This window comes from Macaca mulatta, chromosome 5 (genome assembly GCF_049350105.2).
Source record: "Macaca mulatta isolate MMU2019108-1 chromosome 5, T2T-MMU8v2.0, whole genome shotgun sequence".
In the NCBI taxonomy this organism is placed as follows: Eukaryota; Metazoa; Chordata; class Mammalia; order Primates; family Cercopithecidae; genus Macaca; species Macaca mulatta.
In genome coordinates, this window is record NC_133410.1 from 60,362,256 (window position 1) to 60,413,550 (window position 51,295).

The following is a 51,295-nucleotide window of genomic DNA, read 5'->3' on the forward strand; positions in this document are numbered from 1 at the left end:
TCATCGGCCTGAGTCCCTTAGCGACTATGACAGCAGACCTCTTACCAATCTACATTAGACAGATGGCATGAGTGAAAAAAAACCTTTTGCTAGGCTAAGCGAATTAGAGATAATTTGCTACCATGCTATAACTTTGTCTATTCTGGGATTATTATTTTTGCTTTTAACCAGCCCATAAAGGAAAAAATCATCTGCAAGTAATGGAAGGAGAAAATGGGTCAGACACTAGGACTGAACCTTATTCATTAGCAGCTGGGCAACACTTAGAAAAGTAGGCATATGCTTTGCATGAAACCTCCTCTTCACTCTCACTAAGGCACCCCAAATTTTGCCTCTGAAAGTTCAGTCAAAATGTTTGTATCAATAGAGTGCATAATGTTAAACTTTGGATCCAATAACCCTGGGTATAGCTCTTTTGAGCAGAAAGCCTTTTAGTAAATCTAAATTCCCACACACTATACAATGACCAAATAGATTTGCCATTCTCTATTGTTCTCTTTCCTATACATTTGTTCATTGTCATATAGTTGACAGTTACTAAAATAAACAGAAAATGTTCAGGACAAGGTATTTTTAATGAGAACTATCCACCAAGAAAGATAAGGTAGGTTATTCTCCGGGTGGAGGCAGACGACCAGTTACCCCTACACCTTACAGGAACACCAAATTTAACAACCATCTACACAAAAATATGTATACTTTATAAGAACCAAAAATCAGGTGAGCAATCACAGTACCTCTAGTTAACTTCATTTTACTGAAATAGGTACTGAAAAGGGCAGATAAAAACCGTTTTGAATTGCCATTGCCACTCCTTTCCTACCTCCCAGCAGTGGCTGCATAACACACAGAATCTGTATGCTGGGAAGGGAGAGTGTAATGATTGTGAGACTTTGCATTGAACTTGATGCTGCTCTATCACAGTGGAAAGCAGAACCTTGCTGTACTTAGCTAATGCTTGCCCATGGAGGGAACATTTGGACCAGCTAGATACAGGGAAATTGCCCATCTTAGCAGTTGGAACTTGAGTTTCAGCAAGCCTTGCCACTTGGGACTGAAGTGCTCTGGGGCCCCACATAAACTTGAAAGGCAGTCTAGGCCACGAAGACTACAATTCCTAGGTGAGTCCTAGTACTGAGCTGGGCTCAAAGTCATTGTACTGGGAGGCCCAAGAACCACTGAGACACCAGCCAGGGCAGCTAAGAGGGTGTTTAGAGTGTTTGCCCTCCCCCAACCCCAGGCTGCACAGCTCACAGCTCCAAAAGAGACCCCTTCCTTCCACTTGAGAAAAAGGAAGGGTAAAGTGAACTTTAACTTACATCTTGGATACCAGTTCAGTTACAATAAAATAGGGCACTGGTCAGAGTCATGAAGCCCCATTCCTTGCCTTAGCTCCTGGACAACATTTCTAGACATACCCTGGGACAGAAGTTAACATGCTGCCTTGAAGAGAAGAACCCAGTCATGGCAGGACTCATCACCTCCTGACTAAAGAGCCCTTGGACCTTGAATCATCAGCAATAGTACCCAGGTAGTATGCCATTAGCCTTGGGTGAGACGGAAACTTGCTTGTTTCAGGTGAGGCACAGCACACTCCCAGCTGTGGTGGCTGTGGAGAGTTGCCCCGTCTGCTTGAGAAAAACAGAGGGAAAAGTAAAGAGGACTTCATCTTGTACCTTAGGTATCAGGTTGGCCACAATAGGGTAGAAAACCAGGCAAGCTCTTGAGGTTCCTGATTATAAGCCATTGCACTTGGACAGCATTTCTGGACCTGCCCTGGGCCAGGGGGGAGCCTGGAAGAGTGAATCCCAGGCTTGACAACATTCACCACAAGCTGACTGAAGAACCCTTAGACTTTAAGTGAACATTGGTAGAAGCCTGACAGTACTCTCCATGAGCCTGTGGTGGTGGTGGCCATAGGGTGAGGCTCCCTTGCCTAGGAAAAGGGAAGGGAATAGTGAGAAGGACTTGTTACATGGTTTGAAAGCCAGCTCAGCAGTAGTACCACAGAACACTAAGTAGATTTTAAAGGGTTTTTTTACTCTACTCCTTGGCTTCTAGATGGCATTTTTGGACCCACCTGGAGCCTGGGGAGCTCACCACTCTAAAGGGAAAGAGACAAGTTTGTCTGGCTTTATCACCTGTGGATTGTACAGCCCCAGGGCCTTTTGCGAACAAAAGTGGTAGCAAGGTGGTAGTTACAGTGGTAGGACTTGGGGAGGTCAAGGCAGGCAGATCACTTGATGTCAAGAGTTCAAGACCAGCCTGGCCAACATGGTGAAACACATCTCTACCAAAAAACACAAAAATTAGCGAGGCATGGTGGTGGACAGCTGTAGCTATTCAGCTATTCAGGAGGTTGAGGTGGGAGAATTGCTTGAATCCATGGGGCAGAGGTTGCAGTGAGCCAAGATCATGCCACTGCACTCCAGCCTGGGCAACAGAATGAGACCCTGTCTCAAAAGATAAAAATAAAAGATTAAAAACAATCAACCAAGGCTCAGCACAGTGGCTCACACCTGTAGTCCCAGCACTTTGGGAGGCTGAGACGGGCAGATCACTTGAGCCCAGGAGTTCAAGACCAGCCATGGCAACATAGCAAAACCCCACCTCTACCAAAAAAAAAAAAAATCGGCTAAGCATGGTGGTATGCACCTATGTAGTCCCAGCTACTCAGGAGGTTGAAGTGGGAAGGTGGCTTGAGCTCGGCAGGTGGAGGTTGCGATGAGCTGAGATCACACCACTGCATGGGTGACAGAGGCAGGTCCTGTCAAAAAAAAAAAAAAAAAAAAAAATAGAATGAAGCAGAAATTCTAGAATTGGAAAATGCAAATGACATATTGAAGAATGCATCAGAGTCTTTTAATAGCAGAATTGATCAAGCAGAAGAAAGACTTAGTGGGCTTGAAGAGAGGCTATTTGAAAATACAGTCAGAGGAGACAAAAGAAAAAAAGAATTAGGAGGAAAGAAGCATGTCTACAAGCTCTTAAAAAATAGCCTCAGAAAGGCAAATTTAAGAATTATTGGCCTTAAAGAGAAGGTAAAAAAAGAGATAAAGGTAGAACATTTATTCAATGGGTTTATAACAGAGAACTTGCCAAACCTAGAGAAAGACATCAATATCCATGCACAAGAAGGTTACAGAACACCAAGCAGATTTAACCCAAAGAAGACTATGTCAAGGCATTTAATAATCAAACCCCCAAAGGCCAAGGATAAGGAAAGAATCCTTAAAGCAACAAAAGAAAAAAAAATGCCATACAATGGAGCTCTAATACATCTAGCAGCAGACTTTTCAGTGGAAACCTTATAGGCCAGGAGAGAGTGGTACCACATATTTAAAATGCTGACGGAAAACAAAACAATCAAAAAAACCTGTTACCTTAGAATAGTGTATTGTGTAAAAATATCCTTCAAACATAAAGGAGAAATGAAGACTTTTCCATACAAGCAAAAGCTGAAAAACTTAACACGAGACCTGTCTGACATAAAATGCTAAAGGGAATATTTCAATCAGAAAAAAAAAAAAGGACATTAATGAGGAATAATAAATCATCTGAAGCTGCAAACCTCACTGGTAATAGTAAGTATACAGGAAAAAACACAGAATGTTATAACACTGTGATGCGTAAATTATTCTTAAGTAGAAAGATTGAATGATGAACCAATCAAAAATAACTATAACAGATTAAGATGGTAGAAAGAAGTAAGAACTAGCTTGCAGCTCCCACTAGGACAGAGTATCATGTGGAGACTCACACTGTAAATTTTTGTGCCAAGAACTATTGCAGAAACATACCAGGAAAGCTGAGAGAATCCACAAACCCTTTAAAGGAACTGGATCACCCCTGCAGGCTCCCTGAGACACTGAAAAACTGTAAGTCTGCTTGCTTTCTCAACAGAGAGGTTCATATTCTTGGGCAAGTTTTCAGCCCTTGTCACTGGCTGCCTGGAAATAAACTTGGTGCTATTGGGGAAGCATGGTGGGAGGGAGACCAACTTTTAGGATTGCAGGCTGCATGAGAGTGAGATGGGGCCTGTGGTTGCTGGCTTTCCCTCACTTCCCTGGGGACCTATATGACTCAGCAGAGGCAACCATAATCTCCCTGAGAATATAACTCCACTGGACTGGAAACCATACCCCCATCCCCGATAGCAGCCTAAGCAAGCCCAGCCCAATGACAGGCTGAACTCAGACACACCTATACCTGTCCCCACTTGATGGTCTTTTTCTGCCCTCCTTGGTATCCAAAACAAATGTCATAATACCTTGGGAGCTCTATGGCCCTGCCCACCACCTGGGAAACCTGAATACTTAACCAGGTGTCCTTAGGGCAAATTTGCATCCTCCCTGTGGGACTGCAGTTGAGGCACTCTTGAAAGCACCACATCCTGGCTGAAGGCCAACCAATACAAAACCAGCACAGTAAACAAAAATACAACCAAGGACCCTCACAGAGCCCATTTCACTCTCCTGCTATCTTCGCCAGAGCAGGTGCTGGTATCCATGGCTGCAAGACCTGAAGACAGATCACATTGCAGGACTCTTTGCAGACACTCCCCAGTACCACCAGCCCAGAGCCTGGTAGCTCTGCTGTGTGGCTAGACTGAGAGAAGCAAAAATAATCGCTATTGTTTAGCTCTGAAAAAGCTCCATTGCTACAGGAAGGAAGAGAATGCCACATCAAGGGAGCTTCCTGTGGTACAAAAGAATCTGAACAGCAGCTCTTGAATCCCAGATCTTCCCTCTGACATAGTCTACCCAAATGAGAAGAAACCAGAAAAATAATTCTGGTAATTTGAGAAAACAAGGTTCTTCAACACCACCAAAAGATCACACCAGCTCACCAGCAATGGATCCAAACCAAGGCAAAATATCTGAATTGCCATTAAAAAGAATTCAGAAGGTTGATAATTAAGCTAATCAAAGAGGCACCAGAGAAAGGTGAAGTCCAATTTAAAGAAATCAAAAATATAATACAGGATATGAAAGGAAAATTCTTCAGTAAAATACATAGCATGAATAAAAAACAATCACAACTTCTGGAAATTGAGGAGACATAGCAATGCAAAATTCACTGGAAAGTCTCAGCAACAGAGTTGAACAAGTGGAAGAAAGAACTTCAGAGTGTGAAGACAAGGCTTTGGAATTAACCCAATCCATCAAAGACAAAGAAAAAAGAATTTTAAAAAAATTAATAAAGCCTACAAGAAGTTTGTGACCATTTTAAACATCCAAATCTAAGAATAATTGTTGTTCTTGAAGAAGAAGAGAAATCTAAAAGTTTGGAAAACATATTTGATGGAATAATTGAGGAAAACTGCCCCAGCCTTGCTAGAGATCTAGACACCCAAATACAAGAAGCTCAAAAAACACCTAAAGTCATCACAAAAGGATCATTGCCTAGGCACATGATCAACAGGTCATCTAAAGTCAAGGCAAAGTAAAGAATCTTAAGAGTTGTGAGGCAAAAGCATCAGGTAACCTATAAAGGAAAATCTATCAGATTGACAGCAGATTTCTCAGCAGAAAAGGGACTGAGGTCCTATTTTTAGCCTCCTTAAACAAAATAATTATCAGCCAAAAATTTTGTATCCAACCAAACTAGGCTTCATAAATGAAGGAAAAATACAGTCTTTCCCAAACAAATAAATGCTGAGAGAATTCACCACTACCAAGCCAGCCCTACAAGAACTGCTAAAAGGAGATCTAAATCTTGATATAAATCCTCAAAATACACCAAAATAGAACATCCTTAAAGCATAAGTCTCACAGGATCTTTATAACAATAACATAATGAAAAGAAAACAAGGTACTCACACAACAAATAGTACAATGAATAGAATAATACCTCATATTTCAATACTAACATTGAATGTAAATGTCCTAAATGCTCCACCTAAAAGATACAGAATGGCAGAATGGATAAGAATTCACAAACCAGGTGTTTGCTGTCTTCAGGAAACTTACCTAACACATAAGTACTCACAAAAACTTAAAGTAAACGGGTAGAAAAAGATATTCCATGCAAATAGACACCAAAAGTGAGCAGGAGTAGCTTTCTTATATCAGACAAACTTTAAAGCAACAGCTGTTGAGAAAGACAAAGAGGGATGTTATATAATGAAAAAAGGACTAGTCCAACAGAAAAATATCACAATTCTAAATACATATGCAGCTAACTTTGGAGCTTTCAATGTAAAACAGTTACTTCTTGACATAAGAAATGAGATAGCAGATTCCGTTCCAAGATGGTCAAATAGGAACAGCTCCAGTCAGAAGCTCCCAGCATGACTGATACAGAAGATGGGTGATTTCTGCATTTTCAACTGAGGTACATGGTTCATCTCATTGGGACCGGTTGGACAGTGGGTGCAGCCCACAGAGGGTGAGCCAAAGCAGGGTAGGGCGTCGCCTCATCCGGGAAGTGCAAGGGGTCAAGGGATTTCTCTTTCCTAGCCAAGGGAAGCCGTGACAGACTGTACCTGGAAAAATGGGACACTGCTGCCCAAATACTGTGCTTTTCCCATGGTCTTAGCAACCGAGAGACAAGGAGATTCTCTTCTGTGCCTGGCTCAGTGGGTCCCATGCCCATGGAGCCTTGCTCACTGCTAACGCAGCAGTCTGAGATCGACCTGCAAGGTTGCAGCCTGGCGGGGGGAGAGGCATCTGCCATTGCTGAGGTTTGAGTAGGTAAACAAAGCAGCCAGGAAATTCAAACTGGGTGGACCCCACTGCTGCTTATCAAGGTCTACTGCCTCTATAGACTCCATCACTGTGGGTAGGGCATAGCTTAACAAAAGCCAGCAGAAACTTCTGCAGACTTAAACGTACCTGTCTGACAGCTCTAAAGAGAGCAGTGGTTCTCCCAGCATGGTGTTTGGGCTCTGAGAATGGACAGACTGCCTCCTCAAGTGGGTCCCTGACCCCCAAGTAGCCTAACTGGGAGACATCTACCAGTAGGGGCCAACAGACACCTCATACAGGTGGGTGCCCCTCTAGGATGAAGTTTCCAGAGGAAGGATCAGGAGGCAATATTTGCTGTTCTGCAATATTTGCTGTTCTGCAGCCTCTATTGCTGGTAGCCAGGCAAACAGGGTCTGGAGTGGACCTCCAGCAAACTCCAATGGACCTGCAGTTGAGGGACCTGACTGTTAGAAGGAAAACTGACAAACAGAAAGGAATAGCATCAACATCAACAAAAAGGACATCCACACCAAAACTCCATCTGTAGGTCACCAACATCAAAGAACAAAGATAGATAAAACCACAAAGATGGGGAGAAAGCAGAGCAGAAAAGCTGAAAATTCTAAAAACCAGAGCACGTCTTCTCCTCCAAAGGGTCACAGCTCCTCACCAGCAACACAACAAAGGTGGAAGGAGAATGACTTTGATGAGTTCACAGAAGTAGGCTTCAGAGCCGGGCGCAGTGGCTCAAGCCTGTAATCCCAGCACTTTGGGAGGCCAAGACGGGCGGATCACGAGGTCAGGAGATCGAGACCATCCTGGCTAACACGGTGAAACCCCGTCTCTACTAAAAATACAAAAAAATTAGCCGGGCGAGGTGGCGGCGCCTGTAGTCCCAGCTACTCGAGAGGCTGAGGCGAGAGAATGGCGTGAACCCGGGAGGCGGAGCTTGCAGTGAGCCGAGATCGCGCCACTGCACTCCAGCCTGGGCGACAGAGAAAGACTCCGTCTCAAAAAAAAAAAAAAAAAAAAAAGAAGTAGGCTTCAGAAGGTCGGTAATAACAAACTTCTCCGAGCTAAAGGAACATGTTCTAACCCATTGCAAGGAAGCTAAAAACCTTGAAAAAAGGTTAGACGAATGGCTAAGTAGAATAAACAGTGTAGAGAAGACCTTAAATGACCTGATGGAGCTGAAAACCAGGGGACAAGAACTTTGTGATGCATGTACGAGCTTCAATAGCCAATTTTGTCAAGTGGAAGAAAGGATATCGGTCATTGAAGATCAAAGTAATGAAATAAAGCAAGAAGACAAGTTTAGAGTAAAAAGAGTAAGAAGAAATGAACAAAGCCTCCGAGAAATGTGGGACTACGTGAAAAGACCAAACGTGCATTTGACTGGTGTACCTGAAAGTGATGAGGAGAATGGGACCAAGTTGGAAAACATTCTTCAGGAGGTTATCCAGGAGAACTTCCCCAATCTAGCAAGGCAAGCCAACATTCAAATTCAGGAAATACAGAGAACACTACAAAGATACTCCTCGAGAAGAGCAATCCCAAGACATGCAATTGTCAGATTCACCAAGGTTGAAATGAAGGAAAAAATGTTAAGGGCAGCCAGAGAGAAAAGTCAGGTTACCCACAAAGGAAAGCCCATCAGACTAACAGTGGATATCTCAGCAGAAACTCTACAAGCCAGAAGAGAGTGGGTGCCAATATTCAACATTCTTAAAGAAAAGAACTTTCAACCCAGAATTTCAGATCCAGCCAAACTGGATTTCATAAGAGAAGGAGAAATAAAATCCTTTATAAACAAGCAAACCCTGAGAGATTCTGTCACCACCAGGCCTGCCTTAAAAGAGCTCCTGAAGAAAGCACTAAACAGGGAAAGGAACAACTGGTAGCAGCCACCACAAAAACATACCAAATTGTAAAGACCAATAATACTATGAAGAAACTGCACCAATTAATTGGCAAAATAACCAGTTAACATCATAATGACAGGATCAAATTCACATGAAAGAATATTAACCTTAAATGTAAATGGGCTAAGTGCCCCAATTAAAGGACACAGACTGGAAAATTGGATAAAGAGTCAAAGCCCATCAGTGTGCTGTATTCAGGAGACCCATCTCATGTGCAGAGACACAAATACGCTCAAAATAAAAGGATGAAGGAAGATCTACCAAGCAATGGAAAGCAAAAAAAAAAAAGCAGGGGTTGCAATCTTAGTCTCTGATAAAACAGATTTTAAACCAAAAAAGATCAAAAGAGACAAAGAAGGGCCTTACATAATGGTAAAGAAATCAATCGAACAAGAAGAGCTAACTATCCTAAATATATATGCTTTTGAAACCAATGAGAATGAAGACATCACCTGCAAGAATCTCTGGGATACATTTAAAGCAGTATGTAGATGGAAATTTGTAGCACTAAATGCCCACAAGAGAAAGCAGGAAAGAAGTAAAATTGACACCCTAACATCACAATTAAAAGAACTGGAGAAGAAAGAGCAAACAAATTCAAAAGCTAGCAGAAGGCAAGAAATAACAAAGATCAGAGCAGAACTGAAGGAGATAGAGACACAAAAAACCCTTCAAAAAAATCAATGAATCCAGGAGCTGGTTTTTTTAAAAGATCAATAAAACTGATAGACCACTAGCAAGACTAATAAAGAAGAAAAGAGAGAAGAATCAAATAGATGCAATAAAAAATGATAAAGGGGATATCACCACCAATCCCACAGAAATATAAACCACCATCAGAGAATGCTATAAACACCTCTACACAAATAAACTAGAAAATCTGGAAGTAATGGATACATTCCTGGACACATACACCCTCCCAAGACTAAACCAGGAAGAAGTTGAATCTCTGAATAGACCAATAACAGGCTCTGAAATTGAGGCAATAGTTAATAGCCTACCAATCAAAAAAAGTCCAGGACCAAATGGGTTCACAGCGAAATTCTACCAGAGATACAAAGAGGAGCTGGTACCATACCTTCTGAAATGGTACCAGAAAAAGAGGGAATTCTCCCTAACTCATTTTATGAGGCCAGCATCATCCTGATACCAAAGCCTGGCAGAGGCACAACAAAAAAAGATAATTTTAGACCAATATCCCTGATGAACATTGATGCAAAAATCCTCAATAAAATACTGGCAAACCAAATCCAGCAGCACATCAAAAAGTTTATCCACCACAATCAAGTTGGCTTCATTCCTGGGATGCAAGGCTGGTTCAACATACACAAATCAATAAACGTGATCCATCACATAAACAGAACCAATGACAAAAACCACATGATTCTCTCAATAGATGCAGAAAAGGCCTTTGACAAAATTCAACAGCCCTTCATGCTAAAAACTCTCAATAAACTAGGTATTGATGGAACATATCTCAAAATAATAAGAACTATTTATGACAAACCCACAGCCAATATCATACTGAATGGACAAAAAAACGGAAGTGTTCGTTTTGAAAACTGGCACAAGACAAGGATGCCCTCTCTCACCACTGCTATTCACAGTGTTGGAAGTTCTGAAACTATACTACAAGGCTACAGTAACCAAAACAGCATGGTACTGGTACCAAAACAGATATGTAGACCAATAGAACAGAACAGAAGCCTCAGAAATAACACCGCACATCTACAACCATCTGATCTTTGACAAACCTGACAAAAACAAGAAATGGGGAAAGGATTCCCTATTGAATAAATGGTGCTGGGAAAACTGGCTAGCCATATGTAGAAAGCTGAAACTGAATCTCTTCCTTACACCTCATACAAAAATTAATTCAAGATGGATTAAAAACTTAAATGTTAGACCTAAAACCATAAAAACCCTAGAAGAAAACCTAGGCAATACCATTGAGGACATAGGCATGGGCAAGGACTTCATGACTAAAACAACAAAAGCAATGGCAACAAAAGCCAAAATAGACAAATGGGATCTAATTAAACTAAAGAGCTTCTGCACAGCAAAAGAAACTACCATCAGAGTGAACAGGAAACCTACAGAATAGGAGAAAATTTTTGCAATCTACCCATCTGGCAAAAGGCTAATATCCAGAATCTACAAAGAACTTAAATTTACAAGAAAAAAAACAACCCCATCAAAAATTGAGCAAAGAGTATGAACAGACACTTCTCAATAGAAGACATTTATGCAGCCAACAGACACATGAAAAATTGCTCATCATTGCTGGTCATCAGAGAAATGAAAATCAAAACCACAATGAGATACCAACTTACGCCAGTTAGAATGATCATCATTAAAATGCCAGGAAACAACAGATGCTGGAGAGGATGTGGAGAAATAGGAGCACTTTTACACTGTTGGTGGGGCTGTAAACTAGTTCAACCATTGTGGAAGTCAGTGTGGCGATTCCTCAAGGATCTAGAACTAGAAATACCATTTGATCCAGCCATCCCATTACTGGGTATACAACCAAAGGATTATAAATCATGCTACTATAAAGACACATGCACATGTATGTTTATTGCAACACTATTCACAGCAGCAAAGACTTGGAACCAATCCTAACGTCCATCAATGATAGACTGGATTAAGAACATGTGGCACATACACACCATGAAATACTATGCAGCCATAAAAAAGGATGATTCATGTCCTTTGCAGGAACATGGATAAAGCTGGAAACCATCATTCTGAGCAAACTCTCACAAGGACAGAAAACCAAACACCGCATGTTCTCTCTCATAGGTAGAAATTGAACAATGAGAACACTTGGACACAGGGTGGGGAGCATTGCACACCAGGGCTTGTCGAGGGGTGGGGGACTGGGGGAAGGATAGTGTTAGGAAAAATACCTAATGTAAATGATGAGTTGATGGGTGCAGCCAACAAACATGGCACACGTATACCTATGTAACAAACCTGCAAGTTGTGCACATGTATCCTAGAACTTAAAGTATAGTAAGAAAAAAAAAATTAAATAAAAAATTTTAAAAAAAGAAATGAGATAACACAATAATAGTGGGGGATTTCAATACTCCACTGACAACACTAAAGAAGTCATCAAGACAGACGGTCAACAAAGAAACAATGGACTTAAACTATACCTTACAACAAATGAACTTAACAGATATTTACAGAACATTCCACACAACAGCTGTAGAATATACATTCTATTCATCAGCACATGGATCATTTACCAAAATAGACCATATCATAGGCCACAAAGCAAGTCTCAGTAAATTTAAGAAAATCAAAATTAAATCAAGTACAAGCAACAGTGAAATAAAACTGGAAATCAACTCCAAAAAGAACCCTCAAAACCATGCAAATACATGGAAATTAAATAACCTGCTCCTGAATAATCATTGGGTAAGCAATAAAATAAAGATAAAAATTTAAAAATTCTTTGAACTGAACATTAATAGTGACATAATCTATCAAAATCTCTGGAATACAGCAAAAGTGGTGCTAAGAGGAAAGCTATAGCATTAAATGCCTGTATCAAAAAGTCTGAAAGAGCACAAATAGACAATCTAAGGTCACACATCACAAAACTGGAGAAACAGGAACAATCCAAACCCAAACCCAGCAGAAGAAAAGAAATAACAAAGATCAGAACAGAACTAATTAAAATTGAAACAAAAAAATACAAAAGGTAAATTTTAAAAATGATTCTTTGAAAAGGTAAATAAAATTTGTAGACCATTAGCGAGATTAACCAAGAAAAGAAGAGAGAAGATCCAAATAAACTCAATTAGAAATGAAATGGGAGATATTACAACTGATACCACAGAAATACAAAAGATTTAAATTATTTAAGGCTACTATGAACACCTGTATATACATAAACTAGAAAACCTAGATGAGATGGATAAATTTCTGGTAATATGCAACCCTCCTAGATTAAACCAGGAAGATATAGAATCTCCAAACAGACTGATAACAAGCAGTGAGACTTAAATGGTAATTTTAAAAATTGCCAACAACAACAACAAAAAAAGTCCAGGACTAGATAGATTCATGAGTTTTATCAGACACTCAAAGAAGAGTTGGTACCAATTTTATTGACACCATTCCAAAAGATAAAGAAAGAGGGAATCCTCCCTAAACCTTTCTATGAAGCCAGTATCCCCCAGATACCAAAACCAGGAAAAGACATGACAAAAAAAGAAAACTGAAGACTAATATCCCTGATGAATACAGACGCAAAAATCCTCAACAAAATACTAGCAAACCAAATCCAACAGCATATCAAAAAATAATCCACCGTGATCAAGTGGGTTTAATACCAGGGATGCAGGGGTGGTTTAATATACATAAGTCAATAAATGTGATACACCATATGAACAGAATTAAAATCAAAAAAATCACATGATCATCTTAATAGATGCAGAAAAAGCATTTGACAAAATTCAGAATCGCTTTATGATTAAAACCCTCAGAACAATTAGCATTGTTAGGGCTAATTGAAGGGACACAGTTAAGGTAATAAAAGACATTTATGACAAACCCCCCGCCAACATTCTACTGAATTGGGAAAAGTTTAAAGCATTCCCCTTGAGAACTAGAATGAGGCACGGATGCCCACTTTCATCTCTTCTATTCAACATAATACTGGAAGTCCTAGCTGGATGAGATAAAGGGATAAAGGGCATCCAGCTTGGTAAAGAAGAAGTCAAACTGTCACTGTTTGCTGATGATATGATCACATACTTAGAAAACCCTAAAACCCTAAAGACTCATTCAAAAACTTCCTAGAACTGGTAAATGAACTCAGCAAAGTTTTAGGGTACAAAATTAATGTGCACAAATCAGTAAGCTCTGCTATACAACAACAGCAGCCAAGCTAAGAATCAAATCAAGAATTCAACCCCTTTCACAATAGCTGCAAAATAAAAATAAAATACTTAGGAATACACCTAACCAAGGACATGAAAGACTTCTACAAGGAAAACTACAAAACACTGCTAAAAGAAATCATAGATGATACTAACAAATGAAAACACATTTCATGCTCATGGATGGGTAGAATCAATATTGTGAAAATGACCATACTGTCCAGAGCGATCCACAAATTCAATGCAATTCCCATCAAAATACCACCATCATTCTTCACGAAAAGTTAAGAAGTGGAGAGACAAGTTAAGGTGTAGTTTTTATTAGGTTTCTTTTTGCTTGTTTGTTCATCTGTTTACTGAATCAGTGTTATCATCAGCTTAAAATAACGGATTATAAGATAGTATTTGCAAGCCTCATGGTAACCTCAAATCAAAAAACATTTAGCAGATACACAAAAAATTAAAAGCAAGAAATTAAATCATGCCACCAGAGAAAATCACCTTCACTAGAAGGAAGATAGGAAAGAACTATATGGCAATAAATATTTTATACATAAAATAAAATACCTAGGAATTAACTGAAAAAGTGAGAGATCTTTACAATGAAACAGAAATAACAATCTTAAAATTTACATGGGACCACAAAAGACCCATAATAGCCAAAGTTATCCTGACCAAAAAGAACAAAGCTGGAGGAATCACATTACCTGTCTTCAAATTATACTACAGAGATACAGTGACAAAAATGGCATGATACCTGCATAACTGGTTGATGGTCTATGATATATAGACCAGTGAAACAGAATAGAGAATCCAGAAATAAATCCATGCATTTACACTGAACTCATTTTTGACAAAAGTACCAAGGACATACACAGGGGAAAGGACAGTCTCTTCAATAAATGGGAAAATTAAACATCCATATGCAGAAGAATGACACTAGACCTCCTAGCTATCGCAAAATACAAAAATCAAATTAAAATGGATTAAATACTTAAACCTAAGACTACGAACTATGAAACTACTACAAGAAAAAAGTGAGTAATCTCTTCAGAACATCGGAGTGGGTAAAGATTTCTTGAGTAATACCCCACAAGCACAGGCAATCAAAGCAAAAATGGACAAATGGGATAACTTCAAATTAAAAAGCTTCCTCCCAGCAAAGAAACAATCAACAAAGTGAAGAGACTACCCACGGAATGGTAGAAAATATTTGCAAACTATCCATTTGACAAGGGATTACTAACCAGAATATGTTATAAACTCAAACAACTCTATTGGGAAATATCTAATAATCTGATTTAAAATTGGCAAAAGATCTGAATAGACATTTCTCAAAAGAAGACATACAAATGACAAACAGGTATAGGAAAAGATGATCAATGTCACTGATCATCAGAGAAATGAAAATCAAAATTACAATGAGATATAATCTCACTTCATTTTAAATGACTTTTATCCAAGAGACAGGCAATAACAAATGCTGGTGATGAAATGGAGAAAGGGGAATCCTTGTACAGTTTTGGTGAGAATTTAAATTAGTATAACCACTGTGGAGAACAGTTTGGAGCTTCCTCAGAAAAGAAAAAATAGAGCTACTATAGGATCCAGCTATCCCATTCCTAACTACATACCCAAAAGAAAGGAAATCATAATATTGAAGAGGTATTTGCACTCTCATGTTTAGTGCAGCGATATTAATAGCCAAGATTTGGAAGAAACCTAAGTGTCCATCAACATATGAATGGATAAAGAAAATGTGGTACATACACACAATAGAGTACTAGTTAGCCATAAGAAAAGAATGAGATTCAGTCATTTGCAACAACACAGACGGAACTGGAGATCAGTATGTTAAGTGAAATAAGCCAAGCACAGAAAGACAAACATTGCATGTTCTCATTTATCTTTGGGAGCTAAAAATTAAAACAATTGAATTCATGGAGATAGAGAGTAGAGGGACGGCTGCCATGCCAGAGGCTGGGAGGAATAGTGAGGATGGGAGGGGGGAGGAAGTGGAGATGATTAACAGATACCAAGAAATAGTTGGAAAGAATAAGACCCAGTATTTGCTAGCACTACTGGGTGACTGATTTTTTAAAAAATTATACATTTAAACTGGCTAAAAATTTACAATCTCATTGTTTGAAACTCAAAGGATAAATGCTTGAGGTTATGGATACCCCATTTGTCCTGATGCGATTATTGTGTATTGCATGCCTGTATCAAAATATATCATGTAACTCATAAACATATGCACCTACTATGTACCCATAAGAATTTAAAGAATTTTAAAAGAAATATGCAATAGTTTGCTTTCCTTGTTTCCTAATTATTTTTTGTTTGGTTTCTATGAGAACTTATCTTAAGAATTGAACTCTGAGACAATGTGTATTCGGTGTCAAATATCCAAATGAAAATGTAATAATTCAGTTGGTTTTCAAATACCTTTCAGTAGCAGTAAATATATGAGATGCTGTAAACCTCAGATGACATGTTTTCAGATTTAGAGGGTAAGGGCAAACAATCGTCATCTTTTGAAGCAGAAGCAAGTCAGAATTACTATAAAATAAGTGGGAGTACTCATAGGCAGAAGTACTTCATTTAAAATGTGTTTCTAACGAGACATGGTTTTTCTTTTTTTTCTTTTTTTTTTTTTTTTTTGAGATGGAATTTCTCTCTTATTGCCCAGTCTGGAATACAATGGCACAATCTCCGCTCACCGAAACCTCCGCCTCCCGGGTTTAAGTGATTCTTCTGCCTCAGCCTTCTGAATAGCTGGGATTATAGCCACACGACACCACGCCTGGCTAATTTTTTTTTTTTTTTTTTTTAAAGTAGGACCGGGTTTCTCCATGTTGGTCAGGCTGGTCTCAAACTCCCGACCTCAGGTGATCTGCCCACCTCGGCCTCCCAAAGTGCTGGGATTACAGGCGTGAGACATGATTTTTCTATGTCTACTCAGAGTCTAATAAAAGATGGGTAGGATTTAGCCCCAAGAAGATAAAGTCTAAAAATCTATAAACAAAGAATAAAATCGCTCATTTATATTTTAAATTATTTAGCATGAGGATAATAGATCCAAAAAATGTGGATTATAAGAATAGACTTTTCAAGGAGAATCAAGAATTTTCAAGGAGAATCACTATTTTCATGAGGTTTACTAATCACAAAATAGATACATTTTATGAGGCAATAATAACTACAAAGATTTTCTACTTACTGGGAAAAGGATCCCATCATATATTTACTGTTTTTTTCTTTTTCATATTTTGTCAGAAATTTTTTAAAATTAATACTTCAATTTCCTAGGATTCATTATGTGAGAATGTCAGACAACAGCATTCTGTGACAGAGGCACAAAATGTAAATTCTGTGTAATCAAATGTAACCAATGTAAATTAAACAATTAGTATTCTACTTTATAATTCATTTTCTTGAGTGTTTGATTCTCAGATCCTGATGTCCTAGGAATGAACTGATAAAATGTAGGTTTAGATTCAGGTGTGCTGGTTCATACCTGTAATTCTAGCAACTTAGGATGCTGAGGCAGAAGGATTGCTTGAGGCCAGGAGTTTAGGACCAACCTGGGCAACATAGCAAGACCCCATCTATTAAAAAAATGAAATAAAACTTAGTAGGGTGTGGCAGTGGAAACCTGTAGTCCTAGCTACTTGGGAGGCTGAGGCAGGAGGATTGCTTGAGCCCAGGAATTGGAGGCTATCGTGAGCCATGATTGCATCACTAGCAATACCATATACCAAAAAAAAAAAAAAAAAAAGTTTGTAAATCTACAACAAATACATCTAGGATGTGACTCATCTACATATCTTTGTCTTATAACCTCTTGCCTAATTATTCAACCAGCCCCTTCATAAAAACTTCTTTTGGTTGCAATATAGTTTAAAAAGAGAAAACGGGAGGACATAATTCGCCCACCAATTGGTGAGTGCATTCTGAAGGTAACCATGTGACTTAAAGGTCCTGTGCTTCTCATTGAAATCTCTCAACTTTCTAACTATGGTTTGTACTTCTCCATGAGTGGCTTTCTGAAGAAGATGAGCAACCATAATGTTGGGGCTGAAACGTATTATTTGTGTTAAAGATAGACTCAAACCCTTTCCCTCAGTTGTTTTTTGTTATATCATTGCTCCGTTTCCTCCAAAAACAATTAATGTTACTTCAAATTTCAGACAAAACAATATGTGATAAAACTCACATGTCTCTTACATTCTCTCTGGGTAATTCTGGCTATTAATATACTGTATGGCTGAATAAATTATTATTTATTTATTTATTTATTTATTTTGAGACGGAGTCTCGCTCTGTCGCCCAGGCTGGAGTGCAGTGGCTGGATCTCAGCTCACTGCAAGCTCCGCCTCCCGGGTTCACGCCATTCTCCTGCCTCAGTCTCCCGAGTAGCTGGGACTACAGGCGTCTGCCATCACGCCCGGCTAATTTTTTGTATTTTTTAAGGTAGAGATAGGGTTTCACCGTGTTAGCCAGGATGGTCTGGATCTCCTGACCTCGTGATCCACACGCCTCGGCCTCCCAAAGTGCTGGGATTACAGGCATGAGCCACTGCACCTGGGCTTATAAATGATATTTTATTTGCTGTTGTGCTATCTGAATGCTTGTGTCCCCTAAAATTCATACATTGAAAATCTAACCCCAAGGTGATAGTGTTAGTAGGTGGTGCCTTTGGCAAGGTGATTAAGTGATGAGGTTGGAGTCTTCATGACTGCAACTAGTGCCTTTATAAAAGAAGCCCAAGGGAGCTGGTTTACCTTTTTCCCAATTTTAGGACAACACAGTGGTCACCTTCTATGGACCAGAATGTACAGCCATCCCAGATTCGGAATATAAGGATGCTTACCAGATACCAAATCTGCCAGTGCCTTAATCTTGGAGGTCCCAGCATCAGAACTGTGGAAAATAAATTTCTGTTGTTTAAAAGCTATCCAGTTTATGGTATTTTGTTATAGAAGCCAGCTGGAGTGAGATATTTGCATAAAAGAAAATTTTCCAAATTGAAATCGCTCTTTACAATTCTACAACCTATATTTGTTCTCTCATAAATTTTTAGATGTATTTTTATTTACTATAAGTTAAAAAATTCTCAGAATATATCTTCACTTGTATTTAAACTGTATTCTGTGAATGACTTATATTCAAATTTGTTGTGTAGGTGAAATCTATCATTGTTCTACAAATAAGCTGCATGTACTTGTGTTAACACTTCTGAATTAAACTTAATATTTTAGTTATTTAACTCTTTATATTAGAAGTTACTAGCACACCAAAAATTAAGGTTTAGCATTGGGTATAAAAGTGTAAACATCAACACCTTGCCAGGCTTAATTCAGCAAAGACGGTGTTTCACACATCTTGCATGCACTCATCACCCCCGTCTTCTTCATCATCTCCACTCACCAAAATCACATACATATGTTCTCTATTGATAACATTGTCTTTTTTCCTATACTAATAGCTTCTAAAGAGCTTAGCAGCTGTTAAATAAATAAACCATTATCATTTACTATATTGAAATAAGAAAAGGCTTCGGAGACAGCTATTCTGAGTTCAACTTCTAGCTCTGGTACTTACTATGGTCTTGGGAAAATAATTTAAGCTTTCTGAGTTTCTGTTTCTCTGGCTATAAAATTTAAATAAGTTCTAGTATATTGGGTGGTGGTTAAGATTACATGAAAGCATATATGGGCTGGGCATGATGGCTCATGCCTGTAATCCTGACACTTTAGGGTGCCAGTGCGAGAGGCCAGGATGCCAAGACTTGAGGCCAGGAGTTTCAGACCAGCCTAGGCAATATAGTTAGACCTCTCTCTACAAAAAATGAAAAACTACTCAAGTACAGGGTTAGGCCCCTGTAGTCCTACTGACTCAGAAGGTTAATGCAGGAGGATCACTTGAGCCCAGGAGGTCAAAGTGGTATGAATGATCATACCACTGCATTCTAGCCTGGATAATAGAGCAGGACCCTGTTTCTAAAAATAAAATTTAAAAATAAGAAAATAAAACAAGAAAGCATATGTATGAAGTACTGAGCACAGGGCCTGGCACATAACAGGTACTGAATAATGTAGCTCATAATATTACTTCTGCTATTATTCAAAGCACTGCTTTGTCTAAAACTGCTTATTCAATTCTATATAAGTTTCAAATAGAACATTCTCTTACCTATAGGTGAAGTGAGGCTAAAGTGGAATATTCCTGTGTGTATTGCTTCAATATATCAGCTCTCTCTGTATATTCACTCCACAAATTAATGTCTGGCAATTTTCAATGATTCTATTCACAGTAACGACCTCTGAAAAAGATAAGCCTTCCCATGTACACTTTAGAAGTTATTGTGCCTTTCTTATCTTATCCTTATACCTGGAATATGTAAATTGTAAATAGGATTTTCCACCCGCATCTAATAAACTTCTCTAAAGAGATTGACATTTAATGTAGCTGAAGAAAACCAGAAAAGATGTGGATTTAACAGTCTTCATTATTTCAGGAGAACCTTTATAAAAAGTGTTCTATCATTTGAGAGAAATGAAGAACTTTATATTCTTTTCAAGTAATTACTATTAAAAAGAAACCTTTTTCTGGTGAATATTTTTTCCAAGCATCTATGACCTCGGTAAAATCGAGGAAATCTATGACAATGAAGAAATATTGTTGATGGACTGAAGTCATTAATGAATACTGCATTTTTAAACAAGTCACGTCAGTCTGCTTGTTTCTTTAAGATTTCAACATGTAGACTTTGTAATTAAGTAATCCATAAACACTCTTGGCAAATGTTGGTCTGCAATACCTCATTTCTTAGAAATGATTGTTGACATGTCCAAAGTTCTAAAGTGGAAAGGAAGAAGATAAACACATACTACCACAGATTGACTAACTGGTCAGGGCTCAGGTTCTAATGCTGGGTACATTTTCAAGTCCCTGGGGAGAAGGGGATTTAAGAGCCGTACAAGCATTGGGAGTGAACCTAAAAGAATGGGACCTAATTTATCGAACACTTACTATGGTCACTTTATATAACTCTCAGATAGTTGGCAATATTAGTATTTCTTGAATGAGAAATTAAGACTCAGAGTCACATAATTTGTTCATAGACTCACAGGTAAAAATTCATGTCTGTCTGATTTTACAACCCACATATCCAAGAGCTAGTGTTAATGCTGAGATACCAGTATCCCTCAGCTATTGTCTGCTTTGCCTATCAACCAATTCTTGGGTCTAAGGCAGGAAACAGGTAATTACTTACTAAATGACAATTGTAAGATGCCTATACATGTAAAGTCTAAAATTTTGAAAATGGGACATCACGGGTTATTATTTTCACTATTCTCTTCTCAATTTCCTCATTTTTAAATAAGCTGTAAGGCTGACAGTATATTACTTGATTCTGCTACTCACATATTTTCAATACCAGTTTTCTAAGCAAAAATATATCACAAGTAAGAGAGATGTATTTGACTGAAAAACAACCCCAAAACATCTGCTATTATGTAGTTTTGGGACACTTCGGCTTATTGTAAAGAATATGAATGACCCAGGGTGATAGAAAGCTCACCAAGATCAGCAAGGGGAAGACTATCTTTGGCAGGTCTCCATCATTCATTTTGAAGTCCTCTAAACAGTCTTAACATTCACTGTCTCTATTGTCATGTATCCTTAGAGTTGTTCCCTTGAAATCCTATTCTAAACTTCCTAGAACTATCAGATATGTACCTATTAAACCAAATCCAATTTTTTGTCAAATCCTTTTGATGAATACTCCAAGACTGTCACCCACTGCAGACACTGCTATCTGATCACTACACTCTTTCTCTCTGAGCTTAGGCTCAGTCTTAGAAACACTGACAGCACAATGCTGCAGGACAGCCACTATCAGTCGATTGGAATTAATGCTAAGAATATTTTAACAACTGTTATGTGTGCTAAACTAATTCCTCCTTAAAAAAATAACTGACCAAAATTAACTTTCCATGGGAAACTTTCTTCAGAGACATTTGCAATTAATAAGAGATTATTGACAATATTTAAAATGTTAAGTCCTTTATCAGTAACTAGTGGTAGAATTCCAGACCACAGGAAAGACAAGTAGCAAGGATTATTTAAGTAAAGGTAGTGAGATAGGTTTTGTGATACCACTCAATAGACACCAGCACAGAATTGGCTCTAGAAGTAAGTAAACTCTTCAGGCTGGCCTTTAAGATAAAATATTGAAGGTATGCAAGTACAAGATGCAGTGATGATTTTTAATAAACACTATTTTCATAGAAGACTTAATTCTTGTCCAGGTCATAGAAACAGAGTTCAAAGAGGCCTTAGAAAGACCATGACTGGATCCAACCAAAAACCCAGGTGGTAGCTGCTCAGGCACATGCAGTCTTGGCATTGAGTATTGCACCAGGAGGCTTATCACAGGTGTAAGCATCTCTAGTGTTAGAAAATTTTTTTCTGCATCAAACCAGTTATGTTCTCTTCATTGGTATGAGTTCTGTCCAAGTAATACAGAGTAAGACTATTTCATACCCACTCCAAATCTCCTCCTCTTCAGGCAACTGTGTCTTTTGCAGAAGCCATTCTTCTCCCTCCTTTCCTGCTTTGATTAATATGTTTTCTGGCATGTCAGTAGAGAAAGAGTTGTATGGCAGTTTCCGCTGCCATAATAGAAACTTTATGATGGCGGCAAGTGCCTGGGTCCCTGATTTTGTATCTGCTTCTCTTCGCATAGTATTGAATACATAGCAGAATCCAGTATAAAATTAGATTCACTAATTATGCTTTGTTTCAATTCCGTTTTCTAAATCTACTATCTATTGTTTAAGTAAGGCAATACTTCCTTGTTATCCTCATTGGTAAATGAGAGTGCTTGGAGAAAATGGTTAGAGGACAAAATAGCTCTATGAGTTAAAAACCTGTTATCTGCTGGCCAATGTGTTAAGTACTTTATATAATAATTTAATTCATTTCTCTAAAGCCTTTGTGACTTGATATTAGCCCATCCTACACAAAGAAATGGATGTCATAGAGTATAAGGAACTTATCTGGGGCTGTACAGTAAATTAATGGCAGTAGGGATATGAAGCACCCACCCCCATCCCTTTCTCATTCTGCACCTTCAGCTTAGAGTGAGTGCCTGGACCCTGCACGTATGACATTGAAATGTGATTGAGTGTTTATTGTCCCTTGCTCAGCAAGAAACAGAAGCCAAGTCTATCTAGCTCATATTTGTATCCACAATGTCTGACACACAATAGAATTCTAATAAATATTTGTTGAATAAATCAATGAGAATCCCAAAGACTATGCTCTAAACACTCTACCAAAAGAACTCTATGAATATCCTCATGTATTATGTATTAAATGTCCATCATCTTCAAATTTAGACCTTGGTATACAAAAATCTTCAAAGTTTAGAGAAACATCAGGAGAGCCAGGCCATAAGTTCATGACCAGTCTTCATTTCCTGAGTTACTTCTCCTTTGATACCAATATCAAGCGTTTATATCACTAACATAACAAGAATTTTGGCTTGGAATGGAGGGAGAAAACCACCACTGTAATTGTTGCCTTGTACATTCTTCCGCCTCTCTGAATAACAGATTTTGTAAGGCATGCAACACGGCCGCACCTAAGAGGTAGTGTATGCAATGGTTAACAATATTGTTCCACAAAGCTGGAGGCATCACACTACCCAACTTCAAACCAAATACCGTGGGAGCTAAACATTGAGTACACAGGGACATAAAGACAGGAACAATAGATACTGGGGACTACTACAGAGGGGTGGGAGGGAGAGGGGTATGGGTTGAAAAACTACCTATTGGGTGCTATGCTTGCTGCTTGGGTGATGGGATCTATACTCCAAACCTCAGCATCATGCAATATACACGTGTAACAAACATGTACATGCACCCTCTATATCTAAAATAAAAGTTGAAATTATTAAACATATATAATTCTAGAACTATATATTATGTTATGTGTTATATAATATATATTAGATATGTATAATATATTATAGTAATGTAATACATTATATAGTATTATATAATATATTGCATTATTATTACATAATATATAATGTATATGTTATATACATACATACATATATATCATATATATATATAATTCTAGAATTAGAGAACCTAAATTCAAACGCTGGTTCTGCCAATTACCAGTCATATCACATTGAACACATTAGTTTATCTCCCCAAGCCTTAGTTTTCCTGTTTGTAAAATGTAAATGAAAATAATACCTACTCATAGAGTTATTAGATTAAATGAAATAATGCATGAAAACTGGCTAGAACAATGTTTGGTACATTGAAAACATTCAATGTCATCTACTAGTAGTAGCAGTAGTTGTAGCAGTAAAGTTTCATGCCCCAAATTCTCAGTTTTCTTTCCGGTCGTGGCAAGGACATCTGAGAGCATAGACTTCCAACTTTCATGGAGTAGGGAATGGTGCAGCCATATGAGCAAAAGATGCTGATGGAATGAATGAATCATGATTGCTTAATTTTGTGATTAGGTTGATTTATGACATCAGTCTGAAAAATAACTTTACAAAATTTTGTGTTTATTGCTTGCTGCAATATACGATTTCAGGCGACAGTTGCAGAAAAATCCTTTTACTTTGTTCTCAGGAAATGAGATTCATCACCACACAGATAGGAAGCCTGTAAGTTGGTTATCCCTGGAAAGAAAAAATAGTATTTTATGCATCAAAAAAATATGAAATGTTAAAACATGGGTGATAGAAAGTCAAATATTTGAAAAAACTACTAATTGTAACTGTGTTTTGCCCCTTGTAGATCCCCACCTACCTTCTGTTGAGGTCCAGGCCTCTCTTCACTGACACTGTATATAATTCCTATATCTATGCAACATTTTGTTGCTAAAGTTTGTGTTTCAAGTCTTACATAAGCCACAAAAGAGAGGGCATCTTTATGTATCTTTTGGAAATCACAAACATCACTTTTGTTTATGTAAATGCTGTAGCAATACCCTTAGTCTGTATGTCAATCATATCTCAGTAAAGCAACATTCTTAAAAGATTATCGGAAAGGGTCACTGAAGCCTGTCTGCCCACCTCAGTCCCCAGGGAGTTACCCCTCTTCTTTCTGTCAATATTCAGAGGTTCCATCATCTCTCCTTTGTGGTCCAGACAGCTGAATACCTTAGTAGGAAAGCAGAGGACTTAAGCGCCTCTTGGCTATCTAGAAAACTAGTTGAACAGCAAGAGAAGGGCTAGCACAAATGCAGCATTGCCACACTGTAAGGAGTGGCTGATACCCAGAAAAACACAGAAACAATATCGGGGGCTGTTAGCTACATGTCTATTTCTGGTTCATGTAGGGTGAACCAGAAATAGGCAATGAAGCCTGAGGGAGAAAAGGTAGGGAGACCAAATAAACCACAAATAAATTTGACATTTGATTGAGGCAGAGGATATTACCTTTGGTGCTTTTTACTTTACATATCTCCAGCAGCTGACTTCAGTTGCCAATTTTTGGACTCTTAGATGAGGGATGGAAATAAAAACATATAGGAAGAAAAATTTAAGACACTAATTTAAATTTAGATAAGCATGTTTCCCTGAATTTTGAAGAAAATTAAATCATTCCCACATTGTATAGGGAAACAGTAAACATTCTTCCTTCTAGTGAAGAAATAGACACCAAACGGCTCTTTACAACTGCCAATAAATTCATCCTTTCCTTCACATGGCACTAATGCACACACTCACTCAGATAAATGCTAGATATTGATTAATATCCTCTACTTAAAACTAAGTATATTTTTAAAAAACTAATAATATGTACTCCCAAAACAATTTCCACAAACTAAGTGTCACTCAGAAAAGTAGATGGCTCACAACCAGAATGAATGATGCATGTGAGTTTGTGTGCCTGTGAATTTACATGAATTGTGAGTTTGGAGTGGAGTGAGTGTTCCTAGAAAAGAAACGGTGAGAAATAAAGTTGGAAAACAGTGAACAGGTATTTCCATGGAGCCATCCATTGGGGCTAACATTCACAGGTTGCTGAGGTTCACACCAGAGCAAATGGCTACAGACTACCTTCACTGGAGTGAGGGCAAGCAAGGGACATTTCTCCCTTTTCTCCCTGACTACCCTTACCCTCCACTCCCTCATTATTCTCAACTGCAGGATGTTAGTACAAGGCCTGGCAAAGTGAGAGAGCCATTCCTGAAAGAGTTCACGTTCTAATACCATTCCTGCTCCACTCCATTTGGAGTTGCTTATGATTTCCTTTGCAAGTCGCTTTGACTCTGTCTTATTAAGATAATGAGTGGTTCAAAACCAAAAAATAAGAACCAAAGGTGTAATTCAGGAATAATTATTACCATCTTCATTTACAGATCGTTAATTGCCATTCAGTTTAAGTTGCATGACTTACAAGACTGCCGGGGTTACAACCCAGGTCTTCCTAATAGCTTTTTCTGTGCTAAGGAGACACTGCTCAAAGTGTATTTCAGAGATGTCTCCATATTAGTTGTGTAGCAATTGTGCTCTCAAATGTAGTCCTGGTAGACACTGTAGAGAGGAAGCAGAGTCCTACAGGGTTCTGTTTGGTTTTATTTGACCAGGAATACCAGTTGAATTTCAGCAGAAAAGAAACAAAACTACCTCTTCATTAAAGCAGACTTTAGGACTCTCTGCTTTGCAGCACTTCTCCACTGCATTTGTGAAATTGGTAAACAAAGACTGCAGCTCCTCATCTGTGAGTTCATGCTTCAGCTTCACTACGTTGACAAGAAACCTGTGGCCAAAAGATGTCAAATAGAATTAATTAACAATTTCTTTCTGAAGCGTCTCTACTCCAAAATGCTTGTTACGGAATCACGTCTTGAGTCTCAGCTTGGGTGAGGGTAAAGAGTTGACATATCCCACGTTGAATGGGCCTTCTGAAACTTTCCTATTAAATTTAGAGAATGGTTTCCATAGTAACATTCTTTGAAGGGTTTTGTCACACACAAAATTATACAAAAAGTATTAACAAGGAGGAAGAGAGGGACGAAGAGAAGTTGGTTAAGGGGTACAAAAATACAGTTAGAAGTAATAAGTTCTAGTGTTCAATAGTATAGTAGGAAAATTATAGTTAACAGTAATTTATTGTATATTTCAAAGTAGCTAGAAGAGAAGAATTATAATGTTCCCAAAACAAAGAAAAGATAAATGTTTTAGATTATGGATATTCCAATTACCCTGACTTGATCATTACATGTTTATGCAGTTATCAAAATATCACATGTACCCCCAAAATATGTATAACTATTATATGTCAGTTAAAAAATGATGTCAAAGAAGCAATTTAAAAAAAATAAGCTATCACAACTAAGTGTGACAACAGCCATAGACAATAGTGATTTCCTTGATTTCTAGTAACTTCTAGAATTCCAGTATTCCACTAACTTATAGAATTCCAAACTTCAGGTGGCAACCCATTGATGTCTTAAAAGTACATTTTAGAGTAAATTTTTAGAGTAATTATTTTAAGTAATAAAATTTTCATGCACCAAAGTAAAGAGGATAATGTAATAAGTCATGTGTGCCCATCCTTAGATCTAAGAATTAACAAAAGTTTGCATTTTCTCACTTTCATTTTTAAAATGAAAACAGGATAGTTAAAAAGAATAAAATAGACCAGACTAGAATAGAATGGGCTGGAAAATACAAGAGTGAATTACACTGTGAATGTATGAATATTGCACATAATAAGAGTAAGTATTATTCTATCTAAAAATGAAAACATATAGTAGGCCTTTATTATGCCAAGTATTATGGTATACATGACTACATCTGATCTTTCTAGAAAATTCATGTCCAAAACAACCTCCAGTTCCTCATATTTGGTAGCTGTATATTGTGTAGTCTCCACTACACATTAGGTAGACTCTGTCTGAATCCAGAAAACTAAGTTTAATTTCTTGGCATTTTAAAGCATTTGTTGAGAAAATGAAAGTAAACTTCCTGTCCCTTTGGGCCTCTCCTTTGTAAACATTAAGTGATATTCTCCGGACATTCTCTCAAGGAAATGAAATTCATTATCAGCCAGTCTATGAACCTTTTGGCTGGCTGCTGTAACCTTTTTAAAGGTGATGTTAGACTTGGACACTCCAAGTCTCTTTCAAATGAAAAGACAAGCTAGATATGAACAATGGCAAAAAAAAAAAAAAAAAAAAAAAAATGCACTGGTATTTTTCCAAATAGAAGAGACTGGACAATTTGGTGGAAGGAACAGGATAGTAATATGAAAAACACATATCCACTACATAAACCTTCTCACTACTACATGGTGTGTCTGCAAACTGAAGAAAAACAGGAATGGAAGGGATTGTTTGTACCTGTCTGTCTTCCTCTGAAGCTCCTCATTCTGAGATTGACACATGTCTGCATGAAAGGTAAATAAATCTTGAGAGAAAGGTGGAGGCACATATGTTTTATCAGCTTTCAAACTCTCAAAGCAGGGCCTTCTGAAGGCAAAGTTTGTTTTACAACAGTGGTCCACAGCAGGGTTGATAGTTCGATTTTCATTTACTCCACATAACTCTCCAAGAACTAAATCTGCCTGTACCAACAAGAGTTGCAACTCAGATATGATCTTAAAACTCGGATGGAATTTCTAAAAATATGGTTAGATGAATAGTTAGATCATTCTAAGATCACTGTTAACCTCACTCATAAAACACACGCACTCATGACATATCACTATGCACAAATAAAAGTAGAAAATGGGGTCCTAAATGGCATTATGACCAAAATCCAAGCCATAACAATTCAGATGCCTACAAATTAATTTCTTGGTAACATATAAACAAACTTTCAATTGCAAACAGCTGCAAACAGCCAACTGAAAGGGACAATCAAATACTGTAATCCTTGGGTTTCTTCGCCTCCCGGAATCTCCCTCAAGGTACTCTCCACCCCAGCCCTAAAGATATGTATTCAATGCCTGGTTGCTGGATGAAGCAATTGGGCCAAGAGGAAGAATCTGTAACCTTACTTAAAATTATAAATTTTCCTGTATCTCTTTGAAACAATATTATGATTCCTAAATCATTTGTCCTAACAAATCCCTTCTAATACAATGAAGAAATAAGAAAGATACTTTGAAGCACTCTCCAAAAATATTTAAGGCATTCTCTTTTACTTCTTAGGGTTTTTACAAAGTGAGCCAAAAGGAAAACTTGACAATTTATGCTTAACAATATTAAAAACAATGAAGAAATGAATATGGATAATCATGGTAAATCAACGAGTGCAAATATTCTTTTTTTTTTTTTTTTTTAAAGAATAGTCTGGTACACAGGCCATGCTCACCAAATTATCAACACAGGCAAACTCTTCACTCAGTGTGCAGCAAGTAGTGAAAGCTGTCACCATTTTCTTGCCAAGAGAGACCAGTTCTTCAGAGGAGAGCTGGGGAGCTATCTTCGTGAGTCTGATAAGGTACCTGAAAGAACATTTGTCTATTTGGTTCTGAACGAAAGCAGATACCCATTTTGCCTTGAATTATTGCTGAAGCCCAGACCCTTCAAGGCTAGGGACAACCAATATAGGTGCAACATGAACCTTAGCTCTCTTGTAAAATAGAGAAATATGTCTTCACTTCCTGTTTTTCTGCACCCTGCTCCCTATATCTATTTTAGCTTCTTTTCTAATTTCATGGATGTCTCAGAAACTCTTAGATTTGCCTCCCTGTGTTATCTTTGAGTATAGGAGCTCCTTGACAGCAAATACATTGGCTAGTATCTAAAATCCTCCTTAAAATCATTTGTATCATTATAAAATATTTTAAAGAAAAAATTTAATCAATATATATTGTAAAAGGATAACCTGAGATGAAGGAAACTAAGATTTTTAATGAACTAAGTTTGAATTGTCAGCTAACACCAAATTGTAGAAATAGTAAAGTCAGATTTTTTTAACTGTGTCTTATTTTGATTTAAAGATGTTTAGTTTCAATAAATAATACATTAGCATGAGGCCAGGTGCAGTGGCTCACACCTGTAATCCCAGCAATTCCCAAGGGTTGGATTGCTTGAGCTCAGAAGTTCCAGACCAGCCTGTGCAACATGGCAAAACCCCGTCTCTACCAAAAAATACAAACATCAGCCAGGCATGGTGGCTCGCGTCTGTAGCCCTAGCTATTTGGGAGGCTGACTTGGGAGGATCACTTGAGTTGTGAGGCAGAGATTGCAGTGAGCTGGATCACACCACTGCACTCCAGCCTGGGTGACAGAGAGACCCTGTCACAAAAATATATGGTAATAATAATAATAACAATAACAATAATGATAATAAAATACATTGGCATAATAATTGAAAAAAACCCAAACTGCATATTATTCACAAATGCTCACAAGAGCACTAAAAAACTAAATATTAAAGTGTTAAGCACATCCAGAGTTATTTCTATAAACTCAGTTAAGATAGCCTTAAGGCAAGGCAAGGCAAACCATCTCTTCCCCAAAGAAACTGTAACAACCTGAAATATGTAACACCCCACTTTCAAATGGGTGAGAATCCAGGGATTCTAGATTGACAGTGAGAAAGCCAATGTCAAACAGAAACGAAAGCATTAGAGAATCAATGTCTCCAGAATCCTGTATTTCTTTTATTTTTAGCTTCACTTCTGATAAAAGATTAATGTGACAGTTCAATAGGCATTCTTGACTTCAAAAAAAAAAATTCTTCCAAGAGTTTATGAATTGACTATAATTGAAAAACTTGAGAGGTAACTTTTTTACGCTTTGAGGGATTATGTGTTTAATTCTAGTGGCAAGCGTTAGCCCACTTGTGCAGACAACCTACTGGTATGTCAAACCATCCTTCCCCAAATTCTGGAAATGTTTACATTCTTGTTGTACCATCTTAAGACTTTTCTCAGTTGTCTCATTGAATTTGTCTTCCTGAAAATAAGAATAATTATGGTTACAAATATTTTATCTAAAATTTAACCATAAGCTTTACAACAATGTGTAGAATAGCATTTCTTATTTCTATGGTATTTTCAAACTCTCATTATTATTCAGGGCACTTTTTACATGTGTGTGCAAGAACTTAATTTCTTTAGTTATATATATATATATATATATATATATATATATATATATATATATATAAATTTCTTGCTAAATTTAAAAGTCCAAATTTTTTATTATCAGCTTATACATATTTCAGAGTCTTCCAAATAACAAAATAGAATTTAAAATGTACGTTGACATAATAACATTCAATTCTCACTGAAGTGGCCAGAGCAGTTGTTATCTCCATTTTTAAATAAAGGCAACTGGCCTTGTGAAATTAACTTACTTACCCCGAATGCCCTAGCTAGTAAGTGTTGTTACAGAACATTTTAAATCATGTTGCTCTTTATGATTTTTTCATTGTTTAGATTTGGAACTTAAAACCTCCAACAGCCTCTCACTTTGTGGCAATAGCAGGAAACCAAGGAAGCCCAATTTATAACAACAAAAACAACAAAAAAGTTTCCTATGATACCAAATAAAAAAAGCATCCAGACATTTTCTAGAAATTATGCCAATTTTTTAAAAATACACGTATATATACGTATATGTACTGAAGCGTTGAATAAAAATGTTAATTATAGCTATTTCCTGGTGGGAGAATCAGAAAAGGGTTTTTTGTAACCTTTGGTGCTTTCCTGATAATCAACAACAATCAATCATTACTTTTGAAATCATAAAGAATCCAATATGGCTTAATAAAATACAGAATACTTTCTTAGTGATCTACAACAATCATTACTTTTGAAATCATGTAATATCCAATATGGCTTAATAAAATACAGAATACATAAATAAAAATGTAAATTTAAAATGTTTACTGGGAAGAATTTTTTGAATTAACACGTTGGATTAGTAGTCCAAAACATTAGGCATCAGCCAAATTGATGACATTGGCCTTCCCAATGATCTTCTTAGGCTGAGTCTACGGTAGACTCAGATTAACCAATCACATTTTCTGCCCCCTAGACTGGAGCAAAATTCTGATATCAATTTTTAAGTGTTTTATAGTTGTTCTGTTTTGATTTTCTGAACCTACAACGATGGAACCTACCGCGTAACGGTAACAACCTGGAGGGTTTTCTGTGTTGCAGCAATTTCTCAGGAGATCTTTGTATATTTGAACAATTCTTAAAAGCCCTGGTATAGACAGGTCTGGATGTCTCCTTGAGTATTCAAAAGTAAACCTGCAATGTGTAAAATTTTGTATGTTAGAAATTAGAGAAAGAGCAAAAAACCCAATTCCACTATTTTGTAATCCAGTCAGATCTAATACTGCCTCTGCTTTCAAAAGCTAATTTTCTCCTCTGGCTTGGTCACAGAGTAATTTAATAGGACATTGTGGCTATAGAAGATCATTTTACAAAAGTTATCTTCCATGGTACATTTTAGATTAACAATGTTTTTTGAGAAGAGAGAATTAGTAGAGTTATTTGGAACTAATTATTGGAATGATTTAATCCATAAAACATCAGAAAGAATATATTGTGAATATACTTTAAAAAATACATATTGCATAGAATTATGTTTGAAAATGCATTCAGATTTCCAACTTGGGATGCTGGGAATATGGCTTCCTTCCCACCCACAATGTGGTCTTCGTGAGAGACAGGGAGGAAGCTTTGCCCATTACTCCATCCTGTCGCTTGCCAAATATGGGATTGTTTACCCCTTCAGCTCCAAATCACCGGCAGTGGCTTCCAAATCCTCTGTCAAAGACTTCAAGAGCATAGGTGTGTGTGATTTGGGAAGAAAGAGAGGAACAAGGCTAACAGTTATTAAGCCCTTAGTAGGTGCTAGGCACTGGATCAAACTTTGGGCATAACAGATATAGATGTGCTTCCTGAACTTTATAAACACTTTCTCATTTCACTTCACTTAGTCCTCAAGATGCATACTATTTTACAGCTGAAGAAACTAAATCACAAACTGGTTAAGCACCTTCCTGTTAATGGCAAATATAAAATTTGACCCTAAGTCCCATTACTCCATTCTTTTTTTTTAACCAAGCTAACTTTTCTCAAAAAAGAGAAGTCATTTCTAAGTGCCTCAGCTGGGCTATTTATAGTCTTCATAAAAAAGAATCTCATCTATTCATTCACAGCAAGTTAAGATCTTTCATGTTTTGTAAGAGCAATACCTCACTAGTTTTTCATGACCAGGTAACTCTTTTCATCCCCTCCCCCACATTTTTTTCAGGATTTGACCTTCTTGATTAATCTTGATTTTTCTGACACCATCTCTCCAGCTTCCCATTTGCTTTTCCAATTCCATTTGTGAGATATATTCCCATATCCCATGGCAGTGGTGCTTAACCTTCAGAGAATCAGGGCTCCTCTTAATATCTCATGTAAGCCATGGACTTCTTCTCGGGGGGGAGACACACACACACACACACACGCACACACACACACACACACACACACAACTAAAAACATGTCTCAGAATGCTGCGAAGAAAAATCCCTGGAAGCTTACTCTAGACTGGAGAAGCCACTGAGGACTTGCTTGAAATGTTCACATCCAGAAAGATTCTACCTTGAAACAGTGAGGACTCTGACTTGGCGTGCTCACTGTTACTCTATCATTTCTTCCCATGTTTCAAACACTTTTTATGTATAATAGTAATGATTATAAAAATGGCTTTTATCTATCAAACACATATGTCAGATATAATCTATCATTTTGTTTAATTGAATTTGATGTAATATCCACAACCATGAGAAGCCATAGAGGACAGTAGTTATAAGACCAGGAATTTGGAGCCACACTGCCTGAACTTGAATCCTGGCTGCACCACATGTGTGACTTTGGGTAAGTTACTTAACCTCTCTGTGCCTGTTTTATTACCTGAAAAATAAAGATTATAAAAGTATACTAACCTCAGAGGGTTGCTTTGAAAATTTGGTTGGTTAGTAGATGAGAAACACTTAAAATTTAGTAAGTATTCAGTAAACATTAGCTGTTGTTATGTCCGAGATTTCAAGCCAGATTCCCTTCTAGAGCTACAGGTTCACATACAAAATTATCTCCTGATAGTCCCAATTAGTTATTCTACTGGCACCTCAAAGTCAATGTGCTCATTCTTAAACATATTACCTTTCTCACAAAACCTGCTGCTTTTTCATGTTGAATGGGAAAACTACCTACCCAGTTATCCAAGTCCCAAACTGGGATTTTCTCCAGATGAAGTGTCTAAAAACTGAAAGTGATTTTTTCCTTCCTTATTCTTTCATGAAAACCATTCAGTGGCATCCCATTTCTTAGCATGCCTGCATAATCTGGCCCCACCTACCTCTCACCGCGCTGGTCTCTCACTGCAGATGCCCTACTCACAGCAATTTACACCAAACCATTATATTTTTAATTCATGCTTTACCTTCTCTATTTAGATTACCAAAATTTCTTCAAGTACTACTTCCCTATCAAGCCATTCCACGGTCCCCATATACAACTGACCATTTCTTCTTCTGTTCCCCTGCATTACCTAGAACAGGATGCTATCAGAAATAAAAGAACATTTTTCACACTTATTTATTTATGTCTGTCTCTTCTCACTTTATACTCTCTATAGATGAAGGCTTCCTGGGGATTTAAAAAAAAAAAAAAAAAAAAAAAAAAACCAGTGAAGTCCCTGGATTATATTACATTACTAATAAACTTCAAATTAATAAATTTTTTTTTTTTAGACAGTCTCACTCTGTCGCCCAGGCTGGAGTGCAGAGTGCAGTGGCGTGATCTCGGCTCACAGCAACCTCTGCCTCCCAGGTTCAAGCAATTCTCTGCCTCAGCCTCCCGAGTAGCTGGGATTACAGATGAATTAGTATTCTTATATGAATTTTATACATGACCAAAAAAAAGCTCAGAAAGGTTAACTTCTCCCAGCGACTCAACCAGAACTGAAATATAGTCCCTGTGGCTCCAAGTTCACTAGTCTTCCCCTTAAGAGTTGTAGGTGGCATAGTATAGCAGTTAAGCCTACAACTTGTTAGGCCAGGCTTCCTGGAGTCAAATTCTTACTCTGTCACTTTTTAGTTGTGAATCTGAACAATTCACTTCATTGTATCTCAGCTTGCTCATTTGAAAAACTGGGAGAAATTGTACTTATTTTGCATGATTGCTGTAAGAATTAAGATAGTTAATCTGTATGGGGTATATAGTGCCATGCCTGGCACATATTAACTGCTCAACAAACGCTAGCCATTATTTTAATAATACAGTTTTTTTTCTTAAAATTATCTGAAAACTATAGTCTATACACAGGATTTTTTAAAAATTATATGATACCTAGTGAAATAAATGGTACCATGTCCTTCCACCTAAATTAGCAACATAAGTCAAATCTTACAAGTTTCTTTCTGTTTTCCTTATAAATTCAATAAAGAGTTATATTACTTCGCAAAGAAGATGTCTGGGTCAGCATCTCGTTCTTGACACACATTTTCACTGTCAGTAAATTTTGCTTCTCTTAGAGATAAATCCTTTGGTCTATCATCTTTATTTGAGTTAATTATGCACTGGCCACGCTCTGGTATTTTCTTTTCACAGCACTCTTTGATTTTGCTGGAGATAGAATCTTGTTTTGAACAAATATGGTTCATAACCTTGCTCTGTACCAAATAAGAATGAGAGATTATTTTACTTTCAAAATTTCTTCAAGGCTGGGTTTTCTTCCATTATGGAATGATGGCATGCAAAACCAGTCATGATCACAGCATCTGGAATCACTTCATCAATTAATTTGATAGACAATATTTATTTAAATTAAATTTTGGATTTACATAATGCACATGAAGTTTTACATCAAAACTTCTCAGGATTTAAGATGATATAATTATTTAAAAATAGGCTCTACTATAGGTTCACATCCATTATTAAGCATTAGTCTTTTAAATAACATTCCTATACTGATATATTGACATCTTATATTCTAAATGTTGTTTCTTTTCCATAAGAGTCCACCTGTGCTTTCAGTGGAGACCACCAAAGACATGTTACTATAATACCTATAATCCTGGTCTTCCCTTGTGGCCAAGCACATGGCAAAAACTCAGTAAATATTTGATAAGTGAATGAAAGAATGACAAGCGAATGAACTGCAGCAACTACCAGAAGACGATTCATCAAATATAAGAAGCTATTCCACTCATGGTATCATTTTCTAATGGATATCATTTTCTAATGGATATCATTCATTTGAAGCTGTTCAAGTTAGCAAATACCGCTCAAATAGAAAACTTTACTGTGTCCCCATCCCTACCCTTTGCCCCAGTTCTAACCTCTACATAAGAGTTGGAAATTAGAGAGGGGGTGGGGTTATCTTATTTACACATTAGTTGAATAATTTTAAAAAGCTGATCTGGGCCCTTCCAGACTCTCGAATGAGACTGCACATTATTTCCACTCTCTGTTGCAGTCCCACTTGAATTATGTTGAGTTACAGCAACACACTAGACTATTTCAGGCCTTTATGACTTTACTCAAGCTATTTCCACTGACTGGAATCTTCTGGTGAACATGGAGGATAAGGAATAAGATGAAGCTCAGGACTGAGGTAAAAAATAAAATGGGCATTGGCACCACGTTTCTAACAAACCACACAGAACCAGGAAGCCAATCTTCAAAAAGACATTTACATCTCATGTGATGCCATCATTGTTCTAGGCAGAGTATCTCTTATTCTCTGAGAAGTTACTTCTATTTTCAGTTAACTGTAATTCAGTTCCTCTTATTTCTCCAGAAAGACATTAAAAAGAAGGAAATTTGAGACATAATCCCTTAATCTCAGTCTCAAATTTCACAGAAAACCTATAATTATGTCTGAATTCAGTATCTTAGATTTCACATTATAAAACCTACATCACCATGAACAATCAAGCAATACAAAAATAAAGCATAAAAGAGATTGCTTTAACTTGGGTACAGTTAGGAACAAAAATAATTATTGGGAACATCTGTTGTCCGTTGCTTGAAATAAACATTTCTCAATACCCTAAAATTCAAGTTATTGAATTGACATGCTATCGTCACTGTGAGCCTAAAAGTCTAATCTTTCTTTCTTTCTTTCCTTTTTCCTTCCTTCCTTTCTTTCTTTCTTTTCTTTCTTTTTCTTTCTTTCTTTCTTTCTTTTTTTTTTTTTAAATAAGGTCTCATTCTATTGCCAAGGGTGTTGGAATTATAGCTCACTGTACTGTATCCTCGAACTCCTGACTCAAGCAAGCCTCCCTCCTTAGCTTCTTGAGTCCTGAGTGGCTGCAATTACAGGTGCAATCTATCATACTCAGTTTTTTTTTAATAAAATTATATTACCTTTGAATGCATGAACAATTTTTTTTTCACTTTAAGTTCCAGGATACATGTACAGATGTTCAGAATGTGCAGGCTTGTTACATAGGTATACATGTGCCATGGTGGGTTGCTGCACTTATCAACTCGTCACCTAGGTTTGAAGCCCCGCATGCATGAGCTATTTTGATGCTCTCCCTTCACCACCCAACCTCAACCCAACATGCCCCAGTGTGTGTTGTTCCCCTCCCTGTGTCCATGTGTTGTCATCGTTCAGCTCCCACTTATGAGTGAGAACAGAATGCATGAACAATTCAAACTATGCCAACAGTATTCATACCAATACTTTTCCTTGGAAATTCAGTTTAAAGGTTTCCAGAGGCTGGGGATTGGGGAAATGTTGGTTAAAGGCCGCAAAATTTCATTTAGACAGAAGGAATATATTCAAGAGATCTCTTGTACATCATAGTGACTCAATGATGACTTCATACCACTATATTGAGTACTTTAAAATTGCTAAGATTTAGAGTATTCTCACCACAAAAAAAAAGTATGTGAGTTAATGCATATCTTAAATAGTTGGATTTAGACATTCCACAATGTGTGTGTATGTATACATTAATATATACACATATATATCATGATATATATAGTACACACATATATATATCATGTATACCATGAGAATATACAATTTTTAATTGTCAGTTAAAGGCAGGAAAGGAAACGGAAAGTGGAAGGAAAGGAAAGGGGAAAAGGAGGGGACAGGAAAAGGGAAGGAAGAAGGTAGGAAAAGGAAACCGAAAGAGAAAGGGAAAAGTTAAATTAATGTATCCGCTTATTTGGAAAGACTATACCTGAATAGCCTAAGGAAGCTCAGGGAAATCAGCTCTTAAAAACATAATGATAGCTAGTCATTCCTTGAACTTTACTATTTGTTTCTAACCTCTCTAAAAGAGGATTTATAATGTAAGAGAAAACTTCAATCTGGACTAAATGAACTTTGAAAAATTTGAAATTCCTGAAGTTTTACATCAAGACATTTAGCCATCCAATATACAATCTGCTGAGTAATCTTTAAAAATTCCAAATATAAAAAATCCCAAAGGTTTGTTTATAAAAAAAATTTATATTTCATTTTATGTTGTCATTCAAAAGTAAAATTACATTCTGATTTCACTGGGGCAAAGTAACCACACATCAGGGCAACTTGAGAATAAAAAAAAAAAAATAGTTGCCAAAAATCACTATTTTAACTTGGTTTTAGAGAATATTTACCGTGTCACGGATGCACTGCACAACATCCCCTTCACAGCATCCTTCATAGTTGGAAGAAATATCTTCTACGAGAGAAATAAGCTCCTTAAATTCAATCTTGGGGAATTTTTGACTGAGTACCGCAATATATCTGGAAACAGAATTGATAAACCACAAAAATAATTTGAACAGCAAGTAGAACAAGTGGGACTAATTTGCTAATATGATATGAATAGCTCCAAAAAGTATTGCCACCATTGTTGTTGTTGTTGTTGTTGTTTTTATAGAAGTCTTTATCAAATAGTTGGTGCACAGCCCACATGATCACTTTGAAAATCTTAGAGTGATATTTTAAGAACCCCAAAGTCCTGGATGTGAGCAAAAAAAACCTGAGAGGTGTGCTATCTTCCATAATTATTATAGCAAGACATGCTGTGTAAGGCCACCACTTCCTATTGTAAGTTCATGGCAGGCATAGATAATTCATGACAGAACTCTTTCCTGCTGATCCACTTGAAATCTCAAAATTTTTCTCAAGATATTGCCTTAGCCCCCATTAATAATTGATTAGGGTGAGCACTAGAGATAAAATTTATCTTTGCAAGGCTGTCTCCTCATTGTTAAAGTCAAAGACCAAGGGATGAATTATTTCTAAAGTACTTGTGGCTTTTGAAACCCTGGTTTGAAACTCCCAGAGCAGTTCAGATTCCCAATTAGCCTAAATATATCTCAGATACAGCCACCATTCTCTTTTGGGTCTCTCCACCTCCCAAAACTTCTCTCATCTCGACCTAATGTCCTGGTCCTGAGCTATCCAAATAGGCTCAGACTCACCCCAAAGCCCCTGGGTACAAATGCAAGCAGAGACAAGATATATAGTGTAAAACTCACATAAAGTGTACAACTTTGGTTCCAAATTTCAAAAGTGCCCCACAGACATGTTTTTGATAAGAAGAAAATGCTTTTAAATATTGTATGACAGGTATTGCCTGAAGAAGAAAGAGAAAATTCTTTTGAAACAATAGCAAAATCTCACTATTCCCTTATTTTTTAGTCACATTTCATTCAAACTATTACAAAATTTGTTCAGAGACAGAAAATCTACGGATTTTTATTTCAGTAAATACATTATTAAAAGAAATATGCACTTACGGCACATCATAAAGGTAGGACCAGTCTTCCTGATGATTAATTGCACTTGGTAAAAACGTGCATAGTGCTCCCTTGGTGGGGCAGCATGCTGTGAGCTTGGCCATCTCTATTGAGATTATTCCATGTTATTTGTAGTCAACAGACTACAAATTGTCAAAGATAAAAGATAAAATGTCATCCTTCACCCTTGACATTCACTCACCAAGGCTTCCTTCCAATTTACAAAGAAAACAAAGCAAGAGAGAACCTGGAAATGACTGACTGTCTTTCGGGAGTCTCAGGTAAAGAGAATATTTAGATCAGAACCTGGTGACCAATGGTTTGAAAATCACTGAATGTGACAAGAGAACATCATATATGGTAAGCAAGCCTTTTGCTATAATATAAGTCAGGGTCTGGATCTGTGGTATTGAGTGATTTCTTACCCTCTTCATGAAATAAATGCTATACCCACCCTTGTTTGAAAGCAGTTGACTTTGTTTTGTTCTTCACAACATGATTTAGCCACCTCCTCAAAATGAGCAGCAACAGTTAGAAGTGTAGGAGCGAAGACAAACGGGTTCCTTCTGGCAACTTCATATAAAAAACTATTTAAGAAATGAAAAAGAGAGAGAAGAAGGGCAAGGGAAGAAACAGGAAAGCAATGAATGTAGACAAGGGAAGGGAAGGGAGGGTAAGATGAGAAGGAAACGAAAAAACAGAAAGAGACAAGAAGAGCAAGTTGTAAAACAAGGTAAAAGGAAGAAAGATTTCCAGTTATAGAAAACTTCAACATAAGGCAGCATTATCCAGTTCCCAATAAGAGTCTTTTGAAGTCCTTATTGAAGTTGCTAACTCCAAAGTAGGAATGATGATTGCAATTCTAATCCCAAACACTGAGCTGTGGCTATTCTCCTTCCATCCACATGCTACCAGCTGGTCAGCAGTTCTCTCTTCCATGTTCAAAGAACAGCTATCTATACACACTCTATCTGAGATTCAGGGGTCCTGTTTACTTTTGTTCAGATAAACTTGTGATTTAGATTTAGATTTCAAGGAGCATACCAACCTTCCAGAAAAAGTCATTGCTTCTGCAATGACTGCACTATATTAAAAACAGATGTTTTGCTAAACATCCTATAATTGAATGTCTGCCTGAGGTGAAAACTGCAACTTCCCCTTGGGAAGAGTCTATTATTTCCTCCACTGTGCATCCTACCAATTTAACACTAGGCACACACCTCTCCTCTAGGACTTGCTAATTAGAAGATACAATTCATTAATATAAGGGTCTTGTAAGCAGGGTCCATATCTTGATCATAGTTATATCCTAAACAACGAGCACAGTATCTGACACAGTGTGTTTTGAATGAATGAAACAATCAATAAATAAATTAATGAACCCAGCTATATTTATTTGAGATAGGTATTAGATTCAGCCTAAGACTAATTCTTCAATTGGATCATTTTTTTACTAAGATTAAACTTACTGATTTAGAAGGGATTCTCTGTTACTTTCATAAGACTGGCATTTCTCTTCAGGATCCAGGGTAGGGAAAGGAGGCAGAAATCCCACATCAGCTTTCTTGTTATAGAAGAAACAGAGTCTTCTTTCAGCACCAACCTTACTGCAGCAGTGTGAAAAATTATGCTTTTGTGGCAACCCCTCCATAGCACACATTTTTTCCTGTAAAAAATTATTCTATACAATAGAGAAGAAAAGGACAATTTTTAGTCATGGTAAAGTAAAGCTTCTGTACTCGCTAAGAAAACACAATGAATAATTTTCCCACCATTACCAACAGAGCTTCTTCTCTTTCTCCTGCTCTTTCTCCTGCTCCTCTCCTTCCTCTTCCCCTTCCCCTTCCCCTTGCCCTCCCCCTTTCTCTTCTCCCTCCTCCTCCTCCTCCTCCTCCTCTCCTCCTCCTCCTCCTCTCCTCCTCCTCCTCCTCCTCGTCCTCCTCCTCCTCCTCCTCCTCCTCCTCCTCCTCCTCCTCCTCCTCCTTCTTCTTCTTCTTCTTCTTCTTCTTCTTCTTCTTCTTCTTCTTCTTCTTCTTCTTCTTCTTCTTCTTCTTCTTCTTCTTCTATTTCTTCTTCTTCTTCTCCTTTTCCTTCTTCTTCTTTGGAATGGGTCTTGATATGCTGTGCAGGCTAGATTTGAACTCCTGGGCTCAAGCGGTCCTCCAGCCAAAGTGTCCTAAACAGCTGGGAGTACAGGTGTGCCAAATCAAAGCATCTTTACCCAAACCCTTGACAACCATCTTGCACTTTCAGAATCTTTGTCCCTCTATCTATCAAAAGACACTTTAACCTCTTACTCTTCCCTTGCTGCCTACATTTCCCTTCCACCAGGATTTTCTACTCATCTCCCAAGGTGATGACATGCTGGTATGTTAATGTATTGGTAGAGTGTTTAGAAGTGGTGTTTAGTAGTAGTTTTTTGGAGATGCAGATGGTGACTCTTCTTGGAGGAGGCCCAGAAAAGGGATGTCACAATAGAATACATATTAAGAGAGGCAGCTAAGGAAGGTAGCTGTGTACTTTCATGTAAATTTTCAGGCTATGACTTCCTCCTCTGCCTGGATATATAGGGCATACTGTATACATACTGCAAATAAACAGCAAGCTCCTTCTGTGCATCAAAATACAGAATTATTATCTTTCCCGAGGAAAGTACCTTGTTCTAAACATCAAAATTAAGCAAAATGAAAATGCTGTGTGCAGAATATCTTTCATTTCATATTTTCAAGCCAGAAATTATTGCAGTGTTGGGCAAATAATCTTGTGTGTTTAAGAAACACAAGCAGTTAGCTGGGCATGGTGGCTCACGTCTGCAATCCCAATACTTTGGGAGGCCAAGGTGGGAGGATCACTTGGGGTCAGGAGTTTGAGACCAGCCTGGCAACATGCAAAACCCCGTGTCTACTAAAAATACAAAAAAAAAAAATTAGCTGGGCTTGGTGGTACACGCCTGTGATCTCAGCTACTCGGGAGGCTGGGGCATGAGAATTGCTTGAACCAGGAGGCAGAAGTTGCAGTGCACCAAGATTACCCCACTGCACTCCAGTCTGGGTGACAGAGTGAGACTCTGTCTCAAAAAAAAGAAGGAGGAAGAAGAAGAAGAAGAAGAAGAAGAAGAAGAAGAAGAAGAAGAAGAAGAAGAAGAAGAAGAAGAAGAAGAAGAAGAAGAAGGAGGAGGAGGAGGAGGAGGAGGAGGAGGAGGAGGAGGAGGAGGAGGAGGAGGAGGAGGAGGAGGAGGAGGAGGAGGAGGAGGAGGAGAAGAAGAAGAAGAAGAAGAAGAAGAAGAAGAGGAAGAGGAGGAGGAGGAGGAGGAGGAAGAGGAGGAGGAGAAGAAGAAAGAAAAGGAAAAAGGAAAAGAAACACATGCAATTTACTTACAGGTAATTTTGAACACTCTGGGAGTGTCTTGTCAGCCATACATCTATCTTTGTATTCTACCATGTCTTTCACTAGTTTTTCCATTTCTTCAAAGGTTGCTTCCTGAACATACTGAGCAAATGCAATGATGGTGCTGCAAGAGTTCACATGGGGTATACAAAGATCAGTTGCAGAGTTTCCATGTATGGCCAACAAAAAGTCACAGGAACATCCTGACTGGCCTCAAGAAGTTATCTATTGTAACAGCTATAAATTTTACAACTTCAGGCTTTGCCTGAATTTTATAATTAAAGCTGTCTTCTTGGATACTGTTTCTGTTTAGTTAAATTACTTTTGAGAAGCATTAACATTTCCAAAATATATCATTATTTTAAAAATCATCATCAAAAAGTACTTAGCACAACTCACATGTATTCAAGATTCTCTTCTATAAATTTTTGAGTGCTACTGAAGTTATCTGAAAAGCAAGAATATTTAGGGTATTACATAACATGGTTTTCTAACATTTTTCAAATAAATAACTATACATGACATTTAAGTGTATAAAATACAAAATAGACCACTGATGACAGGAGATAGTTTTGCATATTTAACAAGAAACAAGTAAGTCATATGAACAAAATAGGAAACCTTAATCACTTGTGATTATGTGTTCAAGAAATATTTACTAAATTGAATTCAACTAAATAAATCTTAATCTGACTAGACTTTAAATTTGCCATTGACGGCTCCCCACATACAAATGTCAAATACATTATCATCCTAAATGTCTATCATTTATGACTAGAGAAGTGATAAAAAGATTAACTAATGGGTGATACAATGCCGTAACAGAGCCTGATGAGAGATACTGTAGCATGCTGGTGGTCAGCATAGTTTATAGCACTAATCAGTCATAGCTATGTAGGTCATCTCCAGATCCACCTAAAATTATGGATTCTCTCCCAATGAGCATATGCTAATTGGAGCATATTTATGTTTGTTCACATAAACTACATTTATTTTTTGCAAAGTGTTGTGCTGGACCCTATGAAGCAATTAACAATGACTAAGATATCTCCCCTTGACATTAGGTTCCTAAGCAAAGTTACTTGTGCATGTGACAATAATCTAATTTAGAATGTGATTAATTTGGGACTGCTTTATGAATCCTGGGTGAGAAAGAAAGAAAAAAAAGGATTATAGGAAGAGTGACATATGAGTTGAACATGAGTAAATGTAAGAGATTCGAATAACAGAAAAATGAAAAACCTTGTCTGTCTGTGTGGAGAGAGAATGATGTGAGTAAAAGCATTAAGGTAATAAATCTTGAGAAGTATTTAGGGAAAGTCAATCTGTTTTTATGAGAAAGTGGGTCACAAAGATGAATAGGGACCTAAGATAGAAAAGACGTGGGTCCAGATTATAGGAGTCTTGCATATAAAGCTGAGGAGTGTGGGCTTCATTTGGAAGACGTGGAAAGCCCTGGAAAATGTTTATATAGGATAATAATCTGATCATTTCTATACACGAAGAAATACGAGTCAGGTAGTGGTATATCTAATGTCATGGAATTTTCCACAGTGCCTGACAAATAAAAAAGGTAAGAAAGAACTATGTGTCAAATAAATGGGCAAAAGAAGGGTGGATGGGACAAAGTAAGAAGGCTATAGGAGACTTTGCAACTGTCACATTGAGAAACCAACAAGATCTAAATTTTGGTAGGAGTAAGGGAAATGAAAAGGAAAATATAGATACAAAAGATATTAAAAAGGCAAAAAAATCAAGATTTTGAAACAGGTTGTTACAAGGGAAAAGGAGCAGGAAAACTCAAAAATGACCACTCTTCAAGCCTGTCTCACTAGCTGGTATTGTAAGGGCATATCAAATTGAGTAAGGCGCAATCCATGCCTTCAGGGCCACTGCCAAGCTTAAGGCATGTTTGTTCAAGTCAAAGAAAGGAGCTCCTTCTAGGCCAAAAGGATTAGAAAAAGACACCTCCTCTAGACAGATGAGGTTCAAAATATTTCCCCTTTGGATGGAAGAAATATAAAAAGTCATCCTTTCCTCCAGACTGAGATGGCCTTGGCCAGGCTCAGGAGGGATGTTCAAACTGTACATTTGAAGGAGGAAGTAGGTTCTGCATTCCCTAAAGATATAGTTGGGAAATATGTTGGACAACCGAAGGTTCCAGAAAAATCCCAGTTCACATCTATTGTTCCACTGTTACCATAAACTATACATATTTGCAAAAAATACCAATATTAAAATCCAAATGTGTCTCCCAGCAACACTTTCTGTCCTGTCATAGACTGCTGATTATTTTTCAGATGCGACAACTGTTTCTTCATATTGACTTAGTAATATAAAAATTACCATCAAAATAAAAATTCTGAAAAGGTTAATTTTGGATAACTGGTTAGTCTATGTAAATTAGTGAGAGGGTGAAAAAAGCAAGTAAAGAATTAACTTGAAAGAAAACAAAATTTTCAAAAGAGACATCCTAACTGGTCATTCTTTAGCTGATATACAAATAAATTACTTACCTACATCCTGAGGTTGTGTGGGCAGAGTTAGGGATTCAGTCAAAAAACACAAGAAAAAAATAAAACCTGTAAATTTTAATTGTTTCATCTTTCTAGAAACCACATTTACAAAAGAAAGTAATGTTGTTGAGGAAAATCAAGTTTTTATATTATTCTTTCACATTACCAGTAAAAAAGTAACCTATTTAATCTATTTCTGAAATACTGAGTATTTGATTTTTTTATCACTCTGCAGAATTTCTTGCTAATTATTAACCAGAAAAAAATTACCTTTGTGTTTCACTGGAAAAAATCTACTGAGTTGGAACAAAAGTCCACAGGCTAAGTGTACACAATACCTAAGCAAATAGACAACCAAAAAAAAACTTAAAATACTGCAAATGTTAAAGGAACAAAGGACCAGAATAGATATAATCCAGCAATCTATCTTATGCATATATATCCAAAGGAAGTGAAATCAGTATCTCAAAGATATAAATATATACAACTACTATGTACTCACAAAAATTAAAAATAAAAAATTAAGAAGATATACCTGCACTCCCATGTTTATTACCACATTATTCACAATAGCCAAAATATGAAAACAGCCTGTCAGCATATGTATAAATAAATAAATAAATAAATAAATCTCTCACACACACATACACACACACAAAATGGAATACTATTTAATCTTTAAAAAGAAGGAAATTCTGCCATATGAGAAAATGTGGATGAACGTGGAGAACATCATGTTAAGTGAAATAAATCAGACACAGAAAGAAAAGCACTGCATAATCCTACTTATATGTGGAATCTAAAAAACTCAAGAAACGGCATAAAATGGTGGTTATCAAGGGCAGGAGGTGGAGGAAATGGGGAGATGCTTGTCAAAGGGTGCAAAGTTTCAGTTACATAGAATGAGTAAGTTCAAATGCAGCACACAGACTACAGCTAATAATACTGTATTGTATGCTTAGAATTTGCTAAGAGACTAGGTCTTAAGAATTCACACTGTCTTAAAAGAAAAAAAAAAATAGGTAACTTACTGTGCATGGTGGCTCACACCTGTAATGCCAGCTCTTTGGGAAGCCAAGGCAGGTGGAGCTCTTGAGGCCAGGAGTTCAAGACCAACCTGGACCAACATAGCAAAACCCTGTCTCTACAAAAATTAGCTGGGAGTGGTGGCATGCACCTGTAATCCCAGCCACTCAGGTGGCTGAGGCACAAGAATCACTTCAACATGGGAGGCAGAGGTTGCAGTGAGCCGAGATCGCACACTGCACTCCAGCCTGGAGGACAGAGCAAGACTCTATCTCAAAAATAAATAAATAAATAAAGTATGTCAAAAGATGGATATGTTGATTAGCTTGGCTGTAGTATTCAAGTCACTATGTATATATATTCGAAACATCATGTTGCATGCCTTAAATATACATTTTTTTTTTTACTTTTTTTTTTTTTGAGACAGAGTCTCACTCTGTCACCCAGGCTGGAGTGCAGTGGTGTGATTGCGGCTCACTGCAACCTCTGCCTCCCAGGTCCAAGCGATTCTCCTACTTCAGCCTCCTGAGTAGCTGGGATTACAGGTGTGCACCACCACGCCAGGCTATTTTTTGTATTTTTAGTACAGACGGGGTTTGACCACGTTAGCCAGGATGGTCTTGATCTCCTGACCTTGTGATCCACCCACCTTGGCCTCCCAAAGTGCTGGGATTACAGCCATGAGCCACCGCGCCTGGCTTTTAAAGTAAAAGGAGTTTTTTAAAAGCAATGGAAGCTTATGAGAAGTTGATAATTAAAATAAATAATTACTGGAATATATTATAACACATTAATTTTTTTAAATTCATGAACCTATACCAATACGAAATTAAAATAAAAATGGGGAAAGGAAAGCTCTTCTCCACAGAAGAACACCAACTAATAAATGTAGTTAGAAACAAAGCATAAACGTTTGTAACCCCCATAGTAATAGCTGATTTAGGCCAGTTTCATGAATGCATGATAAAGTCATAGGTGAACAATTATTGAAGAATAGCATATTTATACTTTCAAAATATCACTTCACAGGTCACTTATTAATTTCAAAGTGCAAAAAACACCTTTGCAGGTGAATACATAAACAATGATATAGTCACTGTATGGATTACTATTTGTCTTTAAAACTAATGAATATTAAAAATATGTAATATCAGAGGAAATATTTACTAAATGACTTTTGGTAAAACAGTAGAATATAAAATTTTATATGTTATGTGTAGAAAATGGCAGGGTGAACAAACTCACTAAACCAAAGAAATGGAGGGAGAGAGATAACAGGGAGATTGAGAGATAGATTTTGTTTCCAAACAGAATTATGCAACTGTATGGTCAGCATCTTTGCTTGCGGGTGGTGAATAGTCCTAATTGTGCTGACCTCTCATTGTTGCCTCTGTTCTAATTGGCCTTTTGTCAGACGATTTAAAAGACCAAAACTGTTGCTAAGTATATTGAATTATTAGTCAGAGATTCATTCACATTTTATTTTCTTCTCAGATATGTTACTTTTTATTTCCAATTACTGACTGACATCTGGCAAGTAGAAAATAGCTCTAATTCATCCATTCCACAAATTTAGTCCTCCATAGCATTAATAAGCATGGGATATTTTTATGGCCATATGAAGTGAAATAGCAGTCTGTGCCTACTTAGAAACTTGATGTATCTAAGCTAATTTTCTTCCTGGTTATTTTGTATTTGTCTCAAATGATCTAATTACTGACTCCTTCATTAATGAGTAATGTATTTTTAAATTTTCTTCAGTAAATATGTCAAATAAATTTTGCTTCAACAATATAGATATATACATATACATCCAGACACTGAAGAAAGAAAGAGAGGAAGCCAGCAGTATATGAAAAGCTTGAGAAAATCCTGGAAACTATAAAACAGATAAGATCGAATTAATGGAGAAAATAGATAAGAGGGCGCTTCAACCCAAATCTTGGGAGATGACATCCATTCTTCTCAAGAGCATTCCAGAACTGTTTCAAGTCTAAAGAATATAAAGAACAGATACGGGCCATGGGGCAATAATCAGGAAAAGAAGCTAAAACCTTACATCTGAACAGCTAAATTAGGACAGGACATTACTTTCTCCTCTCTTTCTCTACCACCACACACAAATATATAACATACTTGGGTAACAATGTTTGATATCTTTTACATCTAGGTCAAAATCCAAAAATGACTCTTTCTTAGTTTGGATTTCCCAAAAGCAGACCTCTAGGGAAAGACTTGTACTTTATTTGGAAGGCAACTGTAGGAGGCACAGTGAGGAAGTAGGACCAAAAAGGGAGAAAAGCAGCCAATAATTCAGGTGTTAATGAGAACAATAATAGTGTAGGCAACTGGGATGTAAGCCTGTTCAGAACTATCTAGGAAGTGGAAGATGCCCTAGAATCATCCTGACAGAGGACTGAGAGGCTGGGCCATTATTCCATTAACTACAGACTACATGAGCAAGAATAATAATCAAGATTAATCAGATACACATGAGCGAGAAAAATAATAATTCATAATTATTCATATTTCAGGAAAAAAGAAAGCTATTGACGTATACATTCTAAAAACATCATAATAGTTAAAACAGTGTGATGATATTGGCAATATGCAGATACAACAAAATGGAAGTCTAAAATTTGATCCAAATTTTAGCCTATCTATACAGTAATATACTTCTAAAAAGATCAGAGATTCAAATGTAGAAAATTTTAAAAAAAGAGAAATGATAAAAGTACTAGAAGAAACACAAGTGATGAGGGAAAAACTTTCCTAATTATAATGCAAAATAAATTCAACTACATCAACAAATTTTTAAAGACTGTGCATGAAGACTTCGCTGGGCAAGAGATACTAGACACAGCCAGGTGGAACAGCCTTCACTGCGGGACTGAGATGACCGGCACACTCCTAACAGATCTTCAGGGGGAAGGTACTGAGAGTGGACAGAAGAAAGACACAGAAGCTGGGCTGAAGTGGGAGGAAGCTGAGAACCCTGCATGGGATTGCCATGCACTGGGACTCACTCCCAGACCCCAACAACTCTGGGGGAATGGGTGAGTTGAACTGGCAAGGAGCAACCCGCTTTCACCACGGGCCTCAGGAATTCTGACAGAGGAGACCCCAACCACCATGGACACTCAAGTTGGCAGAAAGAGCTGCTTAGAGAAGTGGTAGGGGCCAGCACAACAGCTGATGTGTAGGCCAAAGGGATTGGTACGGAAGCATCTGTAACAGAACACAGCCAAGGACGCCCATCCCCCTAGGCTCGACTCGTTCCTACGGGAGATTTTAGCCCTAGGGGAACTATAACAGGGTGGTCTTGCCCACCAAACAGAACTGGTCTGACCTGAGCACTCCTTCGTCTGCTGGGGAACCTCAGGTGCCCTGGGTCCCACATCATAGCTCCTGCACTGGCAAACTGTGCCTAACCCGCAGAAAGCCCCAGCGAGGCAGCCGCCATGGTCATGCACCAGGCGGCCTGCTCCCTCTCCACACTGCAGCATCCCTCAGATACTCAGCAACCCCCCACCTCCCACCTGCATCACTTTGCAGGCACATGTCTGCACACGCAGGTTTTGCCTTCTTAGCCTCGCAAGTGTGCCTGTGCATGCGCCCTGCTTTGCCACTGCTTCAGTGGGGAAGTGCACTTTGTACCCCCTCCTCTCACAAGACGGGCATTGCAGTTGGAACCTTGGTGGGCACAGAGCCATACAACACTGCACCCTCCAGCACCCTTCCCCCGCACAAACACGGCCACAGGAGTGAAACTAGGCACAGAGAACAGCAGACCCTCCCCTATGCTGAGCAACCGCCCCTGCTTGTGACTCACAGCACAAACAGACCTGCACCTACCAGTGCCCTGTCTCCCTACCAACACGGCCACCAGTGGGACCATGTGCACAGTAAGCATCAGGGGTCCTTCACCCTCCCCAAGCCATGCTGCCTCTGTCACTGTGGTGAATGCCCACACCCTGCTGCAGCCAACAAATGTGCACCCCACCGTGCTGGCTTGCTGCTGCAGCCACATGTAAATTAAGCTAGGCACAGTGGCTCATGCCTGTAATCCCAGCACTTTGGGAGGCCGAGGTGGGCAGATCACCTGAAGTCAGGAGTTCAAGACCAGCCCGACCAACATGACAAAACCCCATCTCTACTAAAAATACAAAAATAGCCAGGTGTGGTGGTCTGTGCCTATAATCACAGCTACTTGGAAGGGCAGGAGAATTGCTTGAACATGGGGGATGGAGGTTGCAGTGAGCCAAGATCATTCCATTACACTCCAGCCTAAGCAACAGAGAGAGACTCTGCCAAAAAAAAAACAACCTGACGCCACCACACTACAAAACACTTTATGCTACTGGCACATGTGAATTAAGACAGATGTTGATGCCACTACACTACGAAATGCTTTGGCTGACACCATTTGATCACTTGATATGGTTTGGTTCTGTGTCCCCACCCAAACCTTACCTAGAATCGTAATCCCCATAATCCTCACATGTCAACAGGGTGAAGTATAGGGGACCAGGTGGAGGTAATTGGATCATGGGGGTGGTTCGCCCACGCTGTTCTCATGATAATGAGTGAGTCTCTCACGAGATCCAAAGGTTTTGTAAGCATTTGGCATTTCCCCTGCTTGCACTCACCCTGTCCTGCTGCCCTGTGAAGAAGGTACCTGCTACTCCTTTGCCTTCCACCATGATTGTAAGGTTCCTCCCCAGCCATGTGGAATCATGAGTCAATTTAACCTCCTTCATTTATTTACCCAGTCTCGGGTATTTCTTTATAGCAATGTGAGAATGGACTAATGCAGTAAATTGGTACTGCAGAGAGTGGGGTGCTGCTATAAAGATACCCAAAAATGTGGAAGTGACTTTGGAACTCAGTAACAGGTAGTGGTTGGAACAGTTTGAAGGGCTCAGAAGAAGACAGGAAATGTGAGAGAGTTTGGAACTTCATTGAGACTTGTTGAATGGCTTTCACCAAAATGCTGATAGTGACATAGAAAATGAAGTCTAGGCTGAGATAGTCTCAGATGCAGATGAGAAACTTCCTGGGAACATAAACCAAAGTGAC

At 37.8% G+C, this 51,295-nt stretch overlaps 1 protein-coding gene and 1 long non-coding RNA gene across 7 annotated transcripts; both read right to left on the reverse strand.

The window, feature by feature from the left end:
• Positions 1 to 556: 556 nt before the first annotated feature.
• On the reverse strand, positions 557 to 19,837 carry LOC144341159 (uncharacterized). Its single transcript, XR_013417903.1, has 3 exons — positions 19,708 to 19,837; positions 18,386 to 18,435; positions 557 to 2,767 (listed from the first exon to the last, which is right to left on the reverse strand). It is a non-coding gene; the product is annotated as an uncharacterized LOC144341159 (long non-coding RNA).
• Positions 19,838 to 24,097: 4,260 nt separating this feature from the next.
• AFM (afamin) lies at positions 24,098 to 45,388 on the reverse strand. 6 transcript variants are annotated; one of them, XR_013417901.1, is made up of 15 exons: positions 45,191 to 45,388; positions 43,074 to 43,122; positions 42,666 to 42,798; positions 40,757 to 40,968; positions 39,742 to 39,874; positions 39,027 to 39,124; positions 38,157 to 38,286; positions 34,989 to 35,203; positions 31,649 to 31,781; positions 30,380 to 30,477; positions 28,886 to 29,018; positions 27,910 to 27,955; positions 26,192 to 26,324; positions 24,998 to 25,058; positions 24,098 to 24,235 (listed from the first exon to the last, which is right to left on the reverse strand). XR_013417901.1 is itself a non-coding variant. In XM_015138535.3 (15 exons), exons 1-14 carry the CDS (start codon positions 45,276 to 45,278, stop codon positions 25,038 to 25,040), a joined length of 1,800 nt encoding a protein of 599 aa, XP_014994021.3. In that variant the 5' UTR covers positions 45,279 to 45,388; the 3' UTR covers positions 24,098 to 24,235; positions 24,998 to 25,037. The 6 variants fall into 6 exon arrangements, 4 of the variants coding, with proteins under 4 accessions (XP_014994021.3, XP_077859612.1, XP_077859613.1 ...); XM_015138535.3 differs by having other exon boundaries at positions 27,910 to 28,133; XM_078003486.1 differs by having other exon boundaries at positions 24,098 to 24,220; positions 24,995 to 25,058; positions 27,910 to 28,133.
• Positions 45,389 to 51,295: the final 5,907 nt, after the last annotated feature.

Excerpts from the sequence above, each read along its gene's own strand:
- AFM (XM_015138534.3), bottom strand. The coding sequence starts at position 45,278 with ATGAAACAATTAAAATTTACAGGTTTTATTTTTTTCTTGTGTTTTTTG. Across the intron at positions 30,478-31,648 it reads CAGGTTGTTACCGTTACGCG|GAAGACAAATTCAATGAGAC; the intron begins GTAGGTTCCATC and ends TCTTATTTTCAG. Across the intron at positions 29,019-30,379 it reads AAGGATGGTTTGACATACCA|GTACCTTATCAGACTCACGA; the intron begins GTAGGTTGTCTG and ends ATGTTCTTTCAG.